At 32.5% G+C, this 72,089-nt stretch overlaps 1 protein-coding gene across 1 annotated transcript; it reads right to left on the bottom strand.

Annotated features, from left to right (window-relative positions):
* Nucleotides 1-13,402: 13,402 nt before the first annotated feature.
* Nucleotides 13,403-42,613, bottom strand: LOC129233462 (piezo-type mechanosensitive ion channel component 2-like). The gene is given in 11 exon segments (XM_054867485.1): nucleotides 13,403-14,583; nucleotides 25,896-26,154; nucleotides 27,220-27,859; nucleotides 27,861-28,059; nucleotides 31,998-32,162; nucleotides 33,113-33,279; nucleotides 33,363-33,407; nucleotides 33,730-33,877; nucleotides 40,491-40,539; nucleotides 42,127-42,220; nucleotides 42,605-42,613. Coding segments are annotated over 11 exon segments (2,076 nt in total). The 3' UTR covers nucleotides 13,403-14,282.
* Between the last annotated feature and the right edge of the window lie 29,476 nt (nucleotides 42,614-72,089).

Raw genomic sequence — 72,089 nt, 5'->3', positions numbered from 1 at the left:
TTGCAACCAAAGTAACACATTTGCGTATTAAAATAAAGCCAGGAAAGCTCAATAAGAACAGACTACCACACTTTTTCCATCTCTCAAAGCAAACTTAAACGCCTGGATATAGTCCCGGACATTCTTTCTGGGTTCCGAGAAAAATCCGTTTCCGCTGGGGCAAGAGTCAGGCCGAGTTTCATGTGTGTCACTCTTCTTTCCGAACGCCAGATAATTGACAATCAAACCAGGTATCGATAGATTCGTAATTTTTCTGACATCATGTTTAGGCAGTTTTCGTTTACCTACAACTTTAATTAGCGGAGATTTAAATTAAAAAAAAGTCAATTATGAAGAACGTTTATCTCATTCGGAGCAACGTCAAGATGCGAGTGTCAATTTCTACCCAGAACTTCTTTTCTCAAAGTTATGTTTTTCTCGCAGGCAAAACTAGGGCCTCTACGGCTTATATCTCCTCTCTCTTTAAAGTGGAAGTGATTAAATGTTTAGATTTAACGGAATAGGGGAGGCGCATGGCAGATGGGAAATGAAATGGTTCTTGAGGATCGCCGCGAAGAAAATTAATGCACTGCTCATTAACTAATGTACCGTCGCATTTGGCAAGAAGGTGCGAAGCGTCTGAAATACACCGCTGAAGGTTGTGTACACCAATTCACCATAGGCGGCGATGTCGAGGCTTTCATGTTATTAAATGACAAGTAGAAATGTCTGTACTGGGATGATGGTGAAAATAACGTGATGCTTTTACTTTGAGAAACGAGAAAAATACATTGATTAATTATGTTAGCACGATTACTTTATTTGGTTAAAAGACTGCATCAGGTCATGTTAAAGAAAAAGTTGCCCCAATCGAAAAGACGTTTTCAGCAACGCATCAGCAATATAATATAAAAAAAAAGGTTACACCTATCTTTTTCACGTGAAAGATGCCTAAATAATTCCATTAAGGATGTTAAGAATTATTATTATTAGAAACAAATTTTCAAATCAATGGGATTGTTTCCTTCAGTCAAAAGTACTACTTTTAGTCACTGAAGTTGGCAGAATGAGCAAAAAAAAAAAAAAACATGAACCCAGAAAATACTTTGTTTCCCACCATTTAATTTTTTTAAATATTTTAAATGTCTAATTTTTCAAACAAGACGTGGTCTTTATGACGTCATAAATGATGTATTTAGGCACGCACTCCATTGCCGCAATGAATGTTTATTCTTGCTGTCTGCCGCGTTTCCAGGTTATGATGATTCAGAAGTGAATTAAATATTGCGCTCTACGCTTGCTATCAAACATATTGCTGCCCCTACATATGAGTAAAAATGCGAATAAAATATTGCGCTCTGCGTTAATGGCATCAGTGAATGGCATTTCATCACTTGTGATGTCATGTGCAGAAGCATAAAAAATGAAATTGAATCTGCACATTGATTCAAATAATTGTTAAAAAATACAAAAACTTTGTCAAATTACACTGGGGAACAGCAATTTCGTTGTCTTAAATCTGTGACTTGATTTCAACTAACTTTTGGCCTCTGGGTCCAAAAATATTCGCAGTTTTTGTCTATCACGTCATGTTTTCAACCTACAGGATACCTTCAAAAGTCATACAAATTGTGCATATAAAGGAAAATAAAAGTAAAAACTTGTCAAATGCACTGTTTACAATCAACAATTTTATTCATACAAAGGCTATAATAGTTACCGCAAGTAAAATTGTGTATTTATACATATTAAGGTAAAAATTTTCGCTTATAGCTTTTTCTGGAGTGTTTAATCTGTGGACATTCTCGCTTGATGCTGCAACAATAGTCAACCATCATATGTACATCCCATCTACCTTGATATCGTGTCTCCATGACCTTCAAATCTTGGTGGAATCGCTCGCCCTGTTCATCACCGACTGCACCAAGATTTTTCGGGAAGTTAGCAAGATGGCTATGTAAAAAATGCAATTTGATGCTCATGTGGCAACCAAGCATTTTGAAGCTCTCCAAGAGTTGCTGGACAATTTCGGCGTAATTCTGGGCTCGTGTATTTCCAAGAAAGTCTTTAACAATGTTTTTGAATGCCAACCAAGCATTCTTTTGAATTTCTGACATTGTTCCTATGAACGTTTCATCTTTCACAAGCTGCCAAATCTGTGGACCATCAAAAACACCGGCCTTTATCTTTTCAAATGACAGGCTAGGAAATGCTGAAATGAGATATTTGAAACAGTCTCCTTCAATTGGTAAAGCTTTTACGAATTGCTTCATGAGACCCAATTTTATATGCAGAGGTGGAAATATAATTTTCTTTCTGTCGACAAGTGGATGATGTAGAATGTTTGGATCACCAGGTTTCAGGTCAGATCTTGGCGGCCAGTTCGTCTGCATCCAATGTTTCTCACGAGCTCTGCTGTCCCACATACACAAAAAGCAGGGATACTTAGTATATCCGCGTTGCTGGCCAAGAAGAAAGCAAACCATTTTAAGGTCAACGCAAATGATCCATTGGTGCATTTGATATTGCAACAAATCAATGACTCTCTTTATGTCTTCGTATTCTTCCCTCAAATGAACTGAATAGCCTATCGGGACTGAACCAAATAAATTTCCATTGTGAAGAAGAACACACTTCAAGCTCCGCTTTGAACTATCGATAAACAGTCGCCATTCAGTTGCGTTATAGGCTGAAATTCCCAACTCTTCCATTAAACCATGTACGTTATCGCAATACACAAATCCATCATCACTTCGAAAGTACTGCAGAAACGCGCTTTCTCTTGATCGAAAATATGATACCTTAGCTCCCTTTTCAAGCAAGTTTTTCTCATGCAGTCTTGATGCTAAGAGCTCTGAAGCTTTTTTGGATAATCCCAAATCTCGTACCAAATCATTCAACTCATGTTGCTCAAATCCCTTACGAACGGAATCACATTCAATTTCAAAATCTTTATCGTTGGGGTCACTTCGATCTTCATCAGACTCGTATTCCTGTATTTCCAAACAGGGTAATTCATTGAAAACTGGCACTGGGATTTCAGCTGAATGAGGCACTGGGCGTATAGCTGATGGTAAACTAGGATACTCTATTTTACATTTGTTTTTCTTATTATATCCTGACGTTTTCACTATACAAAAGTAACAATCACTTGAATGATCTCTGGGCTCTCGCCAAATCATAGGGATACCAAATGGAAATTTACCACGTGTTCCCTTTGTCCACATCCGTAAACTCTCAACACACTGCTTACACACTTTGTGTGGAGCCCATGATTTGTCTTGATCTCCAATTTTCACTTTAAAATAGGCATAATAGACTTGCCTGACAAATGTACTGATGTTTGTCCTTTGACTGGGAATGGTAAAACTGCCACATATATAACAAAACGAATCGGGGCTGTTTAAGCACTTACGACGTGAACTAGCCATAAGGAAAAGTTTCAGTTGATGTATAAATGAAAACTAAACGCTCAAAAACAAGAACAAGAACAGTATATAAACAAGAACTCAAACTCCACGTTGGAATGTGATTCACTATTTCAGAGTAACATACAACCTCTCACTACAGTATCTCAGGCGTAATTGAACAACCCCAGACCAGTATAAACCTGTCGCTGTGCTCCCATGCGTCATTTACCCGGCGCCAATCGGAGAAGGTTAGTGCCAGCCAGCCAATGATTCATGCTCGATTCCGCGGGGAGTAGTCACTGTTATTGTAAAAATATATATCTGCAATTCTATAACTTTAACTGTAGCAGTATTAACTGTAAGTAAGTAGTTCAGCTACTACTCAACTTTATATCTGTATCGCGTGTGGTGTGTTTACTATGATGTGTTCACTTTTTCTCGTCTAGTATGTATATTAATCTTAATGTAACTTGCTTAATTACTTAATATAACTAATTTGTCAACTCTGCTGCTTCTTATTTCAAGTGGTTATGGACCCAGCAAGCATCCATCGTGCAGAGTTGTTAATGCAAGTTTAGAAACTGTTGACTTAGCGCCGGTGATCGTTCGTAAGGCCTAACTTCTGCAGTGAATCACACGCGTGTTTTTGAAATTGATTTATTATCTCCAGTATGGATAAGATGAATTCAATTGAGAAGTTAGAAGGTGAAAGCAATTGGGCTAGCTGGAAATTCGATGTAGAATTGCATTTAACAGTGCAGAAAGCAATGCCAATTGTCTTGGGTGAAATGGTCAAACCGGAAGCGCTAGCTACGGAAGCTACCGAAGCAGAAAGAAAAGCGCATGCAGCTTCTTTAAAATCCTTTAATGAGGCAGATGCGATTGCTCGCTACGTTATTGGTTGCAGTCTAAGATCTGAGCCAAAGCAACATATTTTAACATGTAAAACTGGAAAAGACATGTGGGATGTTCTCCACTCTGTGTATGAGCAAAAGAATGAACGGCGACTCGATCTTCTGTACTCTCAGTTGTTCAACTACTCCAAAGATCCTTGTGACAGTATTGCAACTCATGTATCTAAGTTGCAGAAAATCTGGCAGGAGTTACAGGAAGAGTTAAAAGGTGAGAAAGTTGAACTTCCCAAGTCGATGCTGTTAAATAGAATTTTAAATACTTTACCTAATGAATATTTGGAGTTTAGGAATGCATGGGAATCTGTTCCAGGCAGTGAAAGAACAATTTCGAGTCTTACTGAAAGACTTCGTTTGCACGAACAAAGATTGGAAGAGTTACATCCTGTTGAGAACAAGAATGTTGCCTTTGTAGCAAAGCCCTCACATGCTAAGAAAACTCCTGATAAGACTTATTCAAATCAGAATGAAGCCAAAAACAAGAAATTTAAATGTTTTTTCTGTGGTCTCGCTGGTCACATGAAAAAGAACTGCAACAAGTGGAAATTGCAGAATAATGAGAAAAAGGAATCTTCAAAATCTGGACAGGTCTTTATGACTGTTGCAAATCAAAACAATCAAGATTATTGGCTCATTGATTCAGGAGCCTCGCACCATATTTCTTCGAAATTGGACTGGTTTTCTTCATACAAACAGTTTGATACTCCAAAGCCATTAAGATTAGGAGATGGAAGATCCATGTTTGCCAAAGGTATTGGTGAAATTAAAATTGAAATGTTAATACGTGGTAAATGGATACCTGGTCTTCTTACTAAAGTTTGGCATGTACCTGAATGTGATCAAAATCTTTTTTCATCTGGTGCTGCTTTGGATAATGGCCTTCATGAATATGCAGATAGCAAAGTACGTGAGTTTAGAACTTTAACTGGTGAAACTGTTGCTGTTGGTATTAGATATAACAGTGTTTACAAACTTCTTATGAGAGTTGTTCCTGATTTGGCATGTGTTGTTGTTGACAATGACAGTCTTCAACTGTGGCATGAACGCCTAGGCCATCAAAACAAACGCCATGTTCAAAAATTTTTGAAGAGAAAGGGTATTGAAGTAAAGCTTGATGGTGAATTTTGTGATGCCTGCATGTATGGTAAAATGCATAGACTTAGTTTTGGCTCTCGTCAAGATCGCCCAACTAGTCCTGGTCATCTTATTCATGCTGATGTCTGTGGTCCAATGCCAGAAAAATCTCTTGGAGGTAATAGGTACTATGTAGCATTCAAAGATGATTATTCTAAGTACAGAACTGTTTACTTAATGAAAGAAAAGTCTCAAGTCAAAGATATGCTGGGCATCTTTATGGCAGAAATGAAGACAGCAGGTTATATGATGAAAGAATTGTTAACTGATGGAGGAAGGGAATTTAATAACTCTGAAGTTCATCAAATTGTGCAAAAAGCAGGGCTGCATCATCGAATGTCTATACCATATACACCCGAGCAAAACGGAGCAATAGAGAGGGAAAATAGAATTCTAGTTGAAGCAGCTCGATCAATGATCCATGCCACAGAATTGCCAGAAAAACTTTGGGGTGAGGCAGTGAATACAGCAGCCTATGTACTCAATCGAACAGGTCCCTCATCAGAAGAAGGAAAATCTCCCTTTGAACTATGGTATAAGAAAGTACCACCAGTTGACCATCTCAAAATATTTGGTACTGAATGTTTTGTTCATGTTCCAAAAGTCAGAAGGAAGAAATTTGACAAGAAAGCATTGAAAGGCTTCTTAGTTTATTGTGGTAATAGAGATGGGTACAGAGTTTGGATTCCTGAGAAAAATGATGTGGTTTTGTCCAGAGATGTAGTTTTTAAAACAGAAAAAGTGGCTGACAACATCTACCAAGAAACTCTTTCGCCTCTACAATCTACAGAAGATGTTCCTGTTCCTACTGAAGATGGAGGTAGTAATGATGTAGGGGAAGCTGCTACAACTGAAGATGAAAATAGATATACTACTCTAAGAGATAGATCCCAGTTGCGAAAACCAACAAAATTTGATGGATATGTTATGCTAGCTGAAGATGAACCAACATCTCTTCATGAGGCGGTAAACTCAAGTAATGCTGAAAATTGGAAGGCTGCTATGGAAGAAGAAATGAACTCTCTCACTGAGAGTGGAACGTGGGAACTTGTTGATCTACCGAAAGGAAGAAAAGCTATAGAAAATCGTTGGGTTTACAAAATAAAAAGAAATTCTGAAGACGAAATAGAGCGGTTTAAAGCAAGACTGGTTGTTAAAGGATTCTCCCAAAAAGCTGGTATTGATTATCAGGAAACATTCAGTCCAGTGGTTCGTTGGGACACTATCAGATCTATTATTAGTGTGGCTGCTAGTGAAAGTTTGAAGCTTGCTCAGTTTGACGTGAAAAGTGCCTTTCTATATGGAGACCTGCATGAAGAGATCTATATGAAGCAACCTCATGGATTTGATGATGGAAGTGGGCGTGTTTGCAAATTAATAAAAAGCCTATATGGCTTAAAGCAAGCTCCCAGATGCTGGAATCAAAAGTTTAAAGATTTTCTTCAGAATTGTGATCTCAAGCAGATGGACAGTGATCCTGGCTTATTTGTAAATAAAGATAAGACTTTGTTTTTGATCTTATATGTGGATGATGGAATTGTTGCTGTGAAAAATAAAAACCAGTTGGAAATATTTCTTAAAAAACTTACAAAAGAATTTAATGTTAAAGTTGAACCAGCTACATACTTTTTGGGCATGCAAATTAAATATTTAGATGATGGTTCTATTTTCATTCACCAAGAAAATTATTGCAAAAAGATCTTGGATAGTTTTACTATGTCTTCAGCCAATCCTGTTTGTATCCCCATTGACAAAAGTTTGTTATCTCATAGCTGCCAAGTGCTCCGTTTTTCCCGGAGTTTCTCCGATTTTTATTGCGTACTCCGAAAATCCGATTTATTCCAAAAAACTCCGTTTTTTTTTACTTTGGTTGTACACTTTTCGATTTCTAAGGAAAAAGAAGAAATTTCCCTGTCCTGGAAGGTAAGAATTGTGCACAAACTCAACAAAAGAGGAGGCAATTTGATGCTCTGGAAGCATTAATATCAGGATCAACACTGAGTGGAGCGGAGAACATCGTTTTTTCATCGAGCATTTTAGCTACGTGCAGAACGTAGCCGCCATGTTTGGTCATTCATAAGATGGAAGTAGGCGATGCCTAAGTGCTTTCGTTTTCAAAGACAAAGCAAAATTGGGGTTTCTTTTAACTGCAAACTAGTGAAAATAAGCAAAATATGCTACAAAATGTTTTTTTTTTTTTTGGGTTATTTTAAATAATTTTATTGAGAAATGAAGACAATTATACTATTTAAAGTTTCGTCTTAACCCAATTGCTTTGGACACGGGTGTGCTAAAAATTTTCAATTAAATTGTAGTTTCATGGGGATTTTTTATTTTAAAGAAATTTTATGCAACAAATTCAAAATTTTATATCTGAATTTTTGACTTAGTCGCCATATTTGGTCATTTGCGAGATTTAAGTACACAAGACTCTTAAAGTGGCCAAGTTTTCAAAATCGGAATTAGATGTTTATTGCAATACAAACTATTGAAAATAATGCAAAATGGGCTTCTTTTTTTTTTTTTCTTTTTCGGAAAATTCTTAATTTTTTTCTTGAAAAATGCAAAATTTTTTTCTTCAGAATATTATATTATCCTCATTGGTTTAGACGCTAATGTGGCTAAAAACTGTCTATTTCATCTAAATTTTAGTTTTTTACGGATTATTAATTATTTATAATTACTTTTAATGCAACAAATTCAAAAATCTATCATCTTGAATTTTTCGCATTGTTACCATGTTTGGTCATTTGCAAGATGGAAGTAGACAAGACTATTAATAGCCTAAGTTTCCGAAAACAGAATTGGTTGTTTGTCTCAATGGAAACTATTGAAAATAACAAAAGGCAAAAAGTTAGTTTTTCTTTTCTTTTTTTTTAAATTATTTTTTTGAAAGGGAAATTTTATCTGTATTTGATTCTTCTTGCCTCGGAGGCTTTGTTATAAGCTGAAACTATTTCATCTAAAATGAAGGTTTCTGCTGACTTCTCATTTATTTATTTATTTTTTTATTTATTTTTTATTTAATAAATCAGAAACCTATTTTAACTTGAATTTTCCATGTACAAAAAAAGTATTGAATAACTTTATTTTAGAATGTGCGAAGTCCTATTCATCTATTTTTTAAATGAAAGTTGTAATAACTGCCCCATCCCCCCTCCAGTTTGTGTTTCAAAACTTAGCGACAGTGGTGGCCACTAAGTTTTTGGAGTCTAGTGGCCACTGGCCACTTAGATTTCCGAGTCTTGACCTTTACTATGAAGTTGCTTTACTTCCAAGTATAAGAAGTAATTGTGTTTTTTTATTATTATTATTTTTTTTAAATATTCAATATGTTCTTATGCAATGCATTTTCAATAGATGTCGGATATGTATAAAAGAATATTTTAAAGGGTTGCAGTTTTATTAAATCAAACAGTAATCATGTTTTTTTTTATTTTTCAATATGTACCTACGTAATGATGCTTTTTTAATGTAAAATAATTGTATTTTGAACTTGGTTGTAGTTTTGTTGAAAATCTAACATGAAAATTCAGAAACGCATTGTAATGGTGCTTAGATAGAAGCTTACAATACAGAAGGAAGGTTTAGCACAGGCCACGATTTGGTGCTCCTATTTTTTCCCTTAAGTGCTCCTATTTTTTTTATCTTGAGGTTGGCAGCTATGTTATCTGAACCTTTTGAAAAGCTTGATGAAGAGGTACCATACAGAAGAGCAGTTGGCAGTTTAATATATTTATGTATGGTAACTAGACCAGATATTGCTTATTCTGTTAGTGTTCTATCTCAAGTTTTAGACAAACCTTCCAAAATGCATTGGTGTTTAGTGAAGAAAGTTTTGAAGTATCTTCGAGGAACTTCAAAATATGGTATCTTGTATAAGCCAAATTATATCTGCAAGCAATTGGAAGCATATAGTGATGCTGATTATGCTGGTGATACATCAACCAGAAGATCTACATCAGGGATGGTCTTCAAGTTTGCTGGAGGAGCCATTACCTGGGCCAGCAAGAGACAGACTTGTGTATCGCTCTCAACTACAGAGGCAGAATTTATTTCAGCCAGTGAGGCTTCAAAGGAAGTAGTGTGGCTACAGAGACTTTTCCAGGATATTTGTCCTTTGATAAGTGTTCCTGTGTTGCAGGTGGACAATGAAAGTGCTATACGACTAGTCAAGAACCCTGAATTCCACAGTCGTACTAAGCACATAGATGTCCGCTACAAATTTATTCGTGAGAAGTATCAGAATGGGCAGTTAGATGTTCAACATTGCGAGAGTAATTCTCAAGCTGCTGACATTTTTACTAAACCTCTACCAAAAGCTACATTCCAGAGACTCCGCCAAATGATTGGCATGTGTGAAATAGAGACTTGATCTATGATATAGACTTGAAAGAGAGCCCCCCCCCCCCCCTCTTTTTTTTTTGTATTGCAGATATCAATTTAGGGGAAGTGTTATTGTAAAAATATATATCTGCAATTCTATAACTTTAACTGTAGCAGTATTAACTGTAAGTAAGTAGTTCAGCTACTACTCAACTTTGTATCTGTATCGCGTGTGGTGTGTTTACTATGATGTGTTCACTTTTTCTCGTCTAGTATGTATATTAATCTTAATGTAACTTGCTTAATTACTTAATATAACTAATTTGTCAACTCTGCTGCTTCTTATTTCAAGTGTCACATTCTCATAAGGTGTAGAGAAAAAACTTGACGTGGTAGAATAAAACTAACTACAGTTTTGAAACCAGCATGCCTAATTAACCATAAAACAGCTCAAAAACCTAACTCAACAGAAATTGTTTTACAAATTGTTCCCCAGTGTTATTTAAAAAATGGTCAAATCCTATGTTTTTAGGCATGTTCTTTCAGAAAAAAAATTTCGGAAACGACCCCATTGTAATGTAATGGCACAAAATGACCATAAATAAAAACACAAAATATGAAAAACTGATTTAATGATGAAATTTTATGGTACATAGTAGAAAATATACAAAAGTTGTGCTAGTTGCACAGCACACTAATTTTGATTCGTTTCCAACAATTGGATTTTTTTTTCTACATTTTGCAAGTTATACACATTGCTTTCTTCTATGTTATACTTATAAGCAGTCACATTTTTAGGTGCTGAGGGCTACAATGAGGCAAAAGCTATAAAGTACAAATGTAAAAACATGGATGCTGTTAGAATAGCATTTATTCAGCGAAGTTTAATGCTAACTAAATTAGAAATAGAAATAACAATGAATTTGCAGTAAAAAGAAATCAGTAATTTTTACAACCATATTTAGTTTTTCAAATATAAATCTATGCAGATAATTTAGATGCACTTTTTAATTAATTTCATAAATTTCAGATAAATTACCTCCTTGAAAGGCACACAGGACAGTAAGAAATCTATTTTTCTTTCTTAAAAACAAATTTCTATTTTTCATGCGTACATATTTAGTCGGCATTAATTAAAAAATGCATTAACTATTACGCATGTAAATGAACATGAGAATATAAGTTTATGCAGATAAAGGATGCGAATAAGGCCTGCAGTTGATTTACCTTCAAAATCCTTCTTCTGGTTGTGTCCTTGGATTTTTTAACTGAAACAGCCATTTGTTGCTAGAGCAAGTATTTACTAAGAGAATTTTGTGTGACCCGTCAGATTTTTAATCATTTTTTGAGTCAAAAGTCCAGCTATTCGGTTATACATATTTCTCAGTTGTTGTACGGCAGCACAAGCTCTTTGGAAGTTTGCTGAACATAAAGTAATGAAATACAAAACCAGGATAAATTGTATCTTTAAAAAAAAAAGCTGCAGATTGAAAGAAATGGGTTGTTGTTAAATACAGATTTCATATGAACGAATTTGCTTGCCATCGTAGCTCATCAAAAAGAATTTTTTAAAAGTTACGGATTTTGGACATAAAAAGAAATTCAACTTCTTGTAAGTTTAACTTTAAAAAAAAAGGTCGACTTTTTTTTTTTTTTTTGCCTATTTTACACGATTGTTTTTAAAACTCTATTTCAAAAATATAACATAGCAGTTTCACACCTCTAAATACAAAAAAACTCGCCTAGGTTTTTCGGTTAAAATATGATTTTTACACTCAACAAAACTTTTATTGAAGAACTCAAAGTCACATTAATTCAGCCATTGTAAATTCTTGTTGCTGACACAATTTGAAGCAATGAGCTGTGTATTTTTCTATTGCAGGGCAGAACTGCATTGTAATCATCTCGTAAATGAGTTATCATCATCAAAAACTTTTTTTCGGAACATTCAAACTATTTACATTTAAAAAAAAACCTAGTTGAGTCGAATAATTTTCACAACTAATTAAAAAATATATAAAAAAATACCCTAGAACGAGGGCAATTCGGTCTTAATTCTTTCATCACAAATTTTATTCTTGTTCAGCGCTCCATTGGAATTTAAAACTCACTGCTTATGAATGTGCCTGCATCTTCAAGTAGTTAAAAAAAATCGAACAATATTTAATTAAATATTAAATTTATGATAGTTAATAAATATGGCTAGGTCTAGATAACTTTTAAGCTATGTATCAAAAATTCAGAAACATTATACACAACGAAAATGCAAAATTAAGACATGTATTTTACAGATTCAAATCAAAATATCTGAATAGAAGTAATCAAAAATCACAGGAGCCAAACTCTGGATATATTTATTGTGGAAGATCAGCGATGCCATTGCTCAACTTCCAACATAATGCAAACGTAACCAAGTGTTTCTAAAACTATACAGTTTTATAAATATAAAAAGTTAATAAAATATTCTTAGCAGCTGAGAAAGCTGACGCTCTCTTAATGACTTTCTTATCAATAATAATAATAGCCGACATAATTCAGTGAAGTGAAAAAATATTTAACCATCACACATAATAACAGCATAAAAGCATTGAATGATTAAGCACCAGTATAGTTTAGTTTAGCTATAAAACTTTTTGCATAGATATAATAAAAGAGATGATATCCTATTTACAAATGAATAGAATGTTTTATACGTTTTTACAGACTCGCATATTTATTCTCTAATTCTGCACTTTTAAGCGTTTTACAAATTGTACCAATTTATTACATAATAATGCTGTTATTTATTATTACATATCTGATTTCAAGTATAGATCTTATGGAATTAGTTTTATTTAAAAAGAACTAGATAGTGTCAAATATTAGACATTAATACATAACACAACATTTTTGAAACACTTAATAAAATATGAAATTGAAATATGATTAAAGTAAACAATTGTCAACTGCCTTAAAATACAAATATGTCATTTTATTACTGATAATATTATTTTCAATAAATAGTACAGCATGAACTTTAATTTACTACATGTTTTATTATATATTAAGGAATATTTTTAAAGAAATATCACAGTTTGTTTTAAAAATATTAAAATTTTGATTTCTAACTCATGTATTACCATATTTATAGCATGTAGATATGAGAATTCTAATGCAAGTATATATACAAGTTATTAGAAAATATTTCAATTTCTTTACTACTTTCACTAAATTAAAATAAAATAAAAGATCAAACAAATTATCACAGTTTAATATAATACAAATTAAAATAAACAAATTTACTAATATAAAGACTAACAGTAAATCACATGTACTTTAATTATTCAATAGCATTTTTAAAAACAAATTTATAACTAAGACTGCTTTAATATCACACTTGATAAAAACAAAGCAAAAGTTTTTCAATTTGCTTTAAATCAATTTTTTATAAAGCAGATATATGAAAAACTATGATTATTAACAACAAATTCGACTAATTTCAAGTTTAAATTGAAAAATTAACACTATAAAATGCAAGTAATTTAAAATATTCAAATTTCTCATTTGTTACAATTTTAACCTACTTTTTAATTTTTCTTTTAATATTTCCTATTTTTACATTTATGTCAAAAATAAATAAATAGATAAATTGCATCAGTTTGAAGAACATTCAGAACACCCCAGAAAATTACAATATGCAAAAAACTACGCAATAAGAAACTTTTCAACATGTTGAATGAAAGAATAAATATTTTCGAAAGAAATAAATAAAATTTCTAGAGAAAATTGAAACTATCATTAACAGATCAATCAACAATCTTACACATCTTTTGATTTATATAGGAATTTAAGGTAAGTACTAATACATCTTTTTCGGAGGTCTAAAATATAAAATTCTCAATTTAAGAAACATTACACACTTTCTAAGTCCTAAAACAGGCGCTTGATTAGTATTAAGTTTAAAAGGCAACTAAGATCATCAATCAAATCTATCACAATTCTGTCTGAAGCAAATACTTTGAAAAAAAAATACAAGTCGCCAAACGAAAAAGGCACTTAGCATAAGCAGATATTTGTACTGTTTTAACACTTATAAATAAAAATCTCTCTCTACGTACTAACACTTCAATACAAAAATTCTTGACATAATTTCAGAATCATTGTTGAGTTACAAGTTATTCTCTCGCATTATTTTCCCATTCTTTTTGTCACAAATAGTTACACTATCATTGGACGCTTCGTATCGTTGGACCATGACCCCACTAGATGGAGCTGACGCTTTAAGGGCCTTAACTATTTATGATTTTTCTGTATTGCACCGATGCAACTATGATCTGCTCTTGAAATTCTTGAAAATTTCGAAACTTCATATGTCGCCCATTTTGACCACAAGAGGCGCTGAACCGAAGCCACCAATTAATGGCAACGTAATGGAAAGCAGGGGTTGCCTGTTGCGCCCTCTTATTGCCATGAGTCTCAGCGATTGTCATGGCCTATTAGAATTAAGTGCGGCCATGAATGGACACACACTTCCTGGTTTCCACTATCGTTGGAGACCAGGAAGCTGTCGGTTTTCATTTTCAGGGTCCGGGACATTCTCAGGGGGCTTTGTCCACTTGATGAGCATCTCCGGAGAGCGATAGAGGAATATGAGTTTCGCGAACAAGTCTTCCTCCAGGGTGAATTCTCCACTCTCTCGCACCAGGTATATGTCCAAGCACAACTGCAGTACACGATCTACATAAGGCATGTCATCAAACATAATAGTGAAGGATGTTCCTGCGACGAAGCCTCTCACCAAGCGAGACACGACTAGAACAAATGTGGTATATAACCCCACAATTCTGAAAAAGAAACAAAATAATCCAAACTTTCAGTTGTCAAACACGTTACAAGTTTTATAAATTACAGAATAATGATATTTTGCATGCATTATATGAGAATTGTATCATAAAAGAATGTAAAATAAGAAGTCATTTTTACCAGTGGTTCTTTTTATACAGCATTTTGAAAGTGGGACTTCGGCCATATCATAGAAGCTTTGGCCCAGCCGAAACATGAGCTGTGGTTCGGCTGCTTCAGCCTGAGACAATGTGTTGCGAATTTTCTTTTGCAATTATTATATAAGACATTGTCCTTTAAATTCAAAATTGTACCTTATGATAAATCATAATTGAAATGTATACGCTTAATTCCTTTTGGAGAATAAATAAAATGTTTATTATCAATATATTCTATTGAAAGTTACGTTACATTTAGTTTATAGTTTTATTAAAAAACTCAAGTTTGAAAATGATGACGTATTAAACACTCTTCAAATATTTCCAGTTTTGAAACTTATAATAACGGTGATGTTGCATTACATGACTAGGGATTGCAATACCGGACCAAATATGCAATACCGGTATTCAGTATTTTTAAAAGGTGAGACCGGGATACCGGTATTAATACCGGTATCAGAAATTTCTCAAAAAAAGATTGAAAACATTGTTTTGTTGCCATGTTTCATAATTTTGTGCAAAAATGGAAGCATATTGTGAACAAAAATAAAATGAAGGAACAAATCGATAATAGTAAGAAACATAATGCATCCATTGAACTGTCACTAAGCATGAAACTCTCTTTAATGCACAAATTTCCAACAAAAAAAAAACAAAGTGCAGTTGAAAATACACTTTCCGATTACATACAGGTCAGTGGTAATGGTAACAATGCAAGATACATCTCCTCCATTGCCTGGAAGTCTTCAAACAATTTGGTCTCTTCATGGGCAGATTTATGGGGGGGGGGGCGAGGGGGGTCAATGCCCCCCCCCCCCAGCCTTGGGAGAACTTTATACATGGTAACAGCACACCTCCAAAAATGTGAAAAGAAAAAAATCATGATTTTTTTTTCTTTTTTTGAAAAGTTCAGAAGTGAAAATGAAAAGAATAGCAACTGTCCTTTTCTGATGGGGGAGGGGGGGGGCACCACACTGTATTACAAAGAGTGAAGCTGTTACCGGGTTGTTGAAATGTGTTGAAAAGGACTACTTTCAATTGAAAACCATTAGAACAAATATATGAGAGAAAATATAAGTAATCAGCCGCTATACTTAAAATAATCAACCACTATTTCAACAAATTGGAAACTAAAACAAAGATTTCAAAAAAAAAAAAAAAAAAAAAAACTGGATTTACCTATAAACTAAACAAGCTATAGTTGAGGGCACCCGCTTTGTTGAAATCCCCCAACTCCGGAAAATTTCATGATTTCTTCTTTAAAAAAAAGAAGAAAAGTACTTGAAAAAATAAATTCCATTTTAAGGAGCTTGTAAACCTTGAAAATTTGGAAAAGTGTGGATACAAACCATAAATTTAAAAATTTATAGCAAATGATGGGAGGGGGGGGGGAGAGAAATGCCGAAATGTGTCAAGTTTAGCTCCTTGCCACATCCTGCATCAAAAATATAAAAATCATGGTTCTCACGTTTCTGTAGCATTTTACTTGAGATAAATTTTTGTGACTCACATGTTTCATATATTGCTGTTTATTAATCCCGAATGCAGTAATTTTGGAAATTATTTTGTATAACTTGCGTTTATCTTACTTCTTCTGCATATTGTTAATCTGTTCAGCCCAGAAGGAAAAAAAACACTACCTCTATTTTTTTTTTTTTTTCACTACTTGTAATTGAAAATAAAAAGTTGTTGTAATGAGAAATCAATAGTTTTTTTTCTTTTAAACTTAAAATGTTGTTGTTGTTCCTGATGGCCCTTGGAGCACCCAAGGCAATGAATAACAGAGGCGTTAATCCACTTTTGAGGCTAATATGAGCGGCTTCCGTTTGACTGAGTCCCATTTTAGGTGGACGTCCGACTTTTACTCAGACACATTTGACAGATAGCACAATTCAGATTTATTACAATACAAGGAAATTAGAAGAACACCCAGGGTAGTAGGGGGAGAATCGAACCTGTGCCTCTATGCATGCAAGCAGTTGCTGAGCAATACCGCTTGGCCACCGAAGCCCCAAGCTTAAAATAGTTGTTTCTTACAAAGTTAGAACAATACTGTAAAACAGTACAATCAAGTACTAAATTTCAGAGACTGGAAAGGCCAATTTAAGTGCCTTAAATAATTTTAACTGTTCTCAAGTCCTTGAAACGGATTAGATGAGTGTTTGAAATTCCTAAGCAAAATGTGCTTCAACTTTATTTCTTATCAAGTGTATAAATTATGAACTGTCCAAATGGGCCTATTTTCTAAATCTATACACCATTTCTTTTAAAGTATTTTTTTACTATTGATCATTTTGTATTTAATTCACTGTTGTATTTGTCGGTGGGTTGGAGGCATGATCAAAAACTGATTGAATTGAGCCAACAGCCAAAGTAAGCAAATAACAATGCATAATCTTCTATTCTTTTTCGCTTTTTCTCTCTGAGAACTGTTGTAATTGATTTGTCAACCTGAAAATAATTTTTACTCTGTATTATCGTAATCTGCAAAAGTGTTTTGCTATTTGTCTCCGAGATTTTAGTAGTTCCAATTACTCCTTCTAAGGCTTCAAAATGCAGAATTTTATATCTATTTTACAAAAATTCCTCCGGGGGAGAAACCCCTGGACCCCCCAAAATTGCAGATATTCTATCCCCTACTTAAAAGGGACTCCATTTTCCACCTTCTTAGACCTTATGTATAATGCATTGGGGGGGGGGAGCTTTAAAAATGGCCTTTTTTGACGCCGATAGAGAAGTTGACCAGACTACTAAAGAGACACAAACCCTGAAATAGCTTCGAAGCACGCTATGTCTAAATCCAGCCAGTTGTAATCAATACAACTGATAATGCTAATAATAAATAAATAAATAAAAAGCTGCCCCCCTAGGAACTTAGTTCTAAATCCGCCTATGGGTCTCTTGCATGGTATTTTCAGATGAATCCTTTTTTACTTCCTTTTACAAAAAAGGAAGTATTGTATTCGCGAAAAAATTTTCACTCAAAAATCGGCCTAAATTTCCATTTTTCTCACCCCCAAATGAATGCTGAGTTTTTTTTTTCAACCGGACCACACGTGGATATATGCTTAGGAACCTACAGACACCCAAAATATCCATTTTAACGACCGCCGAATTAATTACAACAAATTTTCTCGTGATGTACGTATGTACATATGTATGTGCGTACGTATCTCGCATAACTCAAAAACAGTATGTCCTAGAAAGTTAAATTTTCCTACGTAGACTCCTGGTGGGGCCTAGTTGTGCACCTTCCCTTTTGGTTGCATTCGGATGTTCCTAAGGGGGTCTTTTGCCCCTTTTTAAGGGGAAATCATTGTTAATTTCGATGTAAACTCAAGTGGTGTTATAATTCGGACACTTGGCAATATATCGCCAGTCTTTTGGTTGCCAAGTTTTGTTGCCAACTTGGCGAAAAATTTGGCGTTTTTTTTTTTTAATTTTAATTTTTTTTTTTTTTTTACTTTGGTTTCAATTTGGCCACTGTTGGTGATATTTAGGCTGCGTTCGGAAACGATCCACCGGTTACACCGCGTGGTTAGTCCGGTGTGGTTATGACGTATTTGGAATTTCTCTAGGAATTCCGGTAGAACAGCTGTGTTTCCGAACGCTCGTGGTTAAACCGCGGTAGTTCTAGTTCAGCAGCAAACGACACTCCAATCAACGCGTAACTTTCATAATGGGCAAGTCACGTGTGTTACGATCAAAACATGAAACACGACCGGATTGGCCAACACAGACTTTGTGACGTTTGTGATCTCGCTAACCGCTTCCAGACAGTGGTGCCACAGGTTGCTACCAAGTCGACCGCCAGAAAACAACCGCAGTGTTTCCGAACGCGGTTAAGTGACGTCAGCGGTTCCACCGCAAGCGTTTCCGAACGCTTGCGGTTGCACCGAGGCGACCGATCCGCGTTTCCGAATGCACCCTTAGAGAGTAAACAATTGAATCACATTAAAATTGCCAATAATGGTGAAATGACATTAAAGTGGAGTAAAAGGAAGTCGTGTGATTCACACATCAGTTCGTTTATTTTGTGTTTGGGTGTATTTCTTTTGTATCATGTGTAGTATTTTTTTTCTTTTGAATTTACAGCTAGTTGTAACTTCTCTTCGAGAGTTGAACGTTTTCCAACTTGAACATCATCTTCAATGATTTCCTCTTGATCAGGATATTTTTGTGTTTGTTTTTTACTAGCCCATTGGTTTGAAATTTACGATGAACTTAATTAAATTTAATCTTGTTACTTTCTTTTTTTTTCTTTTACACATTTTTTGCTTTCTACTCAAAACTTCTTTACAATTATAATTATGTAAATAGCTGAAAACATGTGTTACTGCTGCTATGATGCCTTATCTCTATGCGAATTTTCAAGGCACTATGTAATTTCTAAATATTATCTTGCCAAGTATAAAGTCAAATAGCGGGACAGGACAACAAACCAATACCGGTGACAACAAATTACCACTTGAAACACCAACAAGAAAATGTTTTCGTCAAAATTCAGTACAATTGAGACAAAAACTTAAAAATATAAATCATAAAATGCTACTGCAATTGGTAGTTGTAATAAATTATTCATTGGACAAATACATTTGAAATTACTCTTGAAATTAACTTTCACAAAAGGAAAGTGAGTGATCAGGAAGTGGAAAAAATGAAAACCTAATGCACATAAGCTCACAAAAATACGATTCATCTTACCATCTAATAATGAAAATATCATTTGTAATCTTTCCGCTACTTTCATTTAATAACATTCTATTAGTTAGTACTTTCTAAGCCAAATTGTTACATCAATAGATTTGTTTTGGTACTGTATCAAGGACAAAGAAATGTACCGTTAAAATAAAAGTAGATTGTGTATTAATTTAATCTGAAAACTCTGTAATTAAAACTATTTGTTTTCAACTAATACTGGTATTTACCTCAGTAAATACCGGCATTAGGAAATTGCAAAATAGCTTGAAATACCGGTATTTGATATACTTGTATTGCAATCACTATATATGACCAAAAATATTGGGACACTTTCGAAAATTCACATTTTTACAGATTTCTCAAGAAAGTAAAGATTAACTGCACTGTAATTTTTTTCACATAAAAAGTATACCGTAACTGTCATTTTCCAATAACAATTAAGTTCGCAATTCATTTAGGGGACCAGCAACAAATTGAGGAAACAAAAAAAGGTTTTTGATCTTTTTCATTGTAAATAGCTGGGAATAAGCTATATAGATTTCAGAAATAAGTTAAAAATCTATCAAAAATTTATTTTTATATTTTCATAAAAGTATCTCTTATACCCAGGGAGATATAAAGCATTTCCTTCAAAAATGCAAATTATCAACATTTATCATCCACAAAGCTCAGATATATCCTGCAACTCATAAAAAAATTCCACCTCAATATCTTTAAAATTGAAAGTTATCAGCAATCTAATGAGCCGAATTTCTATAATTCTTGGATAGGCGAGGAATGGTAAGGGGTCGTTCACAAACTAGCAACACTTTCCTGCTATCGTTGCAAAGTGATTCATGATAAGAACGGATTATTTGCGAACATCGTCTAGCGAAGAATTATTAAAATTCGGCTCATTAGACCGCTGATAACTTTTTAGATTTTAAAGATATCAAAGTGGAATTTTTTATGAGATGTAGGATATATCTGGGCTTCCGATTATGAAAGTTATAAATCGTTATCTTTTGCGTATGCGCAGTGAAAAATTGCTTTAAACGTTCATATTTCATTAAATTTTCAATATTTTAAATTCAAATTTTATTATTATGTTTCTCTAATATGATGTCAAATATTTTGAAAGTTTAGTAACGTTTGATGGAAAACTCTGCGTGATATGAGGCGAAAACCTTTAAAAAAATTTTTTGCATTTTTGAAAGAAATGCTTATATCTCTGTAGGTATAAGAGATACTTTTACAAAAATATAAAAATAAAATCTAGATAGATTTTTAACTTACTTCTGAAATTTGTAGCTTATTCCCAGCTATTTACCATGAAAACATAGGCGGATTTAGGACTGAGTTCCTGGGGGGGCAGGATTTTTTTTTTTTTTGGAGCAACATTTTTAATTGCCCTCCCCCCTCCCATGTTTTTGTCTGTTTTCTGTGATGCGTAAGGCCATTCTTTACTTTTTTATGTGTCGTTTTCATTACTGTGTGTAATCATGCTGTCCTTTTTAAATTGACCTTAAAAGAGAGGGGGCTGGTATTAAGAGAGTGACGCAGTGCTCCCTTTTAAGTGGGATATAGTATATCTCCAGTTTTAGGGGGGCCCGGGGGTTACTCCCCCGGAGGAAATAATCTAAAATGGATATAAAATTCTGCATTTTGAGGTCTTATAAGGGTTAATTGGAAATAATAGGCAAATAATTTTTTTTTAAGTTTTACACTTTAAAAGTGCTTTCTGATGCAAGTTAATACTTTAAAAGAAATGGTGCACTGATTTAGAGAATAGGTATCAAGAGAGTAACATACTACCCATTTGAACAATTCTTAATTTATACACTTGATAAGAAATAAAATTGAAGCACATTTTGCTTAGGAGTTTCAAAGACTTGTCTAATTATTTTCAAGGTTTGGTTGGTTAGATTGGGTTTTTGGCTCAAGAGCCCTTGTAGGCTATACTGCGCCAATTCTTTTCAGGGATTTTAGAACCTATCAATAATTTGCACTTTCCAGTCTCTGAAATTGAGTAGTAGATTATACAGTTGTACAGTATTGTTCAAACTTTGTAAGAAACGGCTATTTTAAGTTTAAAAGAAAAAATAAACTTTAATTTCCTATTCAAAAAAGAAAAAATCATGATATTTTTTTTGTTATAAGATTTTGGAAGATAAGTTGTTACTATATAAACTCCTCCCAAAACTGGGGGGCATTGTCCCCTTTGCCCCCCCCTCCCCATAAATCCACCCATGCTCTTCTAAACTATTCAAAAACGAAAAAATAATGATTTTTTTTTTAATTTTTGGAAGATGTGTTGTTACTACATAAAGTCCTCCCAAAACTGGGGGGGCATTGCCCCCCTCTGACCCCCCATAAATCCGCCCATGCATGAAAAATTATCAAAAACCTTTTTTTGTTTCCGCAATTTGTTGTTCGCCCCCTAAATGAATAGTAGAATTAATTTTTGTTGGAAAATGGTGGCTGGAGTATACCTTTTATGTGAAAAAATTGCAGAGCGATTGGTCTTTTATTTCTCGAGAAATCCGTAAAAATGTGAACTTTTGAAAGTGCCTCAATACTTTTGGTCATATAGTGTTCTTACGTATTCAACGGCGGATATGGAACTAAAAGGCATCCTTAAGTTATTTGTTTTAGAATTATATTTTATTTTTAGTTGTAGGTACCATATTTCAGTTTTTTTAATAGATGCATTAATCTGTCAACATAACTTATTTTGTATTCATTGATCTAGATCAGCGGTTCCCAACCTTTTTCTCTTTGCGAACCCCTTGGAACAGGCAAAAAAGTTCGCGAACCCCCTGATGTTGAAATTAGTAACATGTAAGAAACAATAAAAAAACAGCATGTTTGCTTTCCATTTTTTGCAGCATTTGATTGCAATAAACAAAAATATAATTGTAAAATATCATTAAGTGCAAACATTAATAAAAAGTTAAAACTACATCTACAAGAAAAATTATAAACAAGAAGTTTTATAAACCAACTATTTTTTTAAGCATACTTTAAATTGGGGAAAAAATCCTTAATGCGATATTTGTGGCTGTTTGACGGAACAAAGAAACTGAAAGTTTGGTTCAATGTCTGACAGTTTGAGTCTTAAATCAGGCTCTGCATTCAATCTGCTTCGGTATTTATCTTTGAGATAAGTATAGGAGGAAAATCCTTTCTCGCACAGATATGTTGTACAAAATAGTAATAAAATTCGAATTGCTTTTTTGGACATAACGGTATAGTCATTTCTTACACTGAGCCAGAAGTCAATTAACGAGAGCTCTTTAAAGGTAGTTTTCAATGAATTATCACAGGATAACTCGATGAGCATTTCCTTTTCAGGTAATGTCAGGGTGTTTTCTAAGCATGGATTTCCTTCAAAAGGATTGCGTATCCAGTTGTTTGAGAGAGGGACGTTACGCCTATTAGGAAAATACTCGTCAAAAGTTAGTTCAAGATGTTGCAGATGTTCACATACATTTCTTTTAACGCTTTCATCAAGTTTCATTGAGTTTTCTGATAAAAAAACTACTAAGAGAAGTGAAACAAGAAAACTCACCCATTTCCAGGCATTGGATCCAGAAATTCAATTTTTTTACCATAGCTTCAATTTTATCATATACAACGAAAATATTAACAACTGCACCGTGCAAGGATAGATTTAATTCATTTAATTTTGAAAAGATGGCAGCTAAATATGCAAGCCTTTGCATCCAAAGAGGATCGAATATGCTAGTGGACAAGTGAAATGGATGATCAACAAAAAATGCTTGGACTTCTGACTTCAATTCAAATAAGCGTGTCAAAATTTTGCCACGGGAAAGCCATCTAACTTCTGTGTGAAGAAGTAAAGTAACATGAAGGCTTCTCAATTCCTCACAAAGCGCGTGAAATAGACGGCAGTTTGTGGCACGTGATTTTATGAAATTTACAATTTTTACCGCATCATTCAAAGTAGCGGATAATTCTGCGGGAATACGCTTACATGCTAATGCTTGTCTATGAATGCAGCAATGAGTCCATTCAATTTTCTCGTTGATCTTCTTTACTCGCACCACAAAGCCAACAAATTTTCCTGTCATTGATTTTGCACCATCCGTGCACACACCCACACACAAAGACCAATCTATTCCATTTTCTTCAAAGTAACTGTTGACCAGTTCGAAAATTGCTTCTCCAGTTGTGTTGGTTTTCAAAGGTTTTGCAAATAGTACATCTTCTTTAATTGTATCGTTAAAAATATACCTAACATAGACAAGTAATATTGCAGCGTTTGCTACATCAATCGACTCATCAAGCTGGATCGCAAAATTATTCTCTTTTATTCTATTCACAAGTTCTTTCTCCACATTACTTGCCAAATCAGTAATTCTACGTGATACTGTGTTGTTTGATAGCGGAACCAGGTCAATTTTTTTTGCTGACTTTTCTCCCAGCATACACTTAGCAATATCTTTAGCACACGGTCCAATTAAATTTTCTGCAATTGTATGTGGCTGTCCAGATCTTGCAATTCTATAACTGACTCGATATGAAGCTTCAAGGGCCATTTTACTATCTTCGTTGGATTCTAACAGGGACGTAGAGACGCTACACTTTTTATTATATTGCAATTTTCTTTTAAAATATTCGATAGGTTTGTCCTTGTGTGTCGGATGCTTTGTTTTGAGGTGTCTTCTCAGAAGTGACGGTTTCAAACTGCTGTTCGCTAGAACTTCGTTGCAGAGAAGACAAAGCGGTCTAGGTTCAGACTCTTCTCCAGTAAAATAAAAGCCCATTTGTAAATAGTCACTGTCATATTTTCGCTTTTTTCCTTTTTTCTCCCCTAGTTCACCTTTCTGTTTAGTCGGGGGAGGCGGCAGTTCATTACAGCTATCTATTTCAATATCCTGTGTTGATTCGAAAGTTATTGCTGATGTTGAGGGCTGATCGATTGACTGCTTGTCCATTTGTCGCTCAACCAAACTACCAGTTCTCAACCATCGATCCATAACAGCAGAAAGTTATCAAATCATAAAAATTACCAACACGATTATAACTTCACAAACAGAGTAGCAAGTTCACGTAGCAAAACCAATTGCAAACAAAATCACTTGTTTTCAAGCATCTCTAAAGTATCTCTAAATACGTTTGTTAACAACTATTTCCCCAGAACTATGAGCATGCTGATGTTATATATTTTTGAAAACGAACAGATGGGTAAAATCCAGTAATAAATTTTAAGTTTGGAGCCTTTTGCTGTCATGTCTGCTATTCGATGACTGAATTCGACGGAAATTCCCGAGTTATATTTCAACCAGATTAGAAATAATACCCCTATGATGCATTGTTTGAGAATTCTTTATTTTTTTCGACATATGTATATTATGTATATTGTTTGATTGACTCCATGCAATGGCGCCTTTTTAAGGTCATCGTGATCCCCGCCACAACTTAATACAACGTTTCTGCATGGCGCCTCGCAATAAAGAAGGAAGGATATCTCTTTTTGTTGTCTATCGAAAAAAAATGAGAAAATTTCTTTTTAACCAAGATTATAAAACCGCTCAAAGATTTTTTTTTTTTTTTTTTGAGCTTAATACAAGTCTGGCGCGTTTTCAAATTAAAAAAAAAAAAATTAGTAACTATGTGTGCAAATTGAATAGTTTATAATTTTTTACCAAACTAGGAAAAATCCGCCATTGCACCGAAATTTTCGCGAACCCCCTTCCTGCACCTCGCGAACCCCTGGGGGTTCGCGAACCACCGGTTGGGAACCTCTGATCTAGATTATCAACAACAAACCAGGATTGTAAAGCATGCAGATAACTGTCAATGCATAACATTAGAGCTACATTTTAATTTAATTTTATTATTGATATTATTATTTATTTATTTATTTCTTTTCTGTGTGTCAAAATCAAAATAAGGAAAGCCTCCAGTCCCCCCCCCCATTAGTAGCACATCCACTCTATATTTACATTCTAAATATTTGTTTTAAATAATTAAAATAAAAAAATTTATTTCAGATTAATTGAAAAAAGAATTCCAGATTGATACTTGAAATAAAAGATTAATTTTTTATCATATCAGTTGGTTATTATAAACATTAACTTAAATGTAGAGCATGCCTTTAATATTCCAAATAATGTTTTATAATACTTATTCTAATGAAAAATTAGAAACATGGGCTTTTCTGGTACTACCGGTGCAAAGCAAAAGTGAAATCTTAATTGTTGATATGTATTAATTTAAAAAAGAACAGTAAGCTACAAATGTTGAAAAAACTAATAGTAAAATATATGGAGAATTAAATGATGTTATATGCATTTATTGTGCATTTAATGCTAAAACTCAACATGCATAGCAGCCGAAGCTCCAGCCATTAGTTGGCTGAAGCTTCGGTATTCGACACTTCAGACAAATTGTGCTTCCTGCCATTTCTAAGAAAAAAAGTTAGCACACGAAAATATGAAATATCTTACCCATATCCAGATATAATGGACAATTCTGAGGGAAAAGCTTTGTCGCTGAATGCGATGATTCTCAAAAAATTACAATTTTGAATGCCCAAAATTCCATAGGGTGTTTTACTGCTGCAGTCATCTTGAACTTCCCACCACTCTACATAATGAGCTATGGATGAATTTGGCATGTCAGTGTCATTCAACATATCTCCAGTCCACATTGATATGTTCAAGCCTCGGAATGGCGTTGTACCAAAAAATGATTTATTTCTTGTAACTAGAATTTAAGAAATATTTCATGTAAGTTCCTTCAAGAATAATAAAACATTTGTAAGAAATATTAAGTGTAACATTAAATTTCTGCAAAAAAATAATAAATAAATACATAAATAATGTTGCTGATATATCACTTAAAAAAATAAAATGTCATTGGCGCACTCAAATAATTTTGGCTCTGTTGATTGCTAACTCTGAGTATAAAGCAACTTCTGAGGGGTAGTTTAAGCAATACATTATCGCTTCTACACCCAGGAAGAACATCAAATGATATTTAAAACAGCATTTTGAAATGTTAGTAGCATTTCCTAGCATAAAACTGTGGTAAACTATAGAACATGTTACTTACTTTTCCAGATTGTAGCTGAAAATGATGGCTGTAATATTTAACTTCTTTTGTTGCAAGAAAGATGTTAAACTATCAAAATGCATGCAATGTTAAATGTTTAAAATTTCATTAAAAACCCTTTTACTGCAGGAATTTTTAACTATTTTTACTATCTGCTTAAACAAATTCCCAACCCTTCCTTCATTATCACAAAAAATTTAGCCAATTTGAGCATTAGTTCCATTTTCAGATAACTATAAAGTAGGGCAATTTAATTATGGCCATGCTGAATAAACAGAAAAAGATTGCATAACAAGCCCTTCCCCCAAAGTTCTATGTTATTATAACCAAACCACTCCTCACTTCCCCTTACAGAAGAAAATTCTAGCTGTGTTAGTGAAGCTAATCATTTAGAAAAAAGAAAAAAATAAAGCAAACATAATGTAAGAGTAAAGGCTTTCATGGACAGTGTCAATAATATTAAAAGATTCTGGGCTGTTGTGCCCAGAGTAATTCCAAATGCTTTGTCCGCATCTGCGGCTCTTCCCTCATAAATATTGACAACACTTCGATACTTACATCAGTTGCTAAGAAACCGCTTCCCTGTAAGCTGCGTCCGCAGTGCCACTGAAGATGACCAACGCAGATGCCGTCCAAACATTTGGAGTTACTATACTCCGACTATGGCACAACAGCCTGGAACCTTTAATATTATTATTAAAGCAAATACAAACTTACTTTCTTTGCTGTAGAACTGTTTCACAACAGAAGCAGTTCCTTTTCCAGGTATTTTGACGAAATTGGGAAATATGTCCTGGATATTTGTAGATTCAGGAATTGCTCCACGAATAGTTGAAACATTACCATAGTTTACACTCAAAGCTCTAGCCAAGCTATCTCTCAAACCAGTATCAGTCAAGTTCAGTTCATTTTGATCTCTGACAATGGGATCTGTAGCATGAAGTTCTTTGTCTCTCATGAAAGACCACGATAACACCATTTTAAGCTCATTTGTGCCCCTCAATTCTTCGATCAAGGCCTTTTGACTAGGAGGACTGATTGTCCAGACAGAGGTTGAATTGTTGCTCAGTTCAACTATGACAGTGTCATCTTTGTCATATCCAGTGAGAAAACTGGTGGTTGATGGATGGGCCAAATTTGCCACTTCTTTTTCCATCTGCTTCCATTGGGCATCAGTGAAACTTTTTATCTGATGCCTCAGGGCAGTGGTTTGAAATATGGGTTCATAGCCAGTGATGGAGAGTTCCACCGTGCAACTGATGGGAATGTTGCTTCGACCGACCGTGTTGCCCAATGCAAACAGTAAGAGTGGGAACCAAATGATGAGGATGATTAAAAATAGTAAGAAGCCACCAACCACCATACTTTATCAGAGCAGTGCGTTTTGCACCTCTAGGTGTTGGGTAGTCTGCTTCTGCTCTTCTGGTACATTTCAAAACAAATACGTTTGCATAAATATCTTCCATTTTCAGCCAATTGCTTATGTTCATACTGGTATCAGTCCAAATCCAGTCCATCAAACTTCTAAGCTCATATAGGAAAGGAATAATCATATATCTAAAAACAGATAAGAGAATAATATTAATAATTATTTTCAAAATTTCAACTTGGAAATCTTTATGTCATTTTAAAGATCAAATTTTTATAAAGCTTAGAAGTGTATAAGTGTTATAATCTATCAAACTTTTATCACAAATGTAGTTACATAAAGGTACTGCATAGGAATAACTATCTCCCAAACACAAAGAAAACAAGAAGTTCTGTCCAGAACTAAACGAGCCTACTTTCCTGTATACCAACATCAACTTTCTAGCATCTAATCAAACTTCACTAAATTAGCTGAGATTGCAAATTATGCCAAACATACCACTTTAACATTTTAAGATGATTTCTAGAAACAAAATATGTCTTGTTCATATAAAGAAACAGATACATAAAAAATAAATGAAAGAACAAAAAAGTAGTAACACCTTTTAAACAAAGCAGCTAATATATTTTTTTCCATGAGAAAAAATCTTTAATCGCCTTTAAAAAGAAAAATAATTAAAAATGATAAGCTCATCAAAATAAATACATTAAATTTAAAAAAAAAATCATTTGAAACGAGTTTGAATGGTTCAAAATTAAATGTAAAATTTTTCAAATCAAAAAGATATTTTCTATATATGTTCTTCATCAAGATATTCTTCCAACGAAGTTTGTTTGGTGCAAATTTGCTTCTAATGCGGGAGTTATATTTGCCTTAAATTTCCCTTGTGTGATAAATGGGCCTTGAACTGTTCAAACATGAACAAAATTGTTCAAAAAGTGAAATATGGAAATGAGGTGAGACCTCACCAAGATCTTTCGAACAAAAAAAAAAGATTGTTCGAATTGGACTGTTTACTCAAAAGTTATTAGGGAGGGGGGGGTGACAGACCGACCGACAAACTATTTTTCCCCATCTCAATACCTACTTTCCAATTTTAAATTTTTCAATATTTATTTAATTATTTTATTTATTTTTAACTTTTTTTCGTTTTTAGTGGTATTTTTAAGATGCATTAAGCCTTCTTTCATGTTTTTTTCTTCTTTCTTTGACTTTTACTCGGAAAGTAGGCTAAAAATGCAGAAATATTAGAACTTTGTTCAAAAACAGTCTATAGCACTATGTAACATGATTTTTGTTTATGGGTAATAAATATCATTTTCTAATGGGTTTTATCATAAATTATAGGTAAAACTTTTCCAGCAAAAACTTTGCTTCTGTAATCAGAACAACGAAAAGTAGAAATTTGTGTACTGTCATTAAGAAAACAGATTTGAGATAAGGCAGAAAGGGAACAAAACATTTGAAAAAAAAATGGTATATTACAATCAAAATTCTACAAATTGATGATCAAAGAAGCTAGAACAGTTTTGCAATATTTGCATGTCATGTCATTTTGTGAATAAGTCTCCCCAATAGTGACTGTCCTATCAAGCATTCACTGTATTTTCAACAATTATATTAGAAAAAGTTCAATTACTATAAGTGGTAACTAAAAAAAAGTAAAAGTTGGCAGCTATTTTAATCAGGATTGCTATTTTGTTCACTTTTTTGTAAAAAGTCCGGGATGCCAGAAGAAATTGGACAAAATGTTCAAAATTGGACGAAATGAAAAATCAACTGATTATCCACACATAAATTTATTGTTATGGTGTAATAAAATTAGTATATAATTCAAAAACATTATGTATTATGAATTAATCATTTAATTTAAATAGAATGGTTGGTCACTTTAGAATTTAATAAATCCAAAAAAAATTTAATAACACATTGGTGCAACTAATTTTAGATCATAATTTACTTAAACGTAATAAAATTTAACAACATGAATAAGCAATCGGGCGTAATTACACAATTATATATTACAATAGTAGAAATTGAACTCAATGGAAAAGTCAAAAGAAATGCTTGGAGACATACATACAAAACAAAGATTTATAGACAAAAAACATTTTACTGTTATATTTTTCGTGTTTTTATTGATGTCACCCCATAGTAAAATATTTATGTACTCTGCATGTTTTTATGGATATGTTAATGCCATACAAATTACTACTTTAGTAGGGTGGTGGGGACTCAGAGCAGTGTACCGGAAGAGACTATAATTAGCAAATGGGTAGATAGCTTTAAAATGGCCATTAATTTTCATTGGGGACTAATAAATTGACTAGGAACAGCCTAGCTGCATTCAGAGCCTGTTGCTGATCATCACACTTGTATTTGTATTACAATAACATATTTCACTTCATGTCAACATTTCCTTTATTATAGTTTTTCTTTTTAAATATGATTTTAATGTTTTGAGAGACTCCAACCTTTAAAAACCTTTTATTTTTACTTTTTAATTTTATAAATGCATTTATTATGGGCAAAAAACCTCCACATCACAGATAAACATCTTAAAATGCACAGCTGATGTGTTTGTTTCTATAAATGCTATTACATGCATTATAACTTATTAACACTCATTTGATTTATTCATTTTACACTTACATAAGCTTCAACTGATCTTAATTTTTTTCATTTTCCCTTTAAAATATTTTTCAATCAATTGTTTATATGCATATTTATGCATTCTATTTTTATATTAAAATAGTATTTGAATAAGAAAAATCTATATAAATATTTATTATTTTTTAACTTCAAATTTTGAACTAAAACCTTTCTGTTTACCGAAAAAGTGAACAAAATGACATTTTGTATGGGACGGTTTTTTCCGGGTTGGACAAAATAGGATAACCTTGATTTTAATGTCACTGGAACAGCAATGAAAGTTATCTTTTAAGGGTATAACTACTCTTGTTTACATACTTTCAGCTCATTTATAAGAGAAATTAATCCTGTTAAACTAAAAAGAAAACTTTTTTGAAAATGTATTAGCATAATTTGTATCATTCATAAAAAGTATAAAGGATTTGATGTTTATATTCCTTTAAAAGTGTTTTTTATTTTTATTTTAATGAAGATTAAACATGTATGAGTATTTTAATTCATCACATATTTTGGGCATACATTTACTTACAGAAAGTACAATATACCCTCTTAACTGCTGCAATATAACAATTGGAGTTGGTAATAATACAGTTTTCTCTAAACCCATCAACAGATATGTAAAGAAAACTTTTACATAAGAGCATGCATTAAAATGAAACTATCATTATTTGCCACACACTGAGAAAAATGGTAGAAATCACAGCACTTCATTCAAGAAATTGTACAAAACTTTCATCATTGTTCAAAAGGTTTAAATATTAAATGTTTATGCTCTTAAAAGTTAACTTTTATGAAGATTAAAAATGCATAAGAGTTACTTTTTATTATAAATCATAAGTATCTCAAACATAGAAGCTAGTGCACATCATATACAACAGGTGACAGATCATTTTAATACATAAATGATAAAAAGGATGATGCATAGAAAATATTATAGTTTATGGAAATAGAATTTTTAATCATCAGAGGGATAGTCGAATATTCTCACTTATCCCATATTTTTATTTATTTATTTTTTTATTATATACGAACATGATAACAAAAAGATAATTAGAAGATCTACTACACTTAGAGAAAGAGCAGAAATATTGGTACTTCATTTAAGAAAGTGCCCATAATCTACAGCATTTTGTTATAATTTTTTGTAAAAGTGGTTTATATTAATTTTTAAACAAAATCATGAAGGTCATTAAACTTTAAATAAATGCTTCAACTTAAGAAATATTTCAGAATTTGCATCAGAAATGCAGGTTCTTTACGAGCAATCAAATATATAGAGATTAAATTTGATTTTGGTTTCTCATTTTGGAAAGCAAGCAAAATGTGTCCGCAAATGTTTAACAGTTTACTGAACAAAATATTAACTCATTTTAAGAAAAGTAATCATATGAAAATAGCAGTAGCATATAAAAGAAAAAATAGTTTCATTCTTTAACCACTTTTACTCTGAATTAGTTTTTTTCATTGTACTTACCCTTTAAAAAGGAAAAGGTTAGCATAATTGTACTTCTTGCAGAAGAAATTACCCAAAATACGAGTTGGATATCCAGATCGAATTTGATGTGCAGAAAGCAGCAAATATATACATTTGAAAAAGTACCACATTTTGGGAGGTAAATTACCAGTTGATACAAAATCCCTAAAAGAAAGTTTCACAATTAAGTGCATATATTAAAATGCCTCCATAGCACCATTTTTTTTTTTTAAATAAATTGAATCACTAGTGATTTCAATGAAAGATTTGTGGTCTACATATGAAAACAAACAAAACTTCTATGTAAAGATAAATTTTGTTTTGGCATAAAATCAGTCGAAAATATATTTCTTCAGGATTTACCAATAGTTGGTTTCTAACAAAACAAGTAACCCTACCCAAGTGTGAAGTGTAGTATTTTCAGTAAAATCCTGAAACATGTCAACTTTATTTTGTTCAGTTTTTTTCAGATTGTAAATCATTATGTGAATTTTTAGAATGAAACTGTAAAATAAAAGAATATATTGTACCCTCCAATTCCCAACTATCCAATATTAAGGGATGAATTTCCCCCCGTTAAAGGTGTTTGTTGACGATAAAAAGAAAAGAAAAAAGAAAAAAAAAACATGAGTTCACTATTTTTAAGTGTTCTATAAATGTGCAAAGTGTTATTCCAATCGGTGATTCACACTTGGGTAGGGTTACTTGTAAGTAATTTGTTCAGATTTACCATTATATTGAGTGTTTATGGCTATTTTACCCATTGTAATCCTGAAAAATATGTGTGGGGGGGGGGGGGTGTATGGGTGTGAACATAAAACATTATTGAAATTAAAAATACATTTAAAGGTAAAGTGGGGATACATTCAATTAAAATATAAAGAAGTGAAGGGATACTGTCCCCAAAATCCCACTTTTGACTACACCACTGATTTTAAACATAAATGTTAAAAAGTTAGTTATTATTTGAAGAAAAATTATAGGGCACCTAGAAAAATACCCAATAACGACAGTTAATTTCCAAAAACATAGATTATTGATGACTAAATTAACGAAACAATAGTGCATTTTGTTATTTTATAGCCAACAAATAAAAGTGAAATTAGACAACATACCTTGATGTAATGGCTGGAAGAATAAAGAACATCCACATATGCACAACAAAAACAGATATAACTTGAAATATTAGTTTTCCTAATATATATTTTCTCAAATATAATGCTCTGTCAGTGACAATTGTAGCAAATTGAGCTATCAACATAATTAAGAATGGTATTGGAACCTAGAATTAAAAGACAAAATGTTAAAAAAGAAAAGCAAAATTTAGTTTCAAAAAACTACTGGCAGTATCCCAAATTAACTTGCCTTATTTTCTTCAAAATATGATGTAACAGCTTCAGAACCTTCAGTCTGCAGAAATAAAATTTAATAGGTAAGATTTCATACAAAATTCAATTTTAAAAACGTAACTTTTATTAACTAGTAAATCAAATTTAATATGGAAGTATTCATATTACTATCAGAAAAATTTAAATTCAAATTAAAATGGTGTAAAAATACATTTAGAGTTTATAAGACATTAAAATTCAAAGCAACATTAAAATACAAGTTCAATTATAACACAACACTTTACCACTATTTTTAAAAAATTTGTTTAAAACTAGGTTATTTCACTTGTTTGAAATCATAACAGATGTTTTGCAAAAATATGAATAAAAAAAATTAATCTTACCCCAAATGCCCAATAGCCAAAGACAACGATGAAGAAGTTGATGAAATCGCAGAAAAACATAAGAGCATATACATCTACAGTAACACGGTACTCAGGATAAAGAAGATGGTAAAAAAACATTTTCACAGGGTCTACGATTGAGTTGACACTATATAAAAAATAATAATAATAAGATGTTAAATTTGAATGTTTATCCTCCTGAGCAATATCAGATGACAATATTCTTAACTTGTTTACATTTTAACAAAAAAGACACACACAAAATGTTCTTCTTAGAAAATTCATTATTATTATAAACATCTACAAGTAAGTCTTCCAACTAGAATGTGCAGAAAATATTCTTTTTTTCCCCTGTTGAAAACAAACCTGATAATAGAACCTTACTATTTACAAGAGAATTTAAACAATAGAAATGATTCAAATAGCATAATGTACTAAATAAAGCATTTCAACCAAACAAAACTCCTAAAAACCAAACATTCATAATTTCAAACAGTTAACTAAGTCTTCAACTTGACTAATCTCTAATTAACAGCAAAAATGGCTCCCTCCACAACTTGAAGTTTTGCTTTCCCCACAGGTGACAGTAATTGCTTTGCTAAATTCATCTTTCATCATTGACAAGGAATTGCAAAAAAAAAAAAAAGAAAGAAAGAAAGGAAAGAGAAAAAAAATACCACAATAATACTAGTTACCATCTAAGAGTCAAAGATTGAGAACTCAGCTATATGACAAATGAGGAAGTGAGACGCAAAGGGATAGAAGTGTCAAACTCAAAAATTTGGAGATAACTAGTACAAATGGCAGGTGAACCTCTCCTCTGCTTTGGGATAAGAGGTAGTCAAACCCGTCATATCGAAATCCTCCGGGGGGGGGGGGGATACTAAATGCAAATTATGCTGAAAAAAACAAAACCACACTCACATATATGCAAATATATTAATTTCTCAAAGCCAGGGAAGTGGGGGGGGGGAGGGCTTAATTGGCTCCTAGTGATGCCTGAAACGATGGGCCTGGAGATAGTACAAGCAGTCCTGGAAAGTGCTGTTATGCAGCATGATTCAGAAAAACTTTTCAATTAAAGTCAACCTACGACTGGAAATTTACATGCGTTTCACTCAAAACTTGAAAATATCCACTAACCCATCCTTTGCTTTTCACCATGTTCAGGTTATTTGCTGAGGAAATGTAGAGTTTTCTTCCTTCTGTTATCGACTAGAGTCAAAGCGGAGTTTTTACCCACAATGCACTCGTAAAACAAATGTGCGCATTAGCAGGGTATAGCCGCAAAGGATGCGGGGCAAAACCCCTTTCTTAAATACAGGATACAAGCTCTTTTTGCCTGTGAGAGGTGTATTTTCCATCCAGTTTTTTTTCGGAGTTGAAGCAGGGAAATACCAGGTACAAAAGACTCATGTAAACGCTGCTATTGCCTCAAATAAATTGCAGCATTGGCAAAAAGGGCATAAATTGTGTCGAATCAAGCAGGAGCTGATTCGCATTAGATGTAAGAAGCCATGAGAAGAATCATGACTTTGTTTCCTTTGTCACCCTCATAGCATGCTTCTCCAGCATCTTATCTTACTCTAATACCAACAACAGCACAACAAGGAACTTCTAAATATGAAAGACAGGGGCTAGGTTGAAATGCATGAGACAAAAATTAAGCCAACACTATCATTCTCCGGGGTAGCGGTGTAGGAAAGGGAGTGGTCCCCGGGTACGGACCCCTCCCTTGAAGCTCAAAGTTAAGCTCCAATAATGCAAATTCAAGTTATTCCATATCATTTAAAATACTTTTTACATAATTGATTCAATTATTTGTATGTAATACTGTGTGCCAAAAACTTAAAATATCTCTGCTTTAATTTACATTTCCAAATATCAGAGTTGGCTGATTTTAGGCAAGACACCCCCCTTGAGGAGTTTTTAGCTACGCCACTGCTCCAGAGTCCCCGCACCAACGACAGAGGTGGCTTACAAGTGATAGTTGGTCCAAGGACAAAACTGCAGTCTCTGGATGTTGTAAACCGACTGTCAGTATTTTACATGTGTGTGTGTGTGTGTAATTCTGCCTTAGCCCTGGGCAGTAATTTACTGTTTATTATCCATACTTTGCCTTCAATCAATGAGTTGAACCGCCCCATTGTCCAGGACTCTCACTGGTGTGCTAAATTGATTTTAGCCACCAGTTTGTTGGCACTCTCACTGTCAAGGTGATTAAAGCTATCTCCAGCTTGGTTAGTGACTATTCCAAATGGATAAGTTAATAGCAAGTATGAAACTACAGTCTCTGGATGTCATAACCAGACTGTCGTCATTTTGCATGTGGCTTTACTGGTTGGAAGGGGATCCAAAATACAGCTAGTTCTTTTTCATCCAGGTCAAGAGCCGGGCAACCTGATCCAATATCCACAGAGGTATTGATATGTAGGGCTCGACCGTTGGCATTTTTTGGCCGATGGGCCGATGCCGATTGTTGGCCGATTGTTCAAAGATGGCCGATGGCCGATTGTTTTCCTCCAAATGGCCGATTGCCGATGGCCGATGGCCGATGCCATTGGCCGATGGCAAAAAAAAAATCAAACAGAAATAAATTGATAAGATTGTCAGGGATTTAAAGGATCATTGATTCATTTCACTTTACTTCCTTTCTACAAATTAAGAATTGTCATCACAAAAAAAAAAAAAAAAAAAATCAGATTTCGACCTAAATTTCTATTTTACTATCACCAAATTCATACTTCACAAGTTTTTTTGGCACATCTGTACATACATATGTACCTAAGAACATATAGATAACCAAATATCCATTTTGAACGCCTCCTCAGTTAATTATCGCAAATTCTCTTGTGATGTCTTCATGCGCGTAAACTTGCGTCATTCAAAAACGTTATGAAATAGTAAATTAAAAACTCATACGTACGTAGTATGATCTAAAAGTTCGGGGTCAAGTTGTATAAAACCTTACCCTGAATCGTTCACATTACCGAAGCATATATCTATCTACAAAATAGTCACCTTGAACGATTATGCACTTCTGCCAACGTACGTATAGCTTTTAGAAGCACTCCTGGAAGACAGTTTTCGCAAATTCCTGTAAGGCCTCTTGCGCTGCTGCTTTAACTTCATCGTGGGGAAGAAGGCGACTTTCATGTTGAGGATGCACGGTTCGATTGGTCAATACTCTGATATGACAAACAAATAACATAACGTTTCGTCGGACTTAGCTCCGTGTGACTTTTACCTGTTCCCAGCAAAAAAAACATTTGCATAGACGCCGCTTTTTTCCGTCAGGAAAAGATGACGCTGCATCATAGAAGGTAACGAAAAATGGCTTCCAGGAATGTTTCCAAAAGTTATATGAACACTGGCAGAAGTACATAGTCCCTTAAGGCGACCTTTTGAAGGTGGATGTGCTTCGGTAAAGTGAACTATTCTGGGTAAGATTTTATACAGCTTGTCCCCGAACTTTTGCATCGTACTACGTACAATCTGTATAGGGTGTAGTTATGCTTTTCCTTTTTTCACTGCTGTATGATGAAAGAGAAAGAACATCAGCCAAAAAAAGAAGGAAGAAAAACAAAGAGACTGTTTAATAACCAATTGATTTGTTTTTTCGTTTTTTTTTTTAAATTGAGCATATAACTAAGATTTCAGTAATGTTGTAATAATGTATGGATTTAGGTATACTAAACATAGTTAAAAAAATTAAATTACGTTGTTTAATCATTCAAAAAAAAAAAAAAAACAATTAAGAATAGAACTATGAAACCTTAAACAAATTACGCAATTAAAGTGGAAAGATTGCACGTAGACATTTTTAGTCATAAAATTAAACAAAACAGGTAACAGATAAATTACAATATTAAATCAAAATAGTAATATTTTTATACTTATTTAAAATTTATGAATAGAAAAGTTTGCATTTTTCATAAAAGCTATAACAGTGACATACATTTTGCTGAAAAAAAAATAGCCATGAAAAGAGCAAGGTTCTTAAAACGCAGGTACAATAAACAAACTCAATATTTACACCAAGTTAATAACTGAATACATATACTACTTGATCTGATGTTTGCACACATAGTATTGAACAATTTGATTGTGTAATCTTTTATGAAGCTTTACAAACAAGTTCAAATTGAATTTTTCAATTTAACAATAATTTTCTGAAATTTGAAAAATTGCATAATAGAAAATACTTGAAACTTTTCTATAAAAAACAGAAGTAACTTATTCATTGATTTTATATAAATACATAAAAATAGTTACTTACAACAGAAAAAAAATCAATCGGTATTAATGATACAAAAAAGATGGCAATTTACGAAATATAGGTGAAACAAGTATGAGAAATACGCAAAATGACATTTCTTGACCAAAATAAATAATCGCTAAATATTTAAGAAATGCTTGAAACGACGAGGTAGGGTTAGGGGGGTCACCCTCTGATTTTGGAGTAAATCACACTTCGGCCCCAACCTCTTCCTCATTTTTTTTAGTACAGAACAGCTACCACCAACGCCTCGGAAGAGTTTCTAAATCTACTTCAGCACTTCCGAAAAAAAAAAATCAAAAGTCCCTTTGATTTCCGAATTATGTCACCATTCAAAACGTCTTTAACCGATTTCTTACATTAATGCCCTAAATTCTTTCTAAACAATAGATAAAGTTAGAAAAAAAAATCTCCAATTTTATGAATGGTGTTAGTTTTAAACAATTCAGAAGTACAACTAGAGTTTAATTTCAGAAATTGAGGGAGTGGGAGGAGGGGCACGCAAGTGTTCTCGGAAATTCAAAAAATATTCGTAAAAATAGAGTTCAAAATAATCATAAACATTGAGCAGAAAACCCTTTCAAAACTAGAACACAAGTTTGTTTTGACGTGCAATGGCGGATTTAAAATATAGCAAATGTTGGACTTGCGCGAGAGGATGCATAACCAAAGGGCCACCGAAGGAGTTACAAAAATGCGAATGATAAATATTTTACAACTTCTGTGATCCCCAAACTGTATTTCGATTGTAACTCCGCCGAAGCGATACAGAAAAGACTGCATTACTGTGATTCATATTACAAATATCGAAAAATTAAAAATTACCGTCGGTTCAACGGAAATCTAATAAAATGACACAAAAATCGGTTTCGCCATCTCATATTTGTTTCCATAGTCTCCAATTCGGCAATATATCACCAAATGATCGTCAGTCTGAGACGCTATATTAGTTTTACATTCAAATAAGTAATTAATAGCCACAAAAAATTAGTAAACAGGCTTTTCAGAACTCCCGATCGAAAACAAAAAGGGAAGTGCACAACTGGAACGTCCGCAGACCCCACATACTAAACTTTAACCTTCTACAGATTACCATTTTTGAGTTATGACTTATGACAGATACATACGTACATCCTGCTGCAAGAAACAACGCAATAATTAACTTATTTGGTACCTGAATGTAGTATTAAAAACTCTTCTAGGGATGACTAAAAATAGAAATTCATACTGAAATTTAAGTAAATAATTTTATATGAAAACAACAACTCCATTTACTTTGTATTAAAAAGTAAAACAGCAAAGGTCCTTTTTTTTTTCAAATACCATCGGCCAATTCCATTGGCTTTTCGATGTTTTTTAAGGCCGATGGGTCGATGTTTCCCGCAAGTTAGCATCGGCCGCCGATGCCGATGGCTAAATTGTTGAACCATCGGCGCCGATTCATCGGTCGAGTCCTATTGATATGAATAGGGATTTGGAGGACTTTGTGACCAATACAGATTTAATGTGCACCAGTCAGCTTTATCACACATGGATGATTTTAATAAAACTGACAATAAACGTACAATTCTTCAATTGGGAGTCAAACCAAACAAGCTACTACAACTCAAAAAAATTAAGTGAATAGGGCTGTGGTCTGAAAAATGATATGGTAGCAAAGGATTAAATTCTTAAGATCTGCAGCCCATCATGAAGTCCTCCAAGTGAAAGGATATGTCTGGGGGAGCAAAGCCCAGAGTTATTTGGCTTCTGGTTTGGTTCTAAATTATCAAACTGTCCATAGATAGTGCTGCCATCTATCGTATGTTGTCAGAGCCAAATCAGACTTCCACCTAAGTAGGTGCTCAAGTAAACAGAAGCCGTACCTCTCTGCCTTAAATCGAGTAGCATCTCTATTTGGGCTCTGGTTCCTGAGGAGCATAAGTAACAACAACAAGCATTCTTTTTTTTTAAAGGAATAGTGTTCAATACTTTACAGCAGTGGTGCAAACCTACGACCTGTGGGCGATATGTGGCCCAACGTCATGCTCAATGTTACAAAACGAAAAATATATTATGAAACCTTCAAAAACTACTGATCATCTTTATTTGGTGTTATGAATAATTGTACAAAATTTGAAGTCAAGTAGTTACAAATTGGTTCCTTAAAGTAGATCCAAAGTTTTAATCAATAAAATAAGCATGACAGCAATTTTTGACCTGCAGGAGTCTTTCATTTTCTTTGTTTCCCCAATTTATCTAGAAAACAAGTTCAAATATATTTACATTTTTTATGAGCTTTGGCCCACGAGATTCATCTGAATGTGAGGTGTGATCCGAGGGTAAAAAAAGTTTGGGCACTACTGCTTTACAGAATACATATTTTTACAAACATAACTTTCTTTTCTAATAACTATGCAATAAAAAGTTATTCGGCTACAAAACCTTAGCATTATGTTAATAAAATTATTTTACTTTTCAAAAACATTGAAATTTAACATACATTTGGTTGACATCTAACTTTGGTAGCTCTTCATAGGAAGATTCGCTATCTGAAATGTATAGAATTTACACTTTAGGAGTTATAAATTATTAAATCATTTTGAAATTGAGAGGACAAAAGAAATTGTTTGAAATTTAATGTAATGCTTACTACACATAAAATAAAAAGATGTATTACATTGCTTAAATTTTATTGTAAATAAAAAAAATAATTAAGAAAACAATTACATACAAGCATTTTAGTTACCAGAAACCCTTACTTCAGAAGAAAAAAAAACTAAGAATAATTTCATACAAACTGTACATACACAGTAGGCTTGGAGTAATTGTGGATTACGTAATCGTAATCCGAGTAATCAATTACATTTTTGTGCAATCATAATCTGGCAATAGGATGGTCGTAATCTTGTAATTTTAATCAAGTGTTTCTCGCACAATTGTAATTGTAATCTAAATTTAAGTAATCATAATTTCTCCTTGTAATCATGCAATCCTGACTTGTTGAAAGTGACAACTTTTAAGTTGCGACTCTCCAAATGGAGGAGATGAAGCTTTTTAGGCAGAGTCTAAAGCGCTGCTGTTTAGTGGTCCTTAAGGGCTATTTGTTAAAGAAGGGTCATAAACAAGCCTATTTGATTGCTACCCCACCGTAGGTGCCTTTGGTAGGAACGTCTCACGAATTTTAGGATTGGTCATCAATTTTCCTTTCCATCTGTCAATGGCAGGCAAACAAGCGAAGCCCTAAGCGAAGCTGCCGTCTCAGAAAGAACAATATAAAAAGAGTACAAACACATGTTTTCGGGTTCTTTCGCACTTAGATTTTTGGAATCACGGTGGTGTGGGTCAGGAGCCACAAGACTCTTATAAAGCATGCTAGTGCTCTTATGCATTTGATTGTCCTCTCTTTTTTTTTCTTTTGACTTTTTTGGAGAATGTCAGTTTAAGACATACAAAATCAAGAACTAAAAGTAAATTTATTTTCTTCTTCTAAAAGGGTTATGTATGATGTATGATTTAAAAAAAATATAAAATGATGCAGTGGGACCCTGATTTTAAGTTGTCCCGTTTCATACATTATCACGCTTAATATGTCATTTTCTTCTGGTCCCTGAAAATTTTAATACTGATAATGTTAAAATTTTCTGGATTTAATGTAACCCTTTTTCGAAAATTCCGCTTAATACGTTTCTGTACAAACATATCCAAACCATTTTTCTCCAATAAAACTCACACCAGCGTTTTTTTTCCTCCTTTCTTTCTTTTTTTTAAAGATAAATTTGCTTTATAGCTGTTAGAAGCCTCTCTCTGGAACTCTTTCCATTCTATCTTTTTGTCGTTTGAACAATCGGAGGAAACCTGCTTGCAGACAATCTTCCTTCAGCTAAATTGAGGATCAGAGCTTCGACGTTCTTTGTCTTGAAACTCTTCTAGAAGTTGATAACACATTATCATCTCATCTAATCACAAATTACTTTGGTATTTGATTTAACACCAGCTCCTGATGAGAGTAATGAAGACAATGGGAGAAAAAATGCAAGATGTACCCACAGCTAATCAAGCGATTCAAAGCATATAAACTGTAAAACAATTTTTATTTGAGAATTGGTATGTTAAACTGTTGTTAAGATAGAATATACCTTCTGCATCAGAGCAATCATCTGGACACGGAATTAATTTGTCGCCATCACAGTCTGCTGCATCTTTTTTTATTTCAGGTATGTGAGGTAATTTCTGTAAAACAAGCGTAAGTATTGATGTGATAGCGAAGTAAAACAATTGATGGATAGATTATTTAATACCATCTCAATTTTAAGCAAGAACATAGAGCAATATCACACTTACTTTACTTAAATGATAATCCTTTCCATTTGAAACTACGCTTTCGGGAGTTACATTGGATATGATCAAGCTTTTTTCTGCATCTTTCCACAATCCAAGACTCTTTAAACAAATATAAAGCATTAGATTTAGGATTATTTATTGTATATACAAATTTTCATGATGTTGAAGAATTACCGATCAATTAAAAAAAAAAAGCTTTATTATTTTTCAAAAATAAACATAACACTATATTAACAAATAAACTTATCAAGGAAAAACTAATTTCAAACTTACTTTTAACATAAATCGATGGAAAAAGACAACTAAGAGAACACACAAATCATATACAGCATAGTTGTCATCTTTCCTTATTCCCAAAATCACAGTTGGGTAAAAGGGGTTATTGGGTGGAGGATCTTTATCATTCCAAGGAAAGAAGTAAAACTGAAACAGGTATTTACAAACCACAATGATCTAAAAAAAAGAAAAAAGGGGATTAGTTTTTAAATTATAGTGATAAGATGATAATAATCTTGACACAATAATAAAAAAAAAACATTAAAAAAACATTTAAATAGGACTCGACCGATGCATTGGCGCCAATGGTTCAACAATTCAGCCATCAGCATTGGTATCGGCGGCCAATGCTATCTTGCAGGAAATATTGGCCCATCGGCCTTAAAAAACATCGAAAAGCAGATGGAATAGGCCGATGTTTTTGAAAAAAAAAAAAAAAAAAAAACAAGGACCTTCACTGTTTTACTTTTTAATACAAAGTAAAGGGAATTATTGTTTTCATATAATTTTTTTTACTTAAACTTCAGTATGAATTTCTATTTTAGTCACCCTTGAAAGAATTTTTATTACTGCACTCAGGTGCAAACAAGTTAATTACTGCGTTGTTTTTGAATAAAAAAAGGCCTTGGGTAAAAAAAAAGAGATTGGGCACCACTGATCTAGATTATAAATTATATTAGTAATGAATTTTTGTTTCTCTCGTTATTTCAGAAAGAGAACCAAGTTTTTTTAGTTACGTAGTTGATCTACAGCCCAGGCTTCGTCGGGCACTAGTCATAATAACGCAATATGATGTTCATGAGCAAAAACATATCTATTTTAGGGTATATTTATTTGTGAAACATATCATACATACCTCAGTGTATGTAATAATTGTAATCCAAAATGCTTTTGTAGGTCTTGGCACAGAGAGTGTCCCCCAGAGAAATGCAAATAATGGAAGGGGAATGGATAAAATACTTGCAGACTTCATTTGGTTTACAATGATGACAATATAACAAAGCAGTTCTGAACGAGATATTGCAGCATAGTATAAAGCAACTAGAAAACGTACAAAAGTTGAGTGCTGTTTTTTGAAATCTTTTTCCCATGCTTCTTGGGAATCCATAAGTTCACAGCTAGAATGTAAACATGCACATTAAAATCTGATTTTTAATTTTCTTAAAGAAAACTATACGTATGATATTAGCATAAACAATTTTAAAAGTTTATGCACTTTTCATAATACTTTTTTTAAACTAGAAAAAAAAAGTAGAGTACTTAAAAAACATTTTTCACACTGGTAAAATTGTGCAGATATTACAACGAATTAATGAAGCATTGAATAAGCCAAATAAAATCGAGTTTTACAGCAAGCTATAGCTCGGCTCTGATAATTTAAACTTCGATGACTAAAGTATTAAGCAATTCTATTTGCTAAAATAGGAAGGAGGAAAGCCAATCTGCTTCACAAATAAACATTATTGACCTTGTACACCCCCTACAGAGCCCACAAAACAAAAGTCTACAAAAGCGATATGCTCGACATGGGGAATATGCCATTGTTGACCACAGACTTGGGCAAATGGAGCAGAATGTAGAAATTTTTGCCATCCTATACGCAACTTAGTCGAGCTTTTGAAACCAAAACTTTTGTTTCTTTTTGTTTTCGGTGCAGGTGAGTGTAAAATCGCACAAATTTCATCATTTCTAGAGCAGAACGTAGCAGGATTTTAAAATCAGAATAGTTTGGCACTATGGGAGCAGATTTTCCACCCCAGTGTAATGGCAACATAAGAAAATATTTTACTTTTAGCACAAGAACAAATCAACTCTTCTGAAGTCAAACACCTTGTTATCAGAGTCATACCACACATAGTGCTACATTTCATCCTTAAAATCTGTTTTATTTGGCCATCTAAACCTACAGAATCGCGACTTTCTATGAATCATACATTAAGGCAAATGTTTTTCATTTTGGATGTGATGAAATTTTTACAAGAAGGAGCTCAGATTCAAATGTTGTAAAAATGAACTTGTGAAACAGCCTTACTTTCATTATCAAGATCAAGCACAGATACGACATAAGGCCATTCACAAGGCTGGTCTCACTCCAATGCTCAAAAGTAATTTTAAATTAATGAAGTGAAAAGTGAAAAACACTGCAGTTTCAAAAGTTAAAAAAAAAAAAAAGATGCATATATTGTGCCACAATTTTTAAACAGAAAATAAAAACTAGCATTTTTATACCAATAAATTTTCAGCTCACAAAGTGTTTAAAAAGGGCTATGAAATTTTGTGTTCCAGAAATATTTAAGTAGAAGAAAAACGGATTCAAAACATTATTTTGTATGACTCAAAAGTTGGAAAAACATTTAAATGAAAACACAAAAAAACAAGGTTGTCAAAAATATTAACAATCATTAAAATAAAAATTTAAAAAATAATAATAACTATCCCAACAAAACTAAAGAAATATTTAAACAAACATCACAAGCCTTGATAGCTTTTTCAGTCTTTTTATGCAAAATATGAGACATCGAAGAATTTTATCACAAATCAAATTTCGTTAATATTACACTGAGCTCTACTATAGAATACCTGTCAAGGAAATCCAAATTAGTTTTCTTAACTACAACAGCAACTTGCTTCAAATCCTTGGATGAACTGGGGAATAAAAGAAATAAGTTCTGTGAAACTTATAAAAATAACATTTAATTGTTGTGCAATGCTAAGTAGCATGAAATCAAAACCAAAACTTTTTTTACCCAGGCAAAGCTTCAATTTCTTTAAACTTTATTTCCTTTTCAGCCTCGTTCATATCAAAAGAACCATTCTTGATGAACTGAAAATATGCACAAAATTATTCAGTTAGCTGATAGCTAAAAATAAAAATTAGCATTTATATAACTATGACAACTTTTTGAAATTTAGTAATAGTTTTGAATAATACAAAATATAGTGTTAAGTTGTAGTGCACAGTCAAAAAGCTTAATTTCTGTAATAAATATAAAGTAGGAAAAAACAAGCTTTAATGAAGGCTAGCTGTATTTCACAAAGTAAACTATGTAATACAGCATACAATTCTTATAGTGTAGAAATCTTTCCTTCAACCATTTTAGTTTTTTGACATTATTGTTTGAGTAAAACTGCCCTATACATTTCCCTGATTTCATACACTCTTAGATTTTCGGATCACAGCAATCAAGGGCATAAATTCTCTAACATACTATGTAATCCAAGGGAACAGCATAAAGGGGTGTTCGGGGTGCTGGCAGTACCATTGAAATTTTTAGTGGGGTTTATTAGAGAGGGTGTTAGATTTCATTTTGGTAGGTTCTTGTTCTAGAGAGTGCTCTAACATTTTTTAGGGGTTATGCTATCGCTAATGAGGGCACCCCTGTCTAACCTATTCACATCATTTGCTCATTTTCAGAGCTCAGAGAACCTTTTTTTTTTTTTTTACTTTTTTTTTTTTTTTTTTTTCAGCACTGAGTAAGAGGTTCAGTGGTTCGCTTCAAAGTAGCAATTTTCTTTTTAACTATTTTGAATTTTTATTTATGGTGAGTTCATATTATTTATGCTATAGCAAAAAACCTTTTTTTTTCTTGCACCAGTTTACATTCCTTGAAATACATTGCAAGGTATCTTTGTCAATTAGAAAATTAACCGAAGAAAGGAGGTTTAAAAAGATTAATCAGCATGATTACCCTTTCTTTAAGAAGTTTCTTCTCCTTGGAAAGTTGCCTCGCCACAAATCGATAATCTTTGGACACAGCGTTCAATTGTGCAGTGGCACTAATTAAAACACTATCCAAAAATTCACAGAAGAATGCATACCATCTCTTAATCTTCTCAACAAATGTTTCTACAAAAGAGATAGCTTTCAGTTACATATTGAAACAAGCTATATTTTCATGAACAAACAAAATTATATACACGGAAAAACTAAACTAATTTTTACAATGCTCCACCAATAAAATAAAAAATAAAAATTGAAAAATGCATTATAAGATTAACTAAAATAAACCATAAGTAAATAAATAAACCAGTTTTTGATGTTTATCTGCAGAAAGTTATGATGTACTTGATCAACATCTTCAGTAAATAAAAGGAAGTTAGAATTGTATTTAAAATTTAAAACAAAAGTGGGGGGGGGAGGGATTTTAATAAAGAAATTCTTAATTTATTTTCAAGGATTAAATAAATAATTAAAATTCTACACAAAATAAGACAAAAGAATGATATAACAAATTTATTTATGGTTTGAAGCTGATTTTGTAACGCTTAAGTAACTATTACTTTCAAATGAGAAATTTATTCCTTCTCAATCGAAAACAATAAATGATAAAATAGGATTTTAAACAATACGGCATAAACTTCTTTAACCATTCTTTCCAACTAATTTAAATTAAAAAAAAAAACAGTTAATACCATCTAATTTCTCCGCTTCATCTTCCAATTTTTCATCTTGAGGGCTCAAAGCAGCGACTGTGCCTTCTTTGGGAGATGACGCTGAGGTGGTCGAAGCTGAGGGAGGCAAAGACAAACTCATGGTAGGTCCACTACTTGTAATTGTTAAAGGATCTGGAGACTTATGAGAAATTTTCTGAAACACATTAGAATTCATAAAGCAAAAACATTCAAATTATTTATTTATGAATTAATAATTAGAGCTAAAGTATGAAACCAAAATTTTGTATTTGAAGTTTCAGACAGCAAAGATTCTATAATATCACTAAGCAGCTGCAGACATACTTGTTTCTTTGCCTTTTACTGTTGAAATTTGCAATACATTTCTTTTTTTACTACCATACATTTATTGAACACATCAAGATTCGAAATATGATAGGCTCCAAATAATTCACTATGATTTTTTGAATCAAATTATCTTTTTAATTTGATTAGTTATAATTATTATTCTTGAAGAAATGGTGAGTAATGTAGTTTTAATTTCTAATGCTTTAAAAATTGCCCAGAAAGGAAGATGGCACTTTCTGGACTTAGTACAGATTAATATAGTTATAATATTCAGTGTGTTTCTGAGATAACAGTTTTCAATGAGGTGTAAATTCTGAATAAACCCACTTTATCGAGATAGTGGTTTTTTTCAAGTAGGCCTCCCCGAAAAACCGGGGCTTTTTTTTTTTTTTTTTTTTGAGGGGGGAGGGGGATTGGGTAGTTTGGCGAACCCTGTTAAGAGCTGAGGCCCTTATTTTAAAGACTTTTAGGGATTGTTGCCTTTGTACTGATATGATTTTTTAGAGGGACTCTTGAATTTAAGGAATGTTGCCTTTATATCAATGGGATGTCAATCATACTGTAGGCTTTTACTCTATTGTGGTCTCTTTATTAGAATAAGGATGTCTGCCCCTTAAAGTTTCTTGAGAAAGGTTGTCTTTATCATAAAAATTTTATAGCGGTTACTGTTCTCATTTCAATGAGGATTTTAAGGCCTACTTCTTCCTTTATGATATGTTGCCTTATTCTGGTAGGGAGTTATTTGGGAGCTGTTGTCCTTATTCTAATAAAGCATTTTAGGGACTTTTTTTTCCCCTGCTTTGAAGAGGTTCTTTGCACCATTTTTGAAGAATGATTCTTCTGTATGTATATGTATCACAGCAATGATATGCAACTAAAATAAAGTTGCTTATATACAGGGTTCCGTTTCATACATATGTTCCGTTTCAACCTGCAAGACCTTTTTATTTTTGCAGCCATTAGTCTTAGATGTATACTCCAATTGCAAAAATGTTCAAAATCAGGTGCAGGGTTAAGGTAGCAAAAGTTTGAAGTGAAGATGAAAATAAGTCAAAAAATACAAAATTTAACTTTTTATACAGGCTTCAGGTCCCCCAACTTATATTTAGGGAAATAATCTCCATTGAAAACTATTACTGACACAAAAAACATTTTTGCGATCAAAACTCAAGGAGATATTCCATTTCAAAGTTTTAAGGGACCATACAGAAGATGAAAGTAGAACTTATCGCCCTTTCAGAAGAATGACAGGTCGTTAAAGTAAGAAAAACAAGGAACTTATATTTTACATTGCTATTCAAAAATGAATAAAATGTTATGCCGTGATACGCAAAAATACACTACAAAACCTCGAACAAGTTGAAAAACCACATTATGCACACATATAATTTTAAACACTTGTTAACAGCTATATTTTCCCCCCAAAAGGTGTTGACGGCGAGTGAAAAGTGGTGTAAGTCACAAAACACTGCGTTTCATATCTCAGTGAATATTGGTCATACTAATTTCAAACTTTTTGTGTTGGAATTACTTTTTAAAGGAGATTATTTCCCTAAATATAAGTTAGGGGACCTGGAGCCCATATAAAAAGTTTAATTTCGTATTTTTTGACTCATTTTTATTTTTACTTCAAACTTTCAATATCTTAAACTCTGCATATGATTTTGAACATTTTTGCAATTATAAGTATACATCTAGGACTAACGGTTGCGAAAATAAAGGTCTTGCAGGTTGAAACGGAACACTCTGTATATACAGTACAACCTCGATTTAATGATTGCCAAGGAACTGGAAAAAGTTAACATCAAATCAATGATATCGTTAAATTGAGGAATATATACATTCAATGCAGTTTAATCCGGACCAGTGAAATGTATCATTAAATAGTGGGAATTGTTAAATCTGGTATCGCTAAATCGAAGTTATACTGTATATATGTAGGTGAACTAACTGATTCGTCAGTTTACCACAGGTAACACTGTAGTTGAAAACACCAGTCTCATCAATAAAAAACAAACCTGAGAAGAAACTATAGCATCTCGATCAGCACTGACTATGGCTGATTGTTGGCTTGAGTCTTCAACATCATCCACTTCTCCAGATTCTTTCCTCGGTTCATCCACGAGTTTTAAATTGCCTTGGATGGTTTTGCGTAGAAGCTTAAAATTAAAATTTGAATGAATTAGCTTTTTTTCTGTAAGTGCTATTTTAAAAACGTTTTAAAAAAACTAGTAATTTTAATTAAGAAAGTTTAATCCACAAAATTGATCAGCAGCTTTTTATGTCAGAAAAAAACAACGTCTTTATAAGTTTTTGCACATGAAGTTCGGACATACTGCCTGGCAAAAACACGCATGCTATATCAAAGCATTTTTGATGGATGTTCATCAATATTAATGATATTGAGGAACATAAAAATTTGGTTTGAGAGAGTATAAAGTTGTAAAAACTAAACCAACATTTAGAATCTCCTTTGAAAAATCAGACTCAAAATTCATAAAAGAAACAGAAGTTAAAATCTTGGTGGGTAGGGGGGGGGGGACAGCATATATCAATAAATTCAAAAATTTATCTCAACAAATACTTTTCATACAAAAATATAACACAGTAAATTTTAATTTGCAATTTTATAGGAAATTCAAGTACTTCCAAATTTGTATCTTAAAACTTTCAGAATTAATTCTTTGATTAAAATGGAACTGAATAAAAAAAGTTTGAAATGAAAAATTTAAAAATAAAACAATAGTAAAAAATAAAAACGTGCTTTTGAAAGACCAGAAGTTTTTGAAGAAATAAGAAGTTTTGGGACAATTATTAACTTTTAATCAACTTTCCAAGTTCTTTTTTTCTCAATTACTTGCCAAAAATGCTCTTTTTTCCCCTTCTCCAGCGTACAACATGAAGAATCTTCTCAAAAAGTGTTAAACAATTTATTTTATTTTTTAACATAATCTTTGAGTCAATTTATTGTAAGAAATTTTTCCGAAAGTCTGTGCTCTATTTGAAGTTTACAGATACTATAATTAAAAAACCATTAAGAAATATAAACTTGAATTTTTGATGTCTGGAATTTAAATCAAGTTTTTAGCAATCCCAAGTTGAGATAGGACCCTACATGTGTGTTGTGTGCATGTGTAGGGCATAGACGCCACTGCCCGGGAGTGGTCCCATCCACGGAGGCTGTAATTCCCCCCCCCCCCCCTAAAAAGAAATACGTTTCAGTTGAGCCTTGAATGAAAGCAAAAGATTTGTAACCATACCGAAGGAAATTAGTTCTCTTAATAAATACTAAAACAAAGAACTAAACTTATTCTCCTCGCCATGGTAACTTGAAAAATCAGAGCAACAATAACTTTAGTCAAGTGAGCTTAGTAAGCAATTTGTGACTGCTCAAAAAAAAAAAAAAACATGCCTAATTGATCACCCAGAAAGGTAAATAGTTATTTACACTTTATAATGCATTTCTTTTGAAAAAATTAAATAACAAAAGGAAATGTAATCTTGGTTACCGCATTTATTCCTTTTTCTTTTACTTCTGCAGAGTCCTCATCATCTTCATCAACACGCTTATGTCTAGCAGATAGTTCTAAGTCTATTTCATCATCCGAAAAATCATCAAACATATAATAATCTCCTGATCTGATGGCTGAAAAAACAACGAGTATTTAACGTTAATTCCCTCATGTAAATACAAAGAAATTTGAGAATGAAATTTCAACTAACAAAAGGGAAAATAAAAACTTCAAAACAAAGAGTAAAATAAATGCACAAAATATACAACTGAATTCAATCTATGAACTCATAAATGAATCTACAAACAATCATAATCCCAAAACTAAAAAAAAAAGAAAAGAAAAAATAACAGGAAATAAACAAATATATTTTTTAATGTAAATGAGGGAAAATGGATAAAAAACATAAAACAAAACTGAAATTTCAATAACCACTTTAAAATGAATATTCTTCATTCACATAAATGCAAATAAAAATAAATGACATGATGACAATGCCACCGAGAGAGAGAAAGCTGTCAATAGATATTTGCTAAAATAAAATTTAGGACAGATACAAAACAGGTTTGAAAAGTGATTGAGAAGAGACAAGAAGACATTCTTTAGAATTTTTAGAAAGAACCAAAGAGACAGAATTCATTCCCTAGAAGGAGAGAGACAGATAGTATATAAGAGACAGAATTCATTCCCTAGAAGGAGAGAGACAGACAGTATATAAGAGACAGAATTCATTCCCTAGAAGGAGAGAAATAGATAGTACATAAGAGACAGAATTCATTCCCTAGAATGAGAGAGACAGATAGTATATAAGAGACAGAATTCATTCCTTAGAAGAAGAGAGACAGATAGATCTTAGATAGTATATAAGAGACAGAATTCATTCCTTAGAAGGGGAGAGACAAATAGTATATGAGAGACAGAATTCATTCCTTAGAAGGAGAGAGACAGATAGTATATGAGAGACAGATGATAGATTAACATTTGTCATTAAACACAGAAACACAAACATGGCGTGCAAGAAGTGTCACAGAAAATAAGTAATAACAGAAGCAAATTGACTGCAACAAATAAGTAGGAAAAGCTTCAAAAGCACAAGATAAAAATAAAAACTTAACGTGGTGGCAGGTGAATATATTGCAAAGCAAAAATCAAACATCACTCAGAGCAGATTTAAAAAAATAATAATAATTTGAATTTTGACATCTTGAATTCAAATTACGATTTTCGCAATCACGAGTGTGTGTATGTAGGCGTGTGTGTTTGTATGTAGGCGTGTGTGTTTGTATGTGGGGCATGTGTGTTTGTGTGTAGGGGGCATGTGTATGTGTGTTTTGGCATATGTGTTTGTGTCTGTGTGCAGGCATGAATGTGTGGGTAGTTATGTGTTTGTGTATGTGTGTGAATGTGTGTGTGTGTGCATGTGTGTAGTTGTGTATGTATGCGCGTGTGTGTAGGACATGGATGCAACCTGGAGACAGCTTTCGCTATAGGAGCAGCATCGTGAGGACCCGGTCGACGGTGATGGTGCGGAGGGTGGCGGTGAGAAAATAAAATGATAGGACATCAAAACAGTCAAATGAGAACAATAAGCAATCGTGATTGCTCAAAAAAAAACAGGGTCAATGAACATATACATAAAACATAAGTCTTACAATATGGTTGATAATTTTACAGTAAATGGACACAGAATTTCTATCAAGATTTCTCAATAAAATCTTCAAATGTGTTTTATAGAAATGAAGTTGTGCAAGTTTCAGGCATATTTTGAATGCAACCTCTTACTTTTAGCTTTCATATCATTTCTTGCCTATGATAAAAAATTTCAGTTCTAAAAGATAGTAACCAGGTTTTTCTTATTTTCAGAATTCATTACTAAGTAGAAAGAAATTTGAGCCAGAATTTACGTATTCCTTAGTATTTTTCTTCCTTTACATTCAAGCAAATGACGCATCAAAATACAAATCAAAAATTAATACAAAAAAGTTCAGATAAAAGAAATAGCACCTTTTATTTATTTTTTAAACGTTTTAAAGAGTCTTAAAAGTTTAATTCCTTTCAAATTTGAAAACCTTTTACAAAAAGCATTTTGGAGTTCATATTTAAACCCTATTTTTATTTTAAAAAAAAAAAACAGTTTTGTGAAAGGAAAAAGTGCTATTCAATAATTAGAAAAACTTAACCATAATGAGCCTCTGAGTGATGTTAGAAGCAAAGCGATGCAAAGTTACATGAATTACAGGCGTGATGAGTTGAAGGAACAGATGCAGGGCGTGAGTGATGAGCAATTCGTAGATTGGGAAAACATCTTGCCAACAGATCTGAACCATATCCACAGTGCTGGAGATATTCTGGTAAAAACTGCAGAGCGTCCAGTGTAGCAGGATAAGGTGGAGGGGAGAATACAGGATACGAGTCCTCCTCTAAAGATTGAGAGCGCTGTTCACGTGCACGTGAACAGCCCACATTTAATTTGGGCTCCATGTAAGAGTCAAGGGACACAGTGTAAAAAGCAGAGCCAGGGGAAAGAGTGCGTTGTGGGGGTGAAGGGACTGTATCGGGACATTTTTCTTCTGGTTCGGCTGTTCGAGATGTGGTGCCATCGGAGTACATAGGGGTGGAGTAAGAACAGTAATCGGTAGCTGTCACCAGAGAATGTGCAGAAATAGTGTAAGTAAAGAAAGAATATTAGTATGAGTAAATACTTGAAAGGGATTCTTATAAAATAATAAGCATTAGAACAAAAATATTTGCCACTGATTTTTTGTAACAAGAAATATTCTTCTTTTAACTAATGGCCTAACTACATATTTTCACAATAAATAATGCTATTCAACAGCAAACACTCATTTTTTCAAAGAGACATAATAACATGAGCTATTACAAGCCTTGGAGCCTGAACATGTATGTATCAATGTATTATGTAACAGCAACATTAAAATAATAGATCACAATTATTTATTTGCCAAATAAATAAATATGAAACATAGTTACATAAAATTCTCAACATTAATTTAAAAGAAAAACAAAAACATTTATACAACTAGAAAAGTAAACATTTGCAGAAAAATATGGCTTAACACACTTAAAAAACAAGCATCAAATAAAATACTAAGCACAGATATTCTCATTAGATATTTTTTCTCCATCATGCACCTAAAAATTTCAGAAAACTCTCTTTCTAACACACAAGATAAAAACAGCTTAATTTCCCTGTTAAGTAAAAATTAATATACTCATAATTATTTCCAAAGCAAAATTATCTATACATATAATAAAATAAGATGTTTGTGTGTGTGTGTGTGGCGTGCTTCCCGGGAAAACGGTAAGGCCTAGAAAGATGAAATTTGGTATACAGGTACAGTTTCTGCCGAAGATGTGCATCTCAGGCTTCGATTTTTGATATTTTAATTAGAAAAAAAGTTATTTAATGTTTTATGTGTTTTTTTTTTTTTTTTAGTCCTTTTTACCTCACAGACCCCGAACCAATCGCACCACACAAATATTTTTTGTACTATAGTGTTGGAAATTTTATTTTAAATACGATGAATGAAAAAATTTAAGATAGAGCAATTTTTCTATTTTTTATGAATTTTTGAAAAAACCTTCAATTTGCATTTTTTTCCTGGGTTTTATATTTTTCTAATATCATCCTGCAGGAAGTATCAAAGCCTCACTTCTAAAATTTAAGTTGGTAATAGTAAAAACATTTCGCCCTCTTCAGAAGAAAAAAGTTCTTAAAAATACGCAATAGTTCTTTTTTTTACAATTTTTTTAATGCTGAACATATCATGTCTTTCTACGCATCGGTCGAAAAAAGCGTTCTTCAATCTTTTCTGCCTCTGATGTAACTACGTGGATTTCGATTCGATATTTACGACGGAATCTTAATCGCAAACAATGTTAATTTTTTTTTACTATATAGTTTACTTCTACATTTTATGACGTGATGACCACGTGTTTTTCCGGCAGCGCTTGCTTTTTTTCTTTCCTTTTTTTTTGTTCAGTTTAGGGATTGCATTTATTTCTTTTTCCATTCTCCCCCCCCCCCCAAGCTGCACCTTTTGCTGTATCTATATTACGTTACATTTCATAGTTGTGCTCATTTAATTCAATAAAAGCAGCGAGATTTTTTTTTGTCACTTACTTTACTTCGTTACTTTTTGCACACTACGGGGAATTTTGGAGATAACTTTTTTTTTTGCTCTATTTAAATAAAAAAAGCGGTTTTTGAGTGACCTTTGTTAGGAAATGAGCGGGGAAGTTAAAATAAATAGAGATGGATACGAAAACTTAAAGATAGAATGTAAAGGTAGATAGCCGCTGAAGGCAGCATTAGGTAGATACAGAGATAGAGATTTAGTGGACAAAAAATGTTTTTTTCGAATTAACACTTACATAAATAAAAAAAGATTGTTAATTACTGTCAGAGATAGATATGCATAGATCGTATAGATAGAAAAACAAATATAGAGGTCGATATAGTAAATGGACAGCAAAGAAAGAGACATACCCGTCATTTAAGGAACTTCATCGTGGTGTCAATGCCCCCCCCCCCCCTCACACACACACACCATGACTTCGAAAAAACAATGCTTTCACATAAAAGTGGAAGTGCTTTTTGTTATTTTTCGACAAAATTTGCATGAAGAGTACGCCGTTTGTGTCTCCCCTCCCCCTCCTTCAAAAATATTCCAAACGACGGAACTAAAGATAGATCTAGAAAATATTTTATTCAAACTACTAATGATATAGATAGATATAGATTGATTGATACCACCACGAAATTTATTTAAGCAGCCGCCGAAGGCGGCAATATTGGCATAAAAAGGCGAATGATAATACTGATAATATAGAGAAAAACATTGAGTAATATCGTCGCTAAATTGTCCAAGCAGCCACCGAAGGCGGCAACCCTGGCGCAAAAAGGCGAATGGCGTAAAAAGGCAGACCAGCTGGTCACCGCAGGCGGCTAGTAAGACATAAATTTGTGAAAGAAAAATAGGATAGCATTCTGAAGACAACTGTTACATTGATAACTAGGTTTACTAATTTTTATGATCAAACTAAATAATGTAATTGACATAAAAGTATACATTTGGAGACAGATATTGATTCCTAAAATAATTTCTAATTATATAGAATACTTTTAAAAAGAAACAGCAGTATGTTACAACAAAATTCTGAAATTTTCTATATCATTTTATTCCATTAAGAAACAAGGTTCACATACTAGCACCTTCTCATAAACCCTGCAGAATTTCCAAAATACCAAACAATTGAAAATTCAATATCTTTAAGTAAGCTAATAGATTTCAATGCTTCATTTTTTCAAAATTTAAGTTGTCAGAAAATTGCTAATTACTTTTTAAGAAGATGAAAACTACACACATTTTTTATCATTAACATGAAATCATTTTAAGAAAACATTTAAAAAAAAACTAATGATTTCATAAATAAATAGTTTCATTCTGCTGTCTGTTGGTAGGTATATCTTTGAGCAGTAAAATAAAAACGGGTAGGGGGGGGGGTAATTGCCCCCTCCCCAGATTGTAGAAACATAATGAAAATAGACATATTGGTATGTATTTCGTTGTTTATTTGAACAAAAACGTTTGCCCCCCCCCCCCTCCTCCCCCACTGGAAACTTTTGAAATGGCAGGCCTAAATCCAACATAGCTACAGAGAGCCAAAGCGAGCCACATGTCGGTTTGCCAGGCTCCTCTCCCCTATTAAAGTTACAAAAAAATTTCTACTCAATTCTGAGCCAGGTCCTCCCAAGAGCAAGGTACCTAGTCTTCCCAATTGGGCTGACAGCCTTTTTTCCACTTTGCAATCCAACACTGACACCTCCCCAAGTGAATTCTCTTCAAAAAACTATTTTTTCTAGTGGTCACCTCTAGAGAAGTTTCAGTGTACAGTGAACCCTGTGTAAGTTAACCACTTGTGGTGCAGTACTTTGGTGGTCAACTTAGACAAGTGGTCAATTTATAGAGGGTAGTAATGAGACTTTTTTTTTTTGTCATTTCTTGTCCTATGTATTAAATTTTTAACTAATTGGAATACTTTAAACTCACTGTCATTGTTTAACATTACTTTAAAACAATAAGAAAAAATGTTGTTTAAGTATTTTTAGAGATTATTTACCAGAATGAGGCGTAAAGTATCATACAAATTTAAAATTTTGATCGTATTGTAAATTGATCAAAAAAAAAAAAAAAAAAGCCTCATTGCTTATGAAACACTACTTGATATTAACAATTCCTAAAAATTCATAACAAGTCAAAAGTGACTCAAATTCTTCATTTGATTTTCAGGGTTCATACACTTTTGGTTAAAAAAAATTCCCTGACTTTTCCAGGTTTTCCAGGTTGTTTTTTAGAAAATTCCAGGTTACTCTCTTCATTCAAAATTTAAGTTTAAATAGTAATATTTTCAAAATTATTAAAATTGTTTAAAGTAGCAATGCAGAAGAACTGAAACTTCTCCCCTTAGATTTAAAAAAAAAAAAACTTGGGAATTTTTTTTTCCTTTGTTTTCTCTGTCAAAATTTTAAGTTTTTTTTTTAACATTTTGTTCAAAATTGTTTTAATTTGTTTACTATTTGTTGAAAACAGAGTACTTTCAACTTATTTTAGCGTTTCTTTGATGTCATGCGTAGTATTATAGCGTTTTGCTGTAGTCTGCAGCAACCTTTTAGCACCCACTTTTGGTTTACAATACTTCTTTTTATTTTCTTATTAGTAGGTTACACAAAACATATTGAGCAAAATGCAAAGCTAAATTTCAGTATAAATATGATTGATTAACTTGTTGCATCAATCGGCATACCATGTAATGCATAGTAACAAAAATCAACATCCACCAATCATAGGCCAATGCCAATAATCTTTTTTTTTTTTTTTCCACATATTAAAGGACGCTTACATTAAAATTTCAAATTTTCTTTTCCAGAAAGCAATAGTTAATTTTCGAAAATTCATAACTTTTTGCACATTTAATGTTATTTTCAATAGTACACATTGATATAAACATCCAATTCTGTTTCTGGAAGTTTAAGTCTACTTCCATTGTGCAAACGATCAAATATGGCGACAAAGTGAAAAATTTAAAATAATAAGTAGATTTTTGGATTTGTAGTATAAAAGTAGTAATAAATAATTAATAATCCTTAAAATACTACAATAAAAGCAAAATAGTCAGTATTTAGCACATAAGAGTCTAAATCAATTAAAACAAAAAAATGTTATGAAGATTAAATTTTGCATTTTTCCAGAAAATAATTACAAATTATCCGGAAAAAAAGGCACAATGTGTTGTTTTCAATAGTTTGCATTGCAATTAACATCCAATGCCGTTTTCGGGAACTTAGGCACTTAAAAAGTCTTGTGTACTTCCATCTTGGGAATGACCAAATATGGCGGCTATGCCCAAAAATAAGAAATAACTTTTTAAATTTGTCGCATGAAGCCAATTAAAAAATAATAAATCTTCATGAAACTACAATTCATTGAAAAGTTTTTATCACATTTGAGTCCGAGGCAGTTTTAAGAACAAAATTTTTCATTTCTCAAGAAAATTATTTTAAATAATAATAATAACAGAAAAACGATTTGCACACCATTTTTTGTTATTTTCATCAGTTTTCAATTAAAGAAAACATCCAAGTCTGCTTTGTTTTTAGAAACTTAAGCATTTTAGGATCGTATCTATTTCCATCTTGTGAATGACCAAAGATGGCGACTACGTTTCACACGTAGCTAAAATGATTTTCCAATCAAAAAAAAAAGAAAAAAAAAACGATTTTTTCCGATCGACCCTCCCATCTACAGGTTGTGCTTCCGAAGCAGTAAATTGTCTTCTCTCCTGTTGAGTTTCTGCATAATTCCTGTTCACCTGATTATTTTTCCCTTGGGAACTACTGAGAGCCAAAAATGGCGGCTGCTGAAGATTTTTTGGGTCGCCACTTTTTCATTGCTTTAAAATTGTTACAATATCTTTTAAATACATCGATAAAAATGAAGATTAGATCTCATGGTACTTAATTCCTTGGGAAAAAAAATGGGAAAATTTTTTTGGAGGACAAAATTTGAAAACTCCCTGACTTTTCCCTGACATTTTTGACAGTGTCATTTTCCCTGACAATTCCCGGTTTTCCCGGAATTCCCGGAGCGTACGAACCCTGATTTTCTTCTTGTACATTTTTAACCATGGTAATCTACTTTTCAACAAAATACCTCCTTATTGAATTTTGGTGCATTTTCTGGGACTTAACACGAGTCCAATATTTTTCAATGGAAACAAATATTTATAGGATTTTCTAAAATGTCTGGTTATTTATTTGAGGCACAATTGATAAAACTTTTAGTACAATCTAATGCTTTTGCTTAGTGGTCAACTTACAAAGTGTTTTTTACAATACTTCAAACCAAATCTGGTGTATATTAGTGGTCAAGATAGACAGGTGGTCAAGATAGAGAGATGGTCAAGATAGAGAGATGGTCAAGTTACAGAGGTTTTCCTTCATTACATAAGACAAGACTAATTCCGTTCCTGACAAAAGCGGTCAACTTAGACAGGTGGTCAACTTTACAGGTTTTACTGTACTAGTTTAAAATTAAACATTATAGTTCATATTTTAGCATAATTCTTCTCTCCTCTAAGAAAAAAAAGATGATTTTTCACTTTTTTCACCACATATTAAGTATGTTCACTTATACATACAAATATATCAATAAAAGGTTCCTTACTCTTAACTTTAATTTTTCTTTTCCTAAAAATTACAAAAAATCACAAGCATAAACAACTGAGAACATGCTTATTATTTAGTGTTAGTAATTCTATTTCTACAATTTGTGGTTACAAAATGAAAAATAGAAACATAACGATTCACTTTGTACATTGCAGTAAACACTTTTGCTTAAACATTCAGCATTTAGATGGGCAGAAGATGCACCTCTCTTTAAGCCATCTTTCAAGCAATTTAGCGTTATGCAGAAAATTAATCACGTTGGAGTATCAAAGAATTAACTTTCATGCTTAAAAGTACCTTTTGGTTGTGCAAAATCATAGTTCAGTATATTTAAATATTCGTTTAATGCTATAACATCTTGGGCTTGAAATGTTTTTAAGTAGTTTGTTCCTACATGAATAAAAATCACTGAATGTTCAAAAATAACCAAAAACTCATGACTAAAAAAAGCACAAAATATCAAAAAAAAAAAAAAAAAAAAAAATCAATGCAAAACACAAAATAAAACAAATATGTAAAAAAAGGGATAATATACAAGAATTTATAATGTTATACCAATTCAAAGAAACAAAATTTTATAAATGAATTTATTTACAAAATATCAAAAACAAAAATGAAGAGGTAGAGAGAGAAAAGCAGTACGAAATCTCATTTACATATATCAAATGAAATAAAAGGAACAAGTCCTCTGATTATCTCTAAATTCATATACATGCATTACAATTACTGAAAATTTGCATTGTCTTCATTAAGCACTGAAAAACAGTCATATAAGAAAATGGCTATTCATGGAACATTCAAATAGACTCAATTTAATTTACATTGATCTAAAAATTGTAGTAAAATTTAAAAGCAGTTCAATTAGAAGTTTTAGGGAAATAATTGTTTGATCTTTCTGAACATTAATGAAAATGACTAACACTAAATATGTTTAGAGGTAGGTGATAAATCTGCAAGTGCTCATGGCAATGATCTAGTTCCTTTTGATGACATAAAAAAATTCCAATACTGACTCTCTTTATATCAGTTGGCAGTGGAACAATGAGAACTACAAAAAACAAGCTGTAAACCATTCAGCCCTTGATGAAAGCTTTCAATTCATAAAAGATCACCAGAAGAGAATACGTTGTAACAACTAGTAACAGGATTTTGAAATTAAAACACTTAATTAACTTTCTTACCTTTGAAAAAAGTTCAGCATGAAATCTCACTTACATTTACTTAAAAGTGTAAACATATATTAGTGGATTCAGAGTAAAAAAATATATTTCAATAACTTAAACAGTTAATTAATATAGCTATGCATTTATAAGCTTCTCAAGCATTATTTTTTGTCTTCTTTTAATCCCTTTGCCTTTCAGGACAGCATTGCTCATCTACTTTGTTTTATGGTATGTGATTGGAACCTCAGTTCCGATGAACTACATTAAACAGAGCTTAATTTTTCTAGCATTTATACACTATGTAAAAATAAGTCTTTGCAGATAGAATTGAATTTTTCTCTAAAGAGTTGCTTGATATTAAGCAGTGGCAGTGATTTGGGGGGGGGGGGGAACCTCCTCCCACTTCTCATAGTTCATTTATTTATTTCAAACTAGAAATCATAATAAAAGCAGAGGTGTCTTAAACTTTCAAGTCATAATTATTTGTGTATTTGTTTACAAAACATTATTTAGCACTATCAGTAACTTTTAATTTTTGTATTCATTGTTTAGATATTAGTAAATCAATTGCTTTACTTAAACAAGTCATACTTGCTCCCTGAAATTATTACCAAGTGTTTGTAAAGATCATGTAAGTCTAATTCATGTCTAAGTGTTTCTTTGGAAAAAGTTATTGTGTACAAAATTCATGAAAATCTTAAGAAAAACTTGAGTTAAGCTGTTAAATTTGCATGAATTACCACTCATATGCTCTAAAAATCAGCCTTAGCAAAACTATGTACTTTTTTTCCCCTCTCTTTTTCTTTCTTTCTTTTTTTTTTTTGCTGCAACTAAAAATTCTATGGCTTTTAGCTGTCATTTCCTTTTTTTCTTCACCCACTTTTCAGTCCCAATCGCCCCCCCCCCCCCACAAGCTGTAACACAGAAACAGGGAAGTTAAAACTGCTATATAATTAATTCAGTATTTCTAGACTCTACTATACCTACCAATTCACAATATGTCACGTTTACAAGACTAAGCTACAATTACAAAAATCCAGAAATCCAAAACAAATGTTTCACTAAGCTCCTACAAATAAATAAAAAGCAATAGCTCCACAGAAAATTATAAATTTAAAATTGTATAAGAGAGATAAAAGACAAAACTGAAACACAAAGTTTAGATATAATACCTTGAAAATGTGTTTCTGGTTCCATGTTTTCTCCACCTCTAATCTTTTGTTGATAAGCCCTAATACGATCCATTTTCTTCTTAATTCTTTCCATAATTTCCTTTTCATTCGCTTGCTGCTCTTGAACCTCTTTCATTTGAATTTCATGAATCAACTCTGCACCTCTAAATTGCATTTATAAGAATCATAAACCCGAAAAGGATAAAATAAAATACACAATTTCCTCATTAAAAATCAAAAAGATTTGAAATGAAAATGTCAAATGCTTATTTACTAAATATCTCGTCAAACATCTATTATCTCACTATCCACTTATTTATCAACCTTTTTGAAGAGTTGGATGTTTTCCGTTTCTCTGTCCTAATTTATTCTAACATGGCCTGTTTTATGCTAAACATGGCAAAATAAATAAATAAATAAAAAATAAAATAAAAATACATATGAGACAAAATAACAGGTGATGCTTGGCAGGAGTTAAAAGGTAATCAAAATAAAATTTCAAGTTGAAGTCCTAAATTGAGACAGTTTTCAGGTAGTTTGCATGACAAAAACTAGAGGGTCAGTATCAGGGCTGTATTAGCAGGAAAACTTTAATTCTTTTTTTTTCCCCTCAACTTTTGGCTGAACACGCAGGGCTGGATTTGGAAGGTGGAGACCCCAAGGCAACGAAGGAGTGGAGGTCCCTAATCAAGATTCAAAAAGATCGTCATATTTTCGAAAAATATCCGATAATTTGATATATATCCCAATATTTTGATATATGCATATATCCGATATTTTCAACCCGTAAAAGTTAGGATATTTTGTAAAAAATTTATTGTGGGGGCCCTTTTGTTGTGGAGGTCCCAGGGCAGTAGCCCCGCCTGCCCTTCCTTAAATTCGGCCCTGTGAACACGTGATACTAAATCATTTTTAACGGCATGTCAGAAAATGTAAGACTTCCCGGCAAGTTTTTTCTCTTGCTTTTGACTGCATACTAGCTGAACCGGTGGAATAGATTACTTCACCAGTTATTGATATTATTATTTAAGAATTATTTTCTCTTTTACAATCAAGATTGTTTTAGGCAGGAAAGCATTTCAATTATTTAATTTTTACTCTTTTCTTATAATTTCAAGCAGTGTTAGTAATGTGACAAGATTTTTCAAGCTAAAAATCAGGACACATGATGGGGGGGGGGGGGGGTAGAGTAGTTTTTTTTCCACAGGCTTAATATTTTACGCAACAGAAAAATGCCAAGGAATAATTCAAATGTACCAATAAAGAACTCACGTTGAACATAATTTAATAGTATTGATGCAAAGAATATTGCATCACACAACAAATTTATTAATCAGGAAGTAGTTAAGCGTATTAAACATTAAAGAATAACATTTTACATGGTGTTCTTACGTTTACTGATAGCAAAAAATCGAAAAAACGTTTAAAAAATCTAGATTGTATGTTATATTTCTTGTGTGACGGAATTTAAACAAAAAAAGCGGGACTTTTTCGACAAAGCGGGACACTTGGGCAGGACATTCCCGCAGCGGGACAGTACACTGTTAAAAAAAATGTATTCAAAAATGAAACTCTGAATGTATTCATTTTTTTTTTTAATACAATTGATTCAAAAATGAGTAAATGTGGCATCAAATACAAACATACGAGAAATACGAGTCATCATATACGAACATACCCAAGTCATCATATAAGAATACAACACATTATCACACACTAATTCATGAATAAAGATGCATACAATCATTTAATACTGCAGCTAACGTTTCAAGAACATGGTTTAATAAATATTCATGTATAAATAGGAAATATAATAAGCGTGACTTCCAAGAATAACACTCGCGAGCTTCGAACTCTTTTCTTATTGCGCATGCTACGCGTCGCTCAAGAGCGTGAACAAGTGTCGACAATGTTCATACGCTTTCGGCGTTTCGTGCTGTCTTGCGGAGCGATCGAAATGGCTGATCTGTTCGTCAAAAAAAACTAGAAGATTGGAAATTGGAAGAGTTTTCATCGAACTTTGAAAGTAAGTTTTACTTTTATTATCATAGTAAGGATAATAAATGAAGGGTTGTATCTAAATTACCCAAAAATTACTTGCCTAAATTGCTCGATAGCACATTCAACATCCGACTGTGCTCGGAACATATTTTTAAACATTATATTTTATGTGGATATATATGTTTTCAAACTGTGAAAGAAAGTTCATAACGAGCTTCGTAACCTTTATTATCGTAGTAAGGATAATAATTGAAGGGTTGTATCTAAATTACCCAAAAATTACTTGCCTAAATTGCTCGATAGAACATTCAACATCCGACTGTTCTCGGAACATTTTTTAAACGTTATATTTTATGTGGATATGTTTTCAAACTGTGAAAGGAAAGTTCATAACGAGTTTCGTAAATTTTATTATTTATATTTTACTCTTCAAATTTGAAAAAAAAAAAAAAAAAAAAGCGAAAGCAACATCTTGCACAAACAGCTATGGAAGAAATTGGGTTCTCATCAAGCATAAATCGTTGCATGGGATGCAGTTCGATAAAGGTCCCGTCGATTTTCTGTTGGCGAAAGGATCAGTTCCCGCGCCAGGTTCAATGTTTTCATTGCGATACAATGCCATATATGGTATCCATGCGGTGTTTTTCTCATCGCCAAGTGGATAGAAGTTGCATTTACATAAAAGAGCCGAGATGTTTTTCACCTCCTGTGAAAAAGATCTTCATTTTTTGAATGATGCATTATGTAATTTACAAAAAAACCTTTCACTGCGTCTATAAGTTATGAAATGCACAGTAAGCAATAATTTATAAATAGTACTGCATCACATACGGTGAGCCATAACAGTCATTCTACGGTGAGCAATAAATATTTTACAATCACATATTTATATTATCTTTGTGTTTCATAATTTTGAAGTGCACAGTGAGCAAAAACTTTTTTACAACAGAATATTACAACTTTAATTACAAAATGTACGGGGAAAAACATTTTTTCAATTCTATATTACATACGGTGAGCAATAACTACAGTCAGACCTCCATATATCGAACTTCCACATATCGAAATTTTCTATGTATCGAAATCCCAGCAAATTTCTATGTTCATTACATAGAAAAGTTGTTTCTATATATCGAAAAAATCTATATATTAGAGATGTACCGAGTAGCACTTTGGCCGAGTACCGAGTACTCGGCTTTTTATTACTCGGCCGAGTACCGAGTTACCGAGTACTTGGCCTTTCACTACTCGGCCGAGTTCCAAGTACCAATTATGTTTTAAGAAGAACTACCGACACACATGTGATGAATTTTGAACTTATTGAAATAGTAGTATAAACCTCCTTGTCCATATAATAGTTTTTAAAACTAAATTCCCGCTGAAATTTAATTACGCATTATATATATACAATTTTGTTTGTGTCAAAAATTTTACAAAAAAATAATTTTTTAAATTAAAAATAAATAAATAAAAGGTATGATTAATCAAGTTGGAATTAAAACAAAGTACAGTAAAATCTCTCTAATGCGGACACTAACAGGACAAATTTTTTGTCCGCAATAGAGAGGTGTCAGCAGGACAGGGGTTAAATAATGTTATTTGCATTGGAACTGGGGAATTAAAAATTGTCCGCATAAGAGGGGTGTCCGTTAGGAGGGGTTTCACTGTATACCAATCAATTATAGTTCTAATCTGCCAAACATAAATAATTTTTAAAAGCAGATAAAACAAATGTGCAGGAACACTCCAGACACATGTTTCTGCCCCCCCCCCCCCCCCCCGGTTACAAGGAACGTCTTTTTCAGTGCATAACATGTGAGCTAAAGAATGTAAAGACATTCTACAAAAAAATACGACTTTTGTCGGATGCCTTTAAATCTACGAGCCCCCATTTTGTGCATTGAAAAAGGAATTCCTTGTAATGCCAAAACACGTGTCTGCAGAGTTCCTGCACTGTACTTTTAAGGTTGTTTTATTTTTTAAGCAAAGGTATTTTCACATTTTTTATAACTAATTTTTGTTTGCAGCAAAAATCCATTTTTAATATAAAAATTCCATATTTTCTATACTTACAGTTTTTGCATAATTTTTAATAAATAAGTTTTATTAACTTTGCCGACATTAAAATAAAGATTTATTCCATTGAAGCTTTACAAACTTCATTATTCTCAAAATTTAAATTTGACTTATAAATTTTAATTGTAAATGATTGCAGAATATAATGCTTGCTCTTTTTTTATAAATTTTAGTATCTGTCTTGGACAATATTCAATTTTTTGCAACTACTTGGTATTGGCCGAGTATCTGATCAGAATTTGGCCGAGTACCGAGTACTCGGCAAATTGGCCGAGTACCGAGTAGTTACCGAGTACTCGGTACGTCTCTAAACCAAAGCTTATGAAGTCATGTAATTTCAGCATTAATTATGAAATAAAAATGGATTTGTGCTGAAAAGTAGAAAACAAAATGCAGTGTTAAATTGCACAAATTTGCAAATTTTTATAAATTAGTTTATTGCAAATATGCATTTTAATGTTATCTTTTTTCTTTTGTTATAATCGTGTTTACCTTTTTAAGATTAATTTACAATATTTTTTCTATGAAGTTAGCATTGAGTAAGAACACTATAAAAAATTAACTCTTTCCAAACCAAAATATTATTTTAAGACATATAATAGAAATAAAACTATTACTATTTCGATTGTTAAGAATATTGGACCAACACATTTTTTCAAGATTTATCTAGTCCTCTTTTTTTTTTTTTTAAATCCCCCGGAGAGAACGGATGTCATGCATCTCTCCTGGCAACTTTTGTACCTACTTTTCTTGCATATGTACTTCATTTTGCATTCAATTTTTTAATTTCTTAAATTTTCTTTTTTAGCGAACCTTTCGAGAGATATAGTATCTTCAAGAATTTCATAATCACTCAAACATTATCACATTGCTGAAGGTTGTAAAGGCCAAAAATGACAAAGATATTTATTTAATATTTGATTTTATGGGTAAATATAGGTTTTTATAAGTTGATTGTATCTCAAGATTCATGTTTAATCAGGGCTTGTTGATTTAAATCAGCTTGATTTAAATAGTGATTAAAATCATGATCTAAATCAAGTGATTTTTTTTTTAAAAAATTGATTTAAATCAATTGATTTGTATTAAGTGATTTTTTTAACAAAATCAGTAATTAAAATCAGTTGATTTTACTTTTATAAATTAATTTTGCATTTTTAAAATGTATTGCTCTAAATTTAACTACACTGCATTATACTATCTTAACCTCAACAGGCAAAACTACATAGATCCCTCTTTCTGTGTGTGATGCAGATTTTCACTCTTGTAATATTGCTTTTACTCCAAAATTAGTTTAGAACAAAATAAAAATTTTGAGTTTTTCTTACACGCCATGACTAATATAGTTCAGAAAAGTAGTTGGTTAACATATTATTTTAGACTAAAAACGTACATGATAATGGAAACCTTATCTTTAAGCAAAGCATTAAACAAAATCACATCTTATCTAAGCATTATAACATATTTTTGAATCTTAAAATTAGAGACGTACCAAGTAGCACTTGGGCCGAGTAGCCGAGTACCCGGCCTTTCACTACTCGGCCGAGTACCGAGTTACCGAGTACTCGACCTTTCCCTACTCGGCCTCGAACCATTTACACGCATGTGATGAATTTTGAACTTAATGGAATAGTAGTATAGACCTCCTTGTCCACATAATAGTTTTCAAAACTAAATTCCTGCTGAAATTTAATTACGCATTACATAAACAGTTTTGTTTGTCTAAAATTTTACAAAAAAAATTATTTTTAAAATTAAAAATAAATAAAAGGTATGATTAATCAAGTTGGAATTAAGGCAAATTACAGTAAAATCCCTCTAATGTGGACACTAACTGGACAATTTTTTTTGTTCGCAATAGAGCGATGAACGCAGGACAGGGGTTTAAGAATGTTATTTGCATTGGAACTGGGGAATTAAAAATTGTCCGCATAAGAGTGGTGTCTGCCTTTGAGGGGTGTACGTTAGGAGGGTTTTCACTGTATACAAATCAATTATAGTTCTAGTCTGCCAAATATAAATAATTTTTAAAAGCAGATAAAACAAATGTGCAGGAACACTGCAGACACGGGTTTCTGCCCCCCCCCCCCCCCATTACAGGGAATGTCTTTTTCAGTGCATAACATGTGAGCTAAAGAATGTAAAGACATTCAACAAAAAAGTCCGAGTTTTGTCTTTAAATCCACGAGCTCCCATTTTGTGCATTGAAAAAAAGAATTCCTTGTAATGCCAAAACATGTGTCTGCAGTATTCCTGCACTGTACTTTCAACGTTTTTTCATTTCGTTTTATTTTTTAAGCAAAAATATTTTTATATTTCTCATAACTAATTTTTGGTTGAAGCAAAAATCCAATTTTAATATAAAAATTCCATATTTTCTATACCATTATATATTTCCATATTTTCTTTTTTGCATAATTTTTAATAAATAAGTTTTATTAACTTTGGAGACATTAAAATAAAGATTTATTCCATTGAAGCATTACAAACTTCATTATTCTCAAAATTTAAATTTGACTTATAAATTTTAATGGTAAATAATTGCAGAATATAATTCTTGCTCTTTTTTTATAAATTTTAGTATCTGTCTTGGACAATATTCAATTTTTTGCAACTACTCGGTATTGGCCGAGTATCTGATCAGAATTTGGCCGAGTACCAAGTACTCGGCAGCTTGGCCGAGTACCAAGTAGTTTCCGAGTACTCGGTACGTCTCTACTATATATCGAAATTTTTTTCGAGATACTCGTAGGTTTTTCTCGGCTTTAGACTGTTGGTATCATGAAAAATGAAGCTTAGCGGAGAAAATTATGTTCACTAAAGGTTGCTACAAAACTTGAGGAATCTGGGGTTTAGGAGTGTGTAGTTCGGTCGTTGTTCCGTTCTGGAGTTCTTACATTCCCTCAAGTTTATTTCAAATCTTAGTTGTAACCAGTATCACTGTAAAATCAGTTTCAAGCTATCCCTTTTGTCTGTTGAGTATCATTCCTAGTCTTTTTAGCTTCAGTAAAAATCATTCAGGTTAAGTAGATTGATTTTTTACTTTTCACTCGATTCCATTGTCAAAACGAAAATCCCCTAATGTTACAGATCAAGTTGATTTGCCGAAGAATGAAGATGTATGAAGGCGCAAAAATGTAATTTCTGCAAAATTAATATTTTTATTGTTATCTTTCATTTAATGCTCGTTTAAATTATAAATTGGGTTTCATGCACGTTTTAATGATTTAGAAGTTTTTTATGTTAAAATAAGACCGTTACTATATATCGAATTTTTTCCCGGCAATTTGCTACTTCGATATATGGAGGTCCGACTGTATATTACGATCGCGTATTTACAATAACTTTGTGCAACATAATTACGAATTGCACGGTGAACAAAACCTTTTTCCAACACTATGTTGCATACGGTGAGCAATAAGTTACATATCACGGTGAGCAATAACTTGCATACTACGGTTAGCAATAACTTGAATTGCAACTATTGTCAGAATACGCAGATTCAGTGGCACAGAATCTCGTGTTACAATTTCACGTCCGGGAAAGTTTGAATTCTGGCCTTTAAAAAGCATGAAATAAAAATTAAATTAAAAATTTTAAAAATCGCCTACTGAAAAAAACTTTAAATGAAACTAAAATTAAAAATTTAAAAAACCCCCGACTAAAAAAAACCTTAAATAAAACTAAAATAAAGAACTAAAAATACCCGACTAAAAAATGTTTAAAATAATATATTTATCGGCTTTTGAGGTTTCTGATAAATTGCCTTATAAATAATAGCAGTAATATATCCAAGCGTCGTCGTGTCGGGGGACCAATATGAAAATAAAATATGAAAGAATGAAAAATAATAAAGTAATGAACAGAATGCAGCTAATAATGATAAAGTAGCTATGATATCTAAATACAAGAGTTTGCTCAGCGGTCTATATAACCTACATAGCAATATGAAAATAAAATATGAAAGAATGAAAAGTAATAAAGTAAATAACAGAATGCAACTAATAATAATAAACATCAGTTTTTACTTGCAGACAAACATAAAGCAAATTACCCATTTACTATATTATTTTAATTATTTATTTTTTTTGCTTTTTTTGAAATGGTTTATTATTTATTTTAAATTAAATTGATAATTATACTTAATATATAGATAAATTTACTATGTTAAATGGAAATGCATTTACACTTCATAAAATAGTTCAAAAATTTTCTATTTTAAACTTGATGCATCTTTAATCCAAATCGATGCTCTTCTTCGAAGACATTTGGCATTTTTTCATAGGAAAAGCACAACCCAATTACGTCTTCTTTTTTTTTTTTTTTTTGTGAAACTTGTTTTTTATAACAAAATTTAAGAGTTGGGGAATGTATGCGCTCAGATTTGATTTCTATATCTTATGCATGCGATAGGAAAATATTAAAAGAGTGGACACTTTTATTTTTGAATTTTTTTACTCATTTTAGGAGAAAGGTCTGGACCCCCGTGGCTATGTCACTGGTGTTCTAACAAATATAGTTGATCATATCAACAAAATATATTTGAAAGTGAAACATAATTATTTTTCGCTAAGTAATAATTTTGTTAAACAATGTTGCAATTTTAAAAATTATGCAACATTCGATATCAGGTAAACAATGCAATGCTGAGACGCCTGTCGCATATCTATAAGATGACAGATAATTATTATTGCAGAAAGATTTTTTAAAATCTTTTTCTGCACCTATCTGCCCGATTTTAAGTAGAAAAATACAGTTCAATATCGTTGAGTTTTATCATTTTCAGTTAAACGCTTTTCTTAATATTCAATTTTTTTTTTGCATATGTTTTTTTTATTGATGAGTTTTCTATTCCTTAGGTATGTGAATTACATTTTCGCAAAGAAGACATTCTTCATGAAGCAGAATTCTTCGATGAAAAGTCGATGAGACTTCTAAAGAGTGAACTAAAACATCCTCGTTTAAGAGACGGAGAGATTCCTGTATTTTTGCCGGGTAACTGTCCATCTTACCTCCAGCCATCAGTCACACCTGCTCGAGAATCTCCTTCTAAAAAACGTAAGAGATTAGAGGAATATCTCTTTAAAAAAGCTCAAGAGGCAAGCATTATTGCTGACAATGAGTATAAAAACAAAACTCTGTTTTCTACCTTAAAAGAAAATGTTTTCAAGAGCAAAAACTTGATGAATTTTGGACTTACATTCCTAAAGAAGATTCCGTGCTCTTGTTGCATCTGTCAGAAACTCATGAGGTATTGTGCAGCATGCTTGTAAAGAATGATTTAAATGTATATGTATTCCATAAAAATTTTTCGTTAAAAAAACTAGATACTTTTGATTTTCCAATGAAAGTCGATGATTCAAATATATTGTTTAAAATTTTGTCTTCTTTGAAAATGTTAAGTAAGTCAGATGTGAATAATTCTGATGAATCAAAAGTAATTTGTGATGTTGTTGTTCAGCTTCTCCTAAAACTTAAAGATAGTTGCAATGATGATTCACAGATCAAGTTTTTAAATTTTGTAATTGAACAGTTTGCTAACTTTAATGTAACAAAACAGCAACGTAGGTATTCTCCCAGTTTTCTCGTATTTTGTTGTCTCTTAAAGTCTATTTCTCCTCATTGTTACAAATTTTTACGAAGTTCAAATGTTTTTATTTTACCTCTTGTAAGTACTTTGAGAAGAATATGTGCAGAATTTAATGTGAATCCTTGCAGTGAACAAGATGATGAGAATTTTTTAAGTTATGTAAAACAAAAATATACTTTTTTAGAGGAGAAAGAGAAAATTATCAGTTTGATGATTGATGAAATACATTTAAAGCCTAATTTTGATTATGTCGGGGGGGAAATATTTGGTATGTCCCACAATGACTCAAATGCTGCATCCAGTGCTTTCACATTTATGATCCAAAGTTTATTGTCTCCGTACAAAGATGTGGCACAAATTTTGCCAGTCCGTAGCATAGATGCTGACGATTTCCATTCATATACAGTGCAGAACCTTTTATCCGGGAACCAATAAACCGGGAAACCAGAAAACCGGCAACTTTTTCCCTACTTTCCCGT

The sequence above is a fragment of the Uloborus diversus genome, unplaced genomic scaffold (genome assembly GCF_026930045.1).
Source record: "Uloborus diversus isolate 005 unplaced genomic scaffold, Udiv.v.3.1 scaffold_433, whole genome shotgun sequence".
In the NCBI taxonomy this organism is placed as follows: domain Eukaryota; kingdom Metazoa; phylum Arthropoda; class Arachnida; order Araneae; family Uloboridae; genus Uloborus; species Uloborus diversus.
This window is presented reverse-complemented; position numbering and strand designations above follow the sequence as displayed.